Source organism: Lepidothrix coronata, unplaced genomic scaffold (genome assembly GCF_001604755.1).
Source record: "Lepidothrix coronata isolate B3197 unplaced genomic scaffold, Lepidothrix_coronata-1.0 Scaffold23, whole genome shotgun sequence".
Lineage (NCBI taxonomy): Eukaryota > Metazoa > Chordata > Aves > Passeriformes > Pipridae > Lepidothrix > Lepidothrix coronata.
In genome coordinates, this window is record NW_016690203.1 from 3,383,958 (window position 1) to 3,456,046 (window position 72,089).

At 41.9% G+C, this 72,089-nt stretch overlaps 2 protein-coding genes across 3 annotated transcripts in view; both read right to left on the bottom strand.

Annotated features, from left to right (window-relative positions):
* The window catches only part of RBM24 (RNA binding motif protein 24), a 10,938-nt gene extending 3,293 nt beyond the window's left edge, over positions 1-7,645 (bottom strand). Inside the window, exons 1-3 of one of the 2 annotated variants that reach the window (XM_017808571.1) lie at positions 7,054-7,645; positions 6,407-6,530; positions 5,273-5,327 (exon numbers count right to left, since the gene is read on the bottom strand). In XM_017808571.1, the coding sequence (XP_017664060.1) occupies positions 5,273-5,327; positions 6,407-6,530; positions 7,054-7,221 (347 nt within the window). In that variant the 5' untranslated portion in view covers positions 7,222-7,645. The other variant, XR_001873795.1, reaches the window with a different exon arrangement.
* Positions 7,646-36,747: 29,102 nt separating this feature from the next.
* On the bottom strand, positions 36,748-48,074 carry STMND1 (stathmin domain containing 1). The gene is given in 9 exon segments (XM_017808380.1): positions 36,748-36,787; positions 36,789-36,891; positions 36,894-36,969; positions 36,971-37,024; positions 37,443-37,504; positions 37,507-37,552; positions 41,221-41,372; positions 43,485-43,665; positions 48,024-48,074. Coding segments are annotated over 9 exon segments (765 nt in total).
* Between the last annotated feature and the right edge of the window lie 24,015 nt (positions 48,075-72,089).

Genomic DNA, 72,089 nt, shown 5'->3' on the forward strand with positions numbered 1-72,089 from the left:
AGCTGTATTTTATCATATAATATGATTTAAAAATATATATATACTCAATATAAATCTCATTTTACATTCATAACTCTATCTTGCATCTGGATTTCCGGAGAAGTCCTACATATATGTATCTCCTTTCCAGCCAATGAATCTTTATAAATCCATGAAAAACCACTTGTGCAGATTTACTACTATTTCATACTGAACTTTACCTTTAGAGACAACTCCAAACACTGCACCAACCTTTTAGCATACTTTAAGCACAGATGCAAATCGTGATGCTAAAAACTGTCCTCTTTTCTCCAAATTCCAGATCTACTTGAAAGGGTTTATTGAGGGTTTTTTTGTTTCATTTTTAAAATAACTTTAAGACGTACTTAAATGGTCAACAAGGAAACGTTTCAATCAGAAGGGACACTGTCAACTGGAATCATAGCAAAACATAGTTTAAAATAAGTGATAAGCTTTAGAACAGCTTAGTTTTCTTTTTAAGAAAAAAAGAGCTCAGTTGATTGTATAAGGAATATTAGCAGATAGAAATGTTCAGCTGTCGTGTTTAAGACACGAACACCACAATCATAAAAACCCAACATGTCAATGAAATTATTTTTCTACTGTGTGGAAAAAGGAAAATAATTAAAAAAAAAAGAGCGATAAATAGGGAGGGATTGGGAAGGGAAAGAAAACAGAAAACAAAACCATAAGTTGGGTTTTTAACACTCACCTAATTTATGAAGTGATTAGCCAGAAGTGCATTTGAAGCATACTTAAGCTGGCTCTGTGCATTTAAATATACATCATTACCTGAGCTCTCCATAGAAAATGGATGAGCATACACAAGCGTTTTGTATTGGTCACCAACCAAGTACAATCCTAATAAAAATAACACCATGTTTTTTAAGTATTAAGGAAAGAGATATAAAACCAAATTTGAAGTCACCAAGAACAACTTCTGCAGCACATCGAAGGAATCTTTACATACAGTACTTATGAAAGAGAGTAATTCTAACAGAAGAGACAGTAAGCAAGCTTATCAGACTCTTTGTGTTGACTTGAAACGACATTACTAAGATTTTCTGAAGACATTAGGACACTGCCACCTCCGTGAACAAGACAGAAAGATACATGTGCTTCCACTTAAACTCTTGTGACTTGTTTTATTTAAGCCAAGAAACTAACAGGTGGTGAAGTTATGAAACATTATCTGTTTGCCACATCTTACTCTACAATAAACATAAACCCTGTGCAGGCTCCTCTCCACCATGCCATTTCACACATGATGACTGACAGCATAAGCTGCAGTGGGGCTATTTTTGATCATCTGTCATGCTACAACTGTTTTGAGTCGAGTAAAATGGCTTTATATGGCCAAAGTAAATTTCTACCTACTGCAGAGGCCAGGACATGAAGATCTCAGCCATTCAGAACCCAACTGCTTTTCAAAAGCTGAAAAAGCAATTCCCAGTTACACTGGAAATCCTTAGTATCCTTAATTTTAAATAAAAAGCTGCTGCTTTACTTTTGAGAGTACTAGTGTGAGAAATGCACATGATTTAAGCTCTCTTTCCTAGCAGTAGATTTTATTTTGGAATGTCTATTTACTGTTTTACATTTTTGCAATAAAAAAAAGGGGAAGGCGTGCTTAACTTTAGCAGTAACTGCGGCTTTGAGATATTCAAAATTCAATGACATATACCCCTGCCACATGCCTTAAGACCTTCATTGTTGTTATAACAGAAGATTTATGTTTAACTAAGACCTCCAAAATAATCCTATAAGCAATAATAAAGTGAATGCTAATTGTTTCAAAGGAAAGAAGGGACTTTTTAGACTAATGCAGAGAGCTGTGAAATATAGAAATTCAGCAGTAGTAGCACATCTTTGACTCACAGCATTACATTCTTGTGAAAGTATATATTTAACTTGGAACAAAATGTTTTGCTTTGGCCATGGTATGGCATTGTCTGGTTTTGAAGGCATAATTAAAGAGTAGATTTTCAGCAACGAACAGCTTTCCTTTAAACAAAAATAGGTTACCTAAATATTAAGACATACAAGACCCTTACTGTGCTTCCTTTTCTCTGAGAACCATAAGGAGGACATAGCAGGCTAACTTTTGAGTGTTCCGGCTTCATTCCCTCTTTTCAGATTATCCTAAATCTAGTATTATACAAGTCATTTGATCACAAACTCGAGAGGGGGCTTTTCCTTCTCTCTTTAAAAAGGCAGAATTGCCTAACTCTTGGAATATCAGGCAGGTAGTATCAGCTAACCATTTGATAATTAACTTAGTAATTTTGGATTTAACTCTGGTCTTACCGAAAACAGTGGGAATGTTTTCATTTTGATCGAAGCACAAGTTTTAGACAGGAAGGAAAGGAACAGAAAATCTCTACAACAGTTATGTCCTACACCAATACCTCTGTATAACCCCAAATTTTCCCACCAATATGAAAATAGAAATTCCATAAGCAAACCAAGAAAAGCTATCTTAGGAAGCAAAGTCATCTTCCCCCTCCATAAATTCCTGTTGAATTCAGAGATAATATTTTAATAAACAATCCTGAAAACAAAGCTTTATAAATAACCAGTCCTGTGATCAAACAGCTTTATGAAACACACCAACAGTAAGATAGATGCTGAATGCAAAAAGTAGGAAGAAATGTTATTTGGTGGATGAACTGATCTCCTCAGTACTGAATAAAGAAAAGTTCCCTGACTTTTCAAAGTGCGTCATGCATTGAAGCTAATCTAGTTTCTGTCTCCTTCCACCACAATAATGTTGTAGTTAAGTCAGAATATTGAACTTCTGCATTTTCTCAGTAAAAGCAACATAATGTAATCCAATTATTTTCAGTTTTTTATTTGATAGCTGGGAAAGCATATGTTGTGGATGCCCCATCCCTGGATGTATTCAAGGCCTGGCCAGATGGAGCAACAAGGTCTAGTGAAAGGTGTCCCTGTCCACAGCAACGGGGTTGGAACTAAACAATCTTTAAAGTCCCTTCCAACCCAGGCCATTCTATGACTCTGTGATTCTACAACACTGCTGACCATACCAAAATGCAGCAGTACCTTGCTAATTTGCACTCTGTTAGGAAAAGAGCCAACAAAACAAAACACAACCACGAAACATTTGAAGCTTTTGTGTATGGATTAGCAGAGTATTGATAGTGAATCACCACTACAACTGATTTTACGCAGCGTATTAGTAAAGTGTACTTAAAAAGTGAAACTGTGCAAAGAAAGGCTTTCAGGCTGTATTTCAGTGCAACCCATATAGAAAGCTCTAAGAGTGAACTCCTAACAGAAGCAGATTTGAGTAAGCACTGAAGCATCCCCTCTTACTGTCATGGAATATTGTGAATGAAGATGTTCATTCATCCTAGTGAATGCTGTTCTTAATCTCAACTACATACTTCAGAAAAGGTACAGGTCACTGGAAATTCTGAGAAGGAAGCAGGATTAGTAATCTCCGTTGTTTGCACATCATAAAAGAAAGGCAAGAGCCTAGGATCAAAAATGACCAATTTCATATATACATGACCCTACGACCAACATTTCTCCAGACTTATGTCCAGTGCATTAGAAATAAAACCCTATTCATTCTGCTGGAAGGATTTCCCTGGCCTACACGTGGTTTACATGATCTGGGTAAGTAAAGCAAGAAAAGAGCCCTACATTTGCACAGTCCTTTAAGCAAGGGATTGCCACAGGTCCTCCTTTTCTGTTGTGCTCAGCAAATACTCAGTCTCTTCACAGCTGATCCCTGTGCAATCCACTTGTTCCTCTTTGCAACAAGTACTTTAACTGCTCTGGAGACAAGGCGTTCTGCCTCCTGCCTACCTTAGCACAGGCATCACAAACTGATCATGGCATATGCATTGTCACCTCCTCACACTTCAAAGAAGTGAGCAAAATATAGTGGAGGATAATCATGAGAAGGAAAAAAAAACGACAAAGTTTGTTACAGTCTCCCCACTCTCAGAAGAATCAACACTCTCTTTTAAAATTACATGAAATTTCTAAGAAAACGTTGTCCTGTGGTTTTCAGGATAGGAACTAGTTCCTACCATTTTGACAAATCAAACTATCGATAAGCTATTGGTGCTTAATAACGGATAGGTAAGATAATCTCAAGCTATTCTAATCAAATAAACATTTGTGACACAGTTTCCCTACTTTATTGTTAGCTTAGCAAAATGCACTATTTTGCAACGGGTTTCTCAGTCAGTGTGCATTAGTGAAGTGACACTCTATGGAAAACTTAATGCAGACTTCACCTCCTAATTATATGCCTATAGGAAGCAAGAGTTAGATCTACTTAGGAATAGTACATTCAAGTACAGGAGAAATGCGCTAGATATTAAAGAAGGATTGAAGGAAAAACTCTCCAAATTAGAAAGCCCAAATGGACGCACATCGTTAATAGGGAGCTCCACACCCCTCCCGAGAACAAAGCCCCCCAAAAATTATGAACATGCAAGCAATACGATGATTTACTTAAAAATCAAGAAGTCACACAATTTAGCACTCACTACAAAATGTGGTTAAAAAAAGTCACAGGCTACAGCTTGAAAGCAAGGAAAAAAAAAAGGCCCTTTGCTCCCCATGGCAAAGTCACTCCTCAACAACAAAACCAAAATTAAAAAGACCCCCCCAAAAAAACTTTCACTACAGCTCTTTCAAATAAATAAAAGCACACAGTTTAGCTATCAACACCACTTCATTACTGTAATAAATAAAAAAAAAGCACACGGAGGTCTATTGACTATATGAAGAAAAACATACATGCATCGTTAATCACCATTTTAGCTTGTTTGTGTTTGAGTCTACTGGTTACAGAGTTTAATTCCAAACAGAACTATTCCACCTCTTATCATCATATCCTTCTGATCAGTTATCTTAACTGTAAACGATCCCTGTCAGATTAGAAAGAGATAAATAACATTGAGTCAAGCTGAAAAAAGAGAAACGGGGCACAGCAATCTTGCATCAAGTCATACCTCCTTGTTTTTTTATAGAGTCATATGGGACTGGACTGCTTAGTCGGAAGGGCCACGTCCCACACAACTTGACTCAGCTGCGGCATTTAGAACATGACCGACAAGGTGAGTGCATTTATGGGTATATATTTATAAATCTGAGAACTTCAACACTGCTGGCCAGTTTTAAGGATGCTACTGCAAGAGGCCTTCAACGATCATACTTTTTCTTTCCTTTTAAAAAAAAAAAAAAAGAGATTTTTTTCTCCCCTGGTTGAGGTCCCATTGAACAGACTTACCCGAAAGGTCTCTGTATGAGAGCTGGATGAAGCTGCTGGACACCAAAGGCAAAACCTACCAACAAAAACACATCACATTCTCTGTATGGGTGTTCTTTTGGCCATTTATTTATGCTATGTACATATACACACGCACACAAATGCAGAGCAAGAGCCTTCACTAACAGCCTCCAGGAACAACATCTGAAAGGCTGTAGAACCAAAAATTAGAAAGCAAAATGGATCAGTCCACACACACACAGAGAACTTAAACCAGTAAAGTGCACACTCTCCTAGAGATGTTTAGGAGAATAACTTTTTCTAAACTAGCACAGGTTTTCATTCACATTTCACTTTGTGCCCCATTCTGGTCCCTAACTTTAACCTCCGAAGGATTATATGGTATTTCCTATTCATTAGTGTATTTGTGTACTTTCTAGAGACTTAAAATTTGAGCCATCTCTGCTCATGAGGTTTTAGCATGGGGGGGTCAAATCCCGACTTCAGTTCTTCAGACACCCAAACATAAACCCTGTCTTTCCTTGGCGGGCACTTAATTACTCAGACAAGTGTTCCTCGAGCTAAACATGGGGGAACTCACAGCAGCTTCCTTTAGAGCACAAATGTGCTCACACTCCACACTCCTCTCGCTCTTACTGCAAAGCAGCAGTTTGGGAAGAGCTAGGACATCAGATTGGCTCAGATGTGGTCTTAGGAAGAGCCATTTCATTTTAAAGTCTGCATAATAGCTCCCATCTGTTTGAAGAGTTTGCATTAAGATACTGTTTGTATTAATAAGACCGCACACATTGGAAGCAATTCATTCCTAGGCCAATCTTACCCTGCAACGATACTGTAAATGGTCAGCGCCACCACATTCCCAGCAGCAGGAATAACCAATGAAGTGTTTGAGCTGTGGAAGTCTTCCTGGGGAACTGCAGATACTTTATCTCTGATTGCTTTTGGTTTTTAAATAAGGCACACGCACAAAATAGCCAAAAAGTTACTACCTGCTGCATTTAAAAGTCCAAATCAAAGCACGCCCAGCTGTGCACGTACTTCAGAAACGTGGAGGGCAGCACTACCTTTCGTAAAGTTTTGCTCTTCAGAAACCTGAGGTACGGAGAGTAAAGCCATTCGGGGCCGCTTCCTCACCTGGCTGCATTATCCGCGGCTTGGCACCCAGGTACGCCAGGTTCACGTTGGCTTTCCTCCCATCGATGATGGGGTTGGGGTCCTTACAAGCCCTTTCGGCAGCAGCTCTGTCAGCCATGGTGACCTTAAGGGGCGATGCTGCGCATTAGATCCCTTTCCGCGGGGAAGGAGAAGCCTCTCGCCCACAGCAGCGACTCGGTTGCCCCCCGGGGCGGCCAGGGGGGTCCCCATCCGAACCCCGGCCCCGGCCCGCCCGCCTTGCGGAGCGGGGCTCCGGGCGCCGCGGCGGGCGCAGGGCGGAGGGCGCGGGCCGAGCTCCGCCGCCGGCAGATAAACCCCGGCGCGGCCGTATCAGCGAGCAACAGGCGCGCTGGCGGCGCTGCGAGGAATTGGGCAATTCCCCCCCTCAATCTCCTTTTTCAGTAATACCCCCCTCCCGCCTCTATCCAAACTCTCCAGCAGGGAGAAGGGAAAAAAAAAAAAAAAAAAAAAAAAAAAAAAGAGAAAAGCAAAAAGCCGGACGCCCGGCACCCCCTCCCGCCCCCCGAGCTCTTACAGCGTCCCCCGCGGAAGATTCCCCGCTATGCCCCCGCCACCGCCCACCTGCCCCCGCCGCCCCCCGCCCTGCCCCGCGCCCCGGCACTTACAAAGCCGTATCCCCGGGACTTGCCCGTCTGCCGGTCGGTGATGACCACCGCCTCCTCGATGTCCCCGAAGACCTCGAAGTACTTGCGCAGGCTGGAGTCGGTGGTGTGGTAGGGCAAGCCCCCGACGAAGATCTTGGTGTAAGTGGTGTCCTTCTGCGTCGTGTGCATCTTCCGCCCGGCCCTGCGCGCCGCGCCGCGATCTGCACCCACGCGTGGCCGCCGGGGCGTGCGGGTGCTGGGCGGCGAGACCCGCTTCCAGACTCAGCCCCGCTCTTTTTTTTGCCTTTTTATTATTTTTTTCTCCTCTCTTCCCCCGCCCCCCCGTTTTCCCCCCGCCACCCAGCTACAATGCAATTCCCTTTTGCCTTTGCAGACCCAGCTTCTTCCTCCTCTTTCACGAGCGGAGCCCCGCAGCCTCCGGCGGTTTTGAGGTAGGTATCGGCGAAAGGAGGAGGGGAGGCCGGGCAGCAGCCAGCCTGGCGGCCGTAGCGCTGAAAACGAGCAGAAGCAGCAGCTGAAAGACGAGCGCAGGGCCTGGGCTCTAGCAACTGAGTGGCCTTCCCCCCTAAAAGCCACCGGGTCGGGCACTCTCGGTTCCTCCTCCTCCTCCTCGCAGGGGCGGGGACGGCGGCGGGGCGGACCCCGCGCTCGGCCGCGGCGCTGCCGGGGCTCACACACAGCTGTTGGCAACAGCTGGATGCCCCCCGTGCGGCGGCAGCCGGCCCTCGGGGCCGCCGGGCGAAGGGGCTGCCTCAGGGGTGCCTCGCGGGGAGGCTCGGTGCCTCCCAGGCAGGATTCCTGCAAATAGCAAGTGTCAGCAGACAGAGTCCGGTGGGGTCAGCGCTGCCCGGCCGGCCGGGGAGCCCGCGGGCAGAGCCGGCTCACTGGTGGCTGGCGGTCCTCTAATGCTTCGATTAGAGCCCGAAGGCTTGTGGTCAAACCCCCGCCACTCTCACTTACCTGTCTCTCCAGGCTAACAAAGCTACGGTGCTGCAACACTTCCACGACTGTTGTGGTCGAGGTGGTGCTGGTGGTGCTGGTGGTTGTGGGACTTGCTGTTGGTTTGGTCGCAAGGTGAAAAAAGAAATGGTAAAGCTGCTTCCCTTGTTTTTCTCTTCTCTTGCTGCCTCTGCCCAATGCTGGGACTGGGAAGGACAAAGGGGAACAAAAAGAAAGGAATGTCTGTGTGACATGAAGAGGCAGAGGACTGTGGGAGTTGGGGGGAAGGGAGACTCACAAGGAGACAGGAACGATGGGAGGAAGGTTAAAGACTGGGGAAAACAGATGTGCATACGTGTATAGACTTTTAAACCACTCCCTTTTGGTCCCAAAGTCTTGATAAGTACTGGTATCTCTTTTTCCTCTGTCTCCTTCTTCCTATGTCTGTTAGGCTTTTCCCTATGAAGTCCCTTTCTCCCTCAGGAGAAAGAGAAATGCATCAGTTGCAGAAGGGACTTTTACAAAGTTCCTCAGCCCTTCCAGTGCCATTGTCCTAGTCCTAATGGCGTATACAATACTGGGCCATGCTGTCACTAAACCTTACTTGATCCTTCAGACTCTCCAGGTTAAATTTGGTTTAATATGTTAGGACTAACTCAGGTGAAGTCTAGCAATCCTAACAGGATGAGGCATATGTTGCTTTTCAGCTGAAATTATGACAAGCCCTTAACCTTGACCTGAATCCAGTTAGGTCAGCTAACTCTGTCCCAAAAGTTCTCCCATCATGGCTCTCATGTTGATCTGGAACATTGTGTTAAACCTGACACTCCAGCCACTTCTGTTCCAAGGGCTAATCGTAACTGTAAACTCTGGCCCAGTGACCTGACTTAAATACGAGCCCAACTAAAGGTGTCAGTGCTCAGCAGAGCCCTGCAGCACACAACCTGCTTAGGAGTGCACTTAACTTCTCAGACCCTTGTGGACCTGAAAGATGAACTTCACCTAAAACCAAACATAGTCCATCCCATCATGTTTCTGTTCCCTTGTTGTACCCAGAACTCCTGTGTTTCCTGTGGCATCCGCAGAAAGGGTGAGTTAGCCTGGTTTTGCAGGCATTACACAAACTCCTGTATTAAGGCCAGAAAAGCAACACTTGGCTATCTCAGGACTAGTTGCAGGTGTATTTAGGAGTTCATCTTTTTCAGCCCAAGTGGAAGACTGATGACTTTGACAGACCTAAACCCTAGTCTTTTGGTCTAACAGCAACAGCAGGTCTTCCAGGATCCAGAAACAAAACCTAACTTTCCACATCTATATCCCAACAAAGGACAAACTTCTTGCATTTAGGTAGGGTTTGTCATGCAGCCCTTGCTTTTACTGCTGTGATTCAAAGTATCTACAGTACAGTTTTCAAGCTACTCTGACAGGCTAACATGTCCTCCTGTGTAAAACCAGAAGTGACTCTGGCCATTAACAGATCAAAATATATCCTGTAAGCTATGCTACAATTGTTCTACTACTGTATTAGCATTCTAAGTTTAAGATGGCACTCCCAGTGAAATTCAGGAATAAATACAGTTCTCCAGTTCATTCATTCCTCTAACCCAGCTGTATCACTAGCACTATCACAAGAAGAGAACCCCTACTATTGAAGGATAACCCCCCCAAAACTCAGTTTTACCTGTCATCCCTGCTAGCATCAGACGTTCTTCTGCTTTGATAGTCCTGACAGAATCTAGGGTACAATTTTCCAGCCTTAAGATTCCTAGGAATTCTGGTCTAAGTCCCAGAGAAGTGATACCTCGCTATTCTGCTATTCCATGTAATCCACTGTCAACACAAGCCTTTTTTTTTGCATGGTATAACCTATGAAAAATAAACACAGGTCTCCAGCTCTTGGACAGATGATCTATATCTAATGACCAAATTGGGGCAGATTTGTTACTACCAGCACTAGCCTATATATTACTTCAGCAGCCTGCAGAAATAAAAATATTTTCCAACTGTATCTCAATCTTAATCATCACTTTAGGTTTACCCAAGGAGAGGTGACCTCTATCATATGGAAATTAATTAAAGACCATTTGAACACTTCAGTGTTCAGGAATATATTGTATACTTCTCTTGTATACTGTATGTTAATGCCAGATCTTGGCCTAGTCTTAACCCAAAAAAGGTGATCACAAATACCCCAGGGGAGTGGTTCTTTCAGATGACACCCATTTTGGATATGTTCTGACCTCATTAGGGCTTGTATCTTTGTGCTAGGGATGTCAGTGGACAACTTCACCAATGTCATTTTCCCAATTGCTTGAGATAATATGTATTTTGTGTTTTGAGATGGATCAGCAAGATTACTTACTGCTAGGGATCTGGTTGTGGCTTTGGAATGCGAGTGTGGAAGAAAGAAATGTATTCCTGTATGCTGCAAATTTTGCAGTAGTGATGCCACTGGCGAGAGTGTGACAGTTCGGGAAAGCAGTGAGAACATGTGGAAAGAGGAGTGTAGAGGTAGGGCATTCCTGGGAGAGATGTGAAACTGAGGTTCCTAAACCCATGGAAATTTGGAAATTGAACCAGTGTCACCCATGTTCTGGTAAGTAACACAAAGAGTAGACCACAGTAAAACCCAAGAGCAGTATTGTAGGCAGCTGTTTTGGCATTTTTAGGATCTCAGTTTTGAATCAAGGTAGAATGTAGGTCCTGTTAAACTCTTTTATATTGCTGTGAGTCTCTCCTAGGTATGGAGGTATTGTTGCTGAAGGCTATTGTAGCTGACAATTACCTTCTATGTAATTTTAATGGTTTTAAAATATATATCTGAAGCCATACATTACGAAGTGGTCTAATGTTTCTTTTGGAACCTTGTAACCTGGCTTAATGGGAGGAAATCCCAAAACCTATCAGTTACAATTAATTGTCTTTTACTCAGAGATTTTGTGTTTTTGCTGTTGAGGCAAGATAGAATAGACAGCTCTCCAGTTTACCAAATGTTACCACTGACTGGTATCAGAGTAACTGTAATATCATGCTTTTTATTTATTTATGAGCACCATATGCCAGTCATGTCGGAAACCAATGGATGGTATGTGTTCATTCATTAGGTTTCTGAAAACAACAAAGACCCGTGATTGTATTGCACACCAGTCGTTCTTGCTAATGCTTTATTTCAGTAAATAATAGTCATCCTTTGAACATTCAGTACACCATCAACTATACACGGTTGGAATTCCTCTCTGTGTATACATACACATATACCTACACACACATTTTATTTGCTAACACGGTTACTAGAATGCTAGGGGCCTAAAACTCCATGATTTTTTAGGTAGGGCTAAAGATAAAAGTAATTATTTTTCTGTTAACCTTAGTAAGACCATCATTTTGGTCAGTGAGACATTTCTACTGAAATTCCATAATGCCATAGCTCTGTGAAAGCATTTGGCTAATAACATTAGGCATGGCTTTGTCTGCTAATCTGTGCACTTCCACCAACCACATCCCATTCCAGAGAGGAGCAGAATGTCTAACCTCTGCTCTGCTCAGCGTATATTACATGGCAATAGTCTGACTTTGTCTGGGGAAGCATAAAATACAGTAGTAGGTAGTGCACTCACGTTCCAACAGATCATAGCGTGAGAAACTTGGAAATCTCATCATCTTCTCACTCTTCTTGTTGATGTACAATCTTTATCTATGATTAGTTCTTGAATTGTGAATTTCTGCTAAAAGTTTCCTAACTGGGGAAGCTTCCACCACCTCTCTCCTGATAGTGTCCCCATTATAACAGATTTCGTCATAGCAGTCTTTTTTGCCCTGAAACCTATTAATATTACTGTATTCCAAAATCCCTTTTCTTATAGTATCTGAGCTCCAAGCTGCATGATCTTCAAGTATGGTAACCTCCTTATTACCAATTAAATCACCAAATGTAGACCACCAAGAGTGGTTTCTGATGGGAATATTCTTCCCTCTAAAGGGCAGTGGAAGAGGTGATGCAGAATTTCAGTGATTCAGCAAACTAAATTCAAAGCTTGTGAAACTTTAGATTTTAAACACATTGCCTATATATAGGAAAATAACAGACATGTCAGGTGAAGCAGGGGTGAACGGTAAGTGTACCCAGAAGGCTGAATGTGTCCATAAAGGTTACAATGAGCACATGATGTTTGTAGGGGAACACATGAAAAAGGTGTGGCAGGAAAAAAGCCGAGGGAAAGGGTTTATGAATACCAATCATGAGTGCTATACTGAATAGTGCTGCCCAGTGCTAGAACAGGTCAGAAAGCAGAATGAGGCTAATGCCTGGCATGAACTGAAGTTGTCCTATGATGCCATAGCAGAGAAAACGCTGATGCCAAAAGCTGAACCTGCCAAATCACAAAGCTTCCACACCCACCACGTGGCACACTCAGAGTCAGAACAATGATTCTTAATGTTGACAGCAAGCAAGGCAGTTGTGCAGGGGAAGGAAAATATGTGGATTTGAACACTGGCTGAAGCTTAGAAGTTGTAGTGTGAAACACCAGACTCTCATACTTACCTGTCCTGGTCACAAGCAACTGAGACAGAGATCTAACAAATTTGCAAAATCCCATTGGTGTTGTTCTGTGTGGCATAACAGCTGAATAACTGTCTGCTAAGCACACTCCTGTGCATCTTTAAAATGTTGTACACCCACCCCCACTGTGATACCTGATGGGAAAACCAGTGCTCAGAGCTGTCTGCTGAGGCATACGCACGTAGCCTGGGCTGATACAACCACGTAATTCATTGCTTGCTTGTATTTTGTATGGAAAACAAGAAGTCTTGGTATGAAGAATATTGTTGAGAAAAAATTCTCAAACAGTTTAAACTGGCGGAGCACTGCTAAAAGCAAAGAAACTAAACCAAGTTGAATGAGGGTACATCTGGCCTGCAGTCAAATAAGCAGGGGAAAAAAAAAGGAAACAGAAATATGGGTATGCTGGTGAAAGAGCCACTGAACCCTAGTCAGTTATTATTACAAGAGATTAAAGTGACAGTCGACAAGATGTATGCTAGACATTAGCCTTAGAGAACAGTGCACATCTGTTAGTGGAAGTAGGTTAGTAGAAAAGAAAGGAAAAGAAATGTAGATAGGTGGATAGAAATGCAGAGAAGAGCTCATTCAAACACACTTCAGCCCCTTAGTCCCTAGTGAGAAACTGACTGCCTCTCAGATGAATACCGCAGTATTGCAGCTCTGGATTCAGGAATTGCCTTCTCAGTGGCCTCGTGCACTCTCAGCCCTCCAGAGGAGTGACTTGTGCTTTCCTGTCAGAGAGCTGGAAGGTTCTAATTTATGGCCAGAAGACACCACATTGTCATTTGTCAAATTCAACTCAATCCGATACCTTTTTTTTTTTTTTAAAGACTTAGCTCTTCTTGCCTTTTCCTGGGGAAACTGAGTTTGCAAGAAAATTTGCTTTCATCTCATTGCTGAAGCAATTAAAGCAGAGTCCAAAACATTCTCTTGACTACTTTTTCATTAAGAGAAAAAGTAGTGTCTTTTCACACAGTGTCTTTTGCTAGGGATGTGGAGGAGTTCTTCATGCCGTGACTTAGACAATCCAGACTTCCTTTGCAAGGGCTGAAGAGAGCATTTAGGAGGGAAGATGGACTTTAGCCAGAGGTCATCCCATTTATGTGCTGTCCTCTCTCTGGATAGACAGTATATTGCCAGTCTTATCTGTAATGTGCTCGTGAGTTGTGTTGTAGGAGTATGTGTCTTGTTTACTAGTTCAACTGTTTTCTGATCCAAAGATATCATATGTTGCTGTCAAGTATTTTTAGTCTGAGCTTCTTAATATCCAGTTTACTTTGCAGTCTTGGTTTCTTCAACTAAAAATAGCTCCAAGACAACAGTAACTTTCAGGTGGTTCCACTTGTTGGATTAGACATGATTTGTTAAAAAAAGTAGCAGCATGTGATTGTTGTACGGTGCTTTCATTCCAGAAGGATCCTGGAGAGATTTACTAGCCTGCACTGAGTCTTACCACCTGCTGCTGTGGTACAGCAAGTGCTTCTCTGTGACACAGCATTCCTCGTCTTCAAGGACTGTCAGAGGACATTATATTTGCTGGTTCAGAGAGTTTTTCTTGTGTTTGTTTTTTTATTTTGTTTTGTTTGTTTGTTTTGTTTTGTTGTTTTTGAGTTTTGTGTTTGGTTGAGGTTTTTTTTTGGTAGGTAGAATGAGGTAAATTAGAATTTGGCCCGAACAGTAAAGTGGAATAAACCTCCATTTGAGAAAGATCATGGAGGCTTTCTTCACACCCCTCCAAAAGGTCAGGATCTCTGTAGTATGATCGCTTGGTAAGGTGACACCTGCAGGTATACAGCACTTCTCCCATCTTCCTGTGATATCCGAACAGAAGTGACTCAGAAGGGAGGAGGTCTCTCTGCACTGAATCACCATTGCTTTCTGTATTTGTCCTACAAATTTAAAAGCCAAAATCTGTTAAAAATTGTGTTTAACCTGTAAGATCCTAGCCCTCAAGGCTACTGCTTCAAAACTATGCAGCAGGTCGTTTTTTTGTTGTTTTGTTTTGCAGTACGAGTGGAAGTTTGAGCATGTTACCACTTGAGCAGTGGGAGTTTCATCAATCTAGCATCTACATACTCATTGCTGCAACCCAGTGAGGTTTCTAAGCATTCTTATGGCCTTTATTGTCCTCAGTTGGAAAAGGCGTGACTTTTGCCTTTAAAAAGAAGTAAAATACCCAACCAACCAAACTTAGGCTTTGTCATGAGAATAAAAATAGTACTGTTTGGCTGGTTTGTCATGTTTGTCCCTTAGTCTTAAGTTTCACGGTTCATATAAGGTGTGAGTTTATGAAGTAGGACACAGAAGACGCGTCGTGCTCTAACGCCTCCATTTTCACCTCTGGAAAGAACCTTTGCTAAGAAACTACAGCTGTGAGTGTGTTAACAGAAAACATATCACATTGTCCTTTAATTAGCTATGTAAAAGGATGAAATCAGATTTAACTCTACTGAAGAATTCTCATGGCTTTGAAAAACAGACCCTGTCAACATGAAACAACCAAAATTTTATACTAATTGCACATAAGGATCAGGTACAGTGCTTGGATTTCCTAAGTAACAAAATGTAGACTATATTTTCAGACATAAGATAAGCATCCTGCCTACCCAATTAGCATTTATCAAGGTCTGTTAATTTTCACTGAGGTTTATTAATTCTTTTAAAATTGGAGTCCAAGCAGTAATTTCTCTGAGATTTGTTCATTTTACCAAGATCTGTTACGGAGTACAGCAAAGTGAGGCAAGCAAGAATCAGCCCACTTGCTGAACTGATCTTGCACATTTGCCTTTCCACTAGGAACTGCAAGTAGGTTGCCATGCACTGTTTCCCTAGGGGATTTGAAAAAAGGTAAGAATATTAGATCTGCTGCAGGAGGGTGTCTGGGACATTAGTGAGGTCTACACAAAAAGGGTTTGCTGTCTGATTTGTACATATTCTGCCATTTGAATAAACCTGGACTAAGCAGGATTGCCTCACTTCAAAGCACAATAGTCATTTAGGGGCATAAAATGTGATATCATTAAATCAAAATTAGGAGAAGAAATTGGGTTCCTGGACATTGATGAACAGGATTTTGCTATACTGGCTTGCTGTTTACTGTAATACACAGAATGTCATGCATTCCATATTAAAAGCAGGTGTACAACATGAAATAATGACACACCAAAATCTTCATAATAAAGTGTATTTTTTTTAACCTCCGTGGGAAAATCCTTGGTTATTTCAGCCTATCAGCTGTTTCCTTGGTACTTATTTTTCTCCTTTCATCTTTGAAACTCAATAAGGAAATAAAATACCAACATAAATAAATGAAGAAGAAGGTTTCTCAACACCAATAAGCTAGACAAAAGAAACAGAACACTAGAGAATGTTTACTTATTCATGACATCTTCATGAATGCCATTCTTTGGAGGGAATGGGAGATTTTTGTTCATGTTTGACTCTCAAGAGTGTTAACGGGTTTTATTAAAATGGAGTGAAGGGGCAGTTAGTTTGAGAGAAACAGACACCCTAAATGCAACCAGGTTAGAAGTTCATGTGAAATACTAGTGAGTAAGGAGAATCATTTAAAGTTTATATTATATGAAGGGGGATGGAAATATATTTTCATAGTCTTATTTAAGGGGAGGAAAGGCTGCATAGTTGTGTGGAAGTACATTTTGTTCTGGGGGATTTGTTCTGTTCTCTTACCTATTCTGTAACAGAGTCCTGTGTAAGTTTAGTAGTTTGGTCTGTGCTGTCATCCTAATAGGCATCTTCTTGAACATGTGAAAAGGCTCCTTGAAAATAACAAAATTCCTTCTAATGAATTCAGTACATGCATGAGTGTTTTCAAGATTTCAGAGTATCTCTGTGGTTCAGATACATACCGCCTGTCTCTCTTTGGGACTGTTTTGAGTTAGCGTGTAGTACAGGCAGTTTTGGCTTGGGCTTTCTTTGTACTGCTGTGACTCTGGACGTGTCAGGAAAACAGTCCTAAAAGTGAAATTTAGTCATTATGCAAGACTTTTCTCATCTGACTTACTGAGAAGTGACAGAGAAGTATGAGAAGACAGAAGCAGGGAAAAACAACCCCCTGGACGGGCAAGGTTATAAATTAAAATTTTAGATCAGCCCTCAGCACATGAAATTTCTCAGAGCCCCATTTTTGCAATATGCTGTGTAACTTCTCTTACCACAGAAGTTTAGGGACTCAACTTGTGTCTAGCCATCTTAAAGTCTGCATGTAGCAAAAACACCATTCCTCAAATCGGACTCAAGAATACAGTCACTAGAGCCTGTTTGCTGTTTGTATGGTCTGTCTAATGTCATTTCAAGTTATTTGATAATAGTTCTTAAAATGCTGGCGATTTCCAAGCTGTTAGGCAAATGAGGCTTAGAAGAATTAACATATATATATATATATATATGTATGTGTATATATATATATATGGCACAATACAGAGCAATATATGGGCTTTTCGTTAAGTGTTTTTTTGATAGAAATTTTTCTATCCCCAGGGCTCCTTTGCATTTATTTACATTTTCATTATTCTTTTTGAAACAGCATGTGCATTAGAAAACAAATGTCAGATAACTCTGCATTGCAGAGTTGTCACCCCATTTAACAAACAGCCACGTTGGGAATGGGTGTACCCTCCCAATGTAACCATAAAACAGCTCAGGTTTTATTAACTCCTTACTCATGCACGAGGGGGATGTGAAGTTATTCTTTAATATAGGACAAGTCTGGTAGCATTTAATTTTACCAGGAATATTTGCTTTAAAACACTGTATTAATAAAGAAGATAATATTATGCCAAAAATCCATCTGTAGGCTCCCAGAGCAGCCTGGGCTAATGGGCTGCTACTGCTGCTGCTGTGAGTGCCAATGTGGGTGAGAGGTCCTTAGTTTCCTTTGCTCTCTTTGCTGTCCCCAGAAGGTGACTTGTGCCAGGAGGGTCTTGAAAGCTAAAGATCAGAGGGAGAATAGTCATGTCATCTCCAAGTACTTTGTTACTGATTTCCTAACTTACCTTATTTCAGCTATAGCTCCTTTGCTAGTGTGAATTTCTTGGGTCGAAATAGAGAAGAAAAAAAAACCCAAAGCTTGCACGTCAGAGGCTGCCTGAGCATTTCCTTTGGTTTTGGTTTGGGTTGTGTGCCTGTCTTGCATAAACAGAGCTCTCTTCTCCAAAATATCACATGAAAATTATAATCAATCAATCAATCAATCAATCAATCAATCAATCTGCACTGGAGAGGAACCCAAATCTAAAACCTCACATCTAAATTGTCACAGGTAACTGTGAAGAGACAACTTAATTGTTAATATTAACAATTTAATAGTTGATGGAAGACTGGCAACATCAGGCACACTGGGAGTTACAAAGGCTGATTTCATGCAGAGCCCTGATTTTTACATCAGTGTCTAAAAAAGGTGGCAGCTCCCACTGAAGCATCTCTCTTGACTGGGGCAATCGTAAACGTGTGCTTTTTTGCCTCTTGCCCCAGTGCTAACACAGATTCTTGCGCAGCTGACAAGACAATGAACTAACTTTTCTAACAGTCATGGCATGGAAAGGATTGCTTCTCTGTGCCGAATAACTGTTTTCATGAAACTTGTACAGTCTTAACTGTCTCTGAGGACTGATTTCCTTTGCTGCATTTGGTTGACATTGCCAATGGATTTGTTAGTCTTTAAGGAAGGGAAAGAAATATCTGAACTGACAACATACCTTTGAAGCCACTGTTTAAAAAAACAAACAGGGAAGTAAAAACAGAGGGGAAATGTAGTAGACCTGTCCTGGAAATGCCCTCATTTGGCAATGGACAAGACTGGTGTTTGAAACTATTTTTAAAATGTTGGTTTACCTACTTAAGGAAAAAAAAAAACCCAACTAAAAAAGAAAGCAAGCTCAGACAACCCCTTAGTATCTTTGAGCTCCACAAAGTGCAAACAAGCTCATGATACCCTCTGAGATATCTACAACCCATCAAAGACTCAATCCACAAAACATAGCATTTGCAAAACTCCAAGAAGGGTGATGTGGTCATGTTTGGCAAGTCCAGGGCTTATACATAGACATGACTTGGACATTTCCACCATGTACCACATGTAGGGCCTAATTTCTGTGATTGACATGGCCAGGAGTGTATTTTGCAGATGTGGTCTGGCAAAGTGTCAGCACCTTTTATTTTCTATTTTTGCTTAGTGTGGACACAAGGATCAGCCAGAACTGCCTGTTGAAAACAACAGGGGGTTTGGTGGCATCATTTTTTCTAGCCTTGCTTTCAGCTGATGTTGGTGGTGAAGAGATCAGTTTAATATTTGATTCAGAGTTGGAGCCCATGAAATTTCTCAGGGTAGCAGTTCTCTCTGTACTCAGGAGGCAGGAGAGCAGTAAGAAGATGGGAAAACAATGGACTCGCATTTCAAGTTCTTAATAGTTTTTTAACTGGTGTAAAATACTATTGAAAAAGGAACTTAGTCTAAAATACTTGGACGTTACTTTTATTGTCTTACACTTTGTATGTAGGAACACGTTTAATACAAACAAGCAAATAAGAAAAGCCTGACAACTTTTTGCCATTGTTGGGAACATGGGAAGGCCATTGCTGATTAGAAGCAAAACTACATCCAGGAAATATTTGTTGCCATAGTGACCATATTTCATTGATTCCTTTTTCTGCTGTACAATCTTATTTAATTAATTCAGCTATTTATAAATAGCTTCCTGTGGGGCCAAAACTAGTGGCTGCAAAGTAAAGTTGCAAAGACTTTGGATGTGCAGCTCAGTATGGACAGATGGAGACCCACTTCAGCAAAGCAGTTAAGGTGAGCACTTGGTTTTAAGCATTAAATCCCATTCTGCAGAATTGTGTGTGTGCTTAAACTCACACATGTGCTAAAATAGTATGCTGCAGCTGACAGCAGATAAAGAACATTTCTATTTTAAACTATGTGGTTTGTTTTGATCTAACTTTCATAAACTTCAGTAGAAATAAGTCCTTAAGTAATTACACCATTAGTCATACTAAGGAGTGGCCATTTGCTTACTTGGCTGTTGCTGTGAGCATTAGAGAAAATACAAGCATATACACCTTTTGTGGTTTCATGTTCCTTCCACTAATCCCCAGCCTCTGTGAATCCTCCTCTGCAGCCCTCTTCTCCTTATTTTTGTTTATACTAGTGCTAGGGAAATGGTTGAAACACATGCATTTTACAATTGCCTAAGTGTGCAGATTGAGTATGCTGCATGTGTAATCTCCAATAGTTTGGATCACTTCAGAAGGAAATTCTCTTGAAAGCTTTATCATAGTCAGGTGCCAAAACTCTTGTAGCCACTCTTCATTGTTTGCTTAGAATATGAATTCCTCATCCTTTGACTCGGTGTTGTCCCAAGTATTAATTCTGCTTATAAATGCAATCACATGGTCAGTTTGGAGGAGAAAGAGGAAAGAAGAAAAGGTTAAAAATTGACCATCTCTGCTGCTTTTCAGATGTTTTATCCCCTCCAGTAAAGCATGGCATTATGCAACTGGTTCTCTCCACATGTGGCACATCAGGGGGCATTAGCATGTAGTCCAGCAACAGGATAGCAAGGGAGAGGTTAAACTGGAGGAGCAGAAAGGGAAAAGTCCAGAAGCAGCTTAAAAATTACACTGACACAAATTGCCATCTGTAAAGACAAATAATTAGAATTCAGACCATAGTTTGTATCAGGCATTTGACACCTTTCCTAGCCTTCTGCACACAGACTTTCCTAAAATATGGCATTTGCATTGTAAATCTGTTTTTGTCTGCCTCAGAATCCAGGTGACATCTCTGCAGAAAAAGTTGAGGTTTGGGGGTTTTTTAATGCTCAGCTTCCTTGGGGTGCCAGTCTCACTTTTCCCCCCAGAAATTACATGGTCTTTGCTATTCTCTTAGACTTAGACCTTGGACTCCAGGTACCTCAGATTGCATATAAAGAGAGGACAAGGTCTTCAGAATTCACTCTTTCACGTGTTCTGTGAATCCACAGGAAACAGTCAATACATCCTGAGGCTATATCTGAAAGCATCCCTTGGGAACACCTGTATCTGCAAGCATCCCTCTTGAAGCTGTGCCACTGGACAGGAGCAAGGTCTCTTCCTGGAACACTTATTTTGGAATATTCATGAGCTAAGGAGGCTTGGTATCTACTTTCCTTACTTTGCCATGTGTGGTTGTGGGCAGCTTGCCCTCCACTGTACCCTGCTGAAGTATTCTAGGATGTGTTGCTATAGTACTCTTCCATGGAGGGGCTTTTCAGTGAGGAACAGCAGTCTTCCCAGAGCTGGGGTTAAAGCTAGGCAAGAAGGAGTACCAAAGGTCTCTGTGTCCTGGTCCTCCTGTCTTATGGGAACAGGGGCAACAGTGTCTCCCACAGCAATAAGCTTTCTGGAATAATTATTTGGTAATTGTGAGCTTTTCTGTTCAGCAGTCCCCACTGTAGTTTCCTCTCAGTACAGTTGCTTTTTGGGAGATTGTTCAAATAAATAAGAAGTGTCTCAGATTTTAACCCTGTAAGTTCATGTCTTAGAGCAGTGATGTCCCCTCAAACAGAGGCTTTTGTTCTGATGCTGTATTTATCAGAGATTTGGAACTTTTACATCCCAAAACAATGCAATTAGTGAAAGGAAAAGCCCTCTTCTATGAATTTCATGACACCTCTGGGTAAGGAGGGCCATTTGTCAGGAGCTGAAACAGGCAAAATGAGATCAAGGAGTCAGGGACAGGCATTCCTCTGCCTTGTCAAAACTAGAAAAGGATATGCAGGAGAACCCCTCGGAGGAGGACCCAGACAATCACAGAAGGATTAGTCTGTGATATACTGTACAAGGTAACCAGAGCTGAACCTGGCAACACGCAGGCCCATGAAGCTCCAGTGCTCTGTGTGCAAGGGGCTGTTGTCCATCAGCTCCAGCATGACCCTGCGCAAGCTGTTATCACAGCTGTTGGAAACTGTTATGTCAGTGTACCCTTTCAGTCTCTTCAGGAATAGAAGATGCTGTGCTCTTTTGGATTTTTTAATGCCCTGCTTAGTCTGGATTACAAGTTAGTGAGATGTTGATAATTTTAACTGTGTACCGTACAGGTCTATTTGTTTGTATTCCTGGGACATGCTTTTTGTTTCTGGCAAACACTTCCAGAGGAAGTCTGTGCAGAAAAGAGCTGGAATAACTTCTCTTTCCTTGCACCTTTATCTTATTCTTCTGCTAAACATTGCCATGTTTTCACTGTACTCTTTTAAAAGAAACTTCTCTGTATAAAATTTCCTTTTGGTACTGTGTCATTTTTTTTCCCACTAATTTTGTAAGAGACAGTGTCAGGTTGGATTTTACCTTCATAACAAGTGCACTACAACTTGTTTCTGCTTTCAAACTTTCACAAATCCACTGTAATGCCAATTCTACAATTGTATCCCCTGCTTTTCTACCCCTGCTGTTGTTTGATTTTCAGAGAGAAAGGGAGAAGCTAAATATTTATACAAGGGAAACTGCATTTACATAATAAATAAACAGAAAAAGTGGAGAAATAATCCCCTCTCTGCTCTTTAAGTTTCAGTAACACTGCATGTAGGCTGTTTCAAAGAGAAGTTCTACCCTCATGCCAGCTTTGGCAGACATCCCTTTAACTGCTTGTACTCCTTTTAGACTCCTTTGCATAAAAGAAAAAAATCCCATTGTGTCTCCGAAATTCAATATGATATGGAAACCAGATAGGTTGGTTTGTTTTTTTTTTTTTTTAAATAAATGTCTTCTGCCTAACTTTAGTATGGCAAGGGAATTTGATTATCACTTGTTGACAGGTATGCAGGTCATGTCAAGTGTTTCTGACATGTCTATTTTAAGTTAAGCTACAATTTGTATTTTGATTATGGCAGAGTAAAAATACTTGGACAACAGATAGTCTTTGCCTGTGAATGAAAATTGGAATATGCAAGTTATGGTCAGACAGGCTTCTATTAGGGAGATGAGGCTTTGATTGGGTCACTGCCCAGATGTGCTAATTAAAAATAAAGAAAGAAACAAAACTCCATACCACCCTCCCTCGTGTTACTTTGAAAGAGAAAACCATGATCACAGCAACATAGGAGAAATAACATGAAATCACTTGCGAAAGACAACTGGGGATTTTCCTCTTGCCCATTTTAGTCAAGTGATAAAGTATCCATCTCCTTCTGCTTAACCGTCTGTTTTATTCCACAAGCCTGCATTTCTGCAGCATTGCAAGATGTTTGAAGTGTTAAATACCCTGTGGGTCCTGGCTCCTTTGGCTCGCAGCAGTAACTAACTCGGTGACAGCCAGCAGCTGAGACCCAGAACGAAGCTGGGGTGTGGTCAGGAGCAGGGATCCCCGCTGGGTTGCCGGCATGCTGAAATCAGTTGGCCTCCTTCACGCCTCTGGGACTTGGCAGTGACAGCATCACTGCACAGCCCTCTGCAAGCCCCCAGGTCTGAAATAGGGATTGTGTCTCTCTGCGCGGGGTCTGTAATGTTAGGAGCAAAATAGAGGGCCCAGTTAGAGGCCATTTATCTGTGCCAGTATTTGGGGTCACTGGCTCACCAGAAGTAGAGTCACAATTTGGTGAACAAGGGCACTAGGTTTAAGAGTAGACCTCAGTAGAACAGAAGTGTTGCTTTCCAAGCAGTTGTCATGTCAAGTCTGGAAGCAAAGAGTGTGTTGGTCACTATTCAGCTCTCTCTTTTTGGAAGCAGACTGGTTCTTGGAAGAAAAAAGTTGTCAGAGGATGTGAATGTTTCTGAAGACAGCGATGCTGAAATTTTGCTGGATTCAGTGTCTGTTTGGTCTTTATCCAGCTCTGAGCTCAAAGGCAGCACTTGTGATAATACATTTTCTTCACCATAGAGACAAATGCACCTCCTGAGGGAAAAACAGTTGCTTTGACATTTCAGGCTGGGAAACCTGTCCTTGACACATGCGCAGGCCCTGATACATGGTGTCTTGGCTTCGCATGCTTGTGGCTGTCTGGGAGGTTGGCACTGTCCCTGTTCAAAGGCAGTGGCATGCCAGCACCACAGTGGTGAGGTCCCCAGCGGAGATGTTTGCACTGGGAAGGCAGCGGAGCATGGCAAATATCATCTCTGTCATGGGAGATGATGTTCTCTGCATTAGCCATGGCGTTGTGCACTTGCTCACATGTGGTAACGTATTTACGTTAGCAAAAGCTCCAATGAGATGAGGAAAAAAGAAATGGAGCTTATGTTATGTTGTGGCTGCCAGCAGTCACAAACTGCACCGTGGCAGGAAGCTGAGTGTAAGAATCAACTGTGTTTTCAGACTTCGTCTAGGAGCTGCAGTCTTGATTTGCAGAGCTGCCAAAGTCCCGCAGTACTCATACTTTCAGCTGGATGGGGGACTAGTCATTCTGGAAATCTGTCCAAGGGATTTAAAATCAAGCCCCTGGCTAGTAACAGTACTGTATCACTAAATATTGGTGAGGAATAGATAGAACAGAAAAAACAGAGAAAAAGTGACTGGGCAGAGAGGTGACTATGCTGGAGCATAAATCATTAATATAAGTGATAAAGTGAAGCACCAATACGGGGAACATTCCTATTCTACAGTATTACTACTGTGGTTCTGCAGCCATAGTCACCGTTTCATAACACTGGCTGGCCAAGACTATGTAAAAACTCAACCCAAACAAACGTCCTCTTGGCTCAGTGAAGGTGATGAGGCTCTGATAGTTATGGAGAATTCAATATAGTCAGCTTTACTGCCTGTTTGTGCTTCTTCACCACTATAATTCTCCTTCAGCAGAATAAGGGCTTACTGACTAGCTGATTACAAAGCTGAGGTTATAGGCCCATAAAAACAGAGGACACTGAGAGATAATCTCTACATGTGACAGTAAGATGAGCAATCACGTCCAAACACAAACCATGCCATTAGTATTACTTACTTTTAAAGTGCCATTATCCCTGCATTGTTCTCTCTCATTAACAATTAGTCATTCAGGCCCTTAAGAACTTTAATACGATAATCCCTGCAAGCTCATCAGGCAAATCTCACACGGTTGTGATGTTCCATGCAAGATTTATAAGGCAGAACTGGCTGAATGTGAATGTGGGAGTAACGGTCCATAAGCAAATGTAACATAAAAAGAAGTCAGCCAGGAAAGCAGCCTACTGAACTCAGAAAGCCTGCCTGTAGTGGAAGATGCTGTTATTTCAAAAGGGCTCACATCTTTTTAGGGTGGAAGGGAGTAATTTTGTCATAGGAGAAGAAGCAACTGCATAATGTCCATGGTGCTTACACATCAGTCAATGAAAGACAGTCCCTGGTTTTGAAATCATGTAGCTGTGTGCATTTTCTATTTGAATGCTGTATTAGGAGAGCCTGTGCTCCTCCACTCCCTCCCCCTTTTTTTCCTTCTTTTCAGCAAAAAGAGACCTCACCAACAAAGAGAAAATAGATTGAAAGCTCTTGCATCCAGGCTCTTTCAAGCAAAGCTTGAGAGAGACTTTGGCACATAATGTCTCTAACATTATGTTCACTGCCCTTAGAAAGCAATAACCAAATGCATTCTGCTGGCAGTGAGCAAGTGCAGTGATTTCAACACAGATGAGAGAAGAGAGGACAAAGAAAGAATATGCTTAGAGCATCCCTTTCACTATGAACCTAGGGGCCAACTGGAGTGTTTACAAAACTCTAAGGCCAGCCAGCAGGGAGTTGCAATAATCTAATTTTAATTATGTGACAAAAGCATGAAGAATCATTTCAAGGGCTAACAGAAGAAAATGGTTGCAGCCTGCCAATATTCCTTAGATGGTAAAAGAAGACAAGTTAACTCACAGAATTTAGTTGTTTCTCAAAAGACTAAATGGGATCTATCACAACTCCCAGCCTGTTGTTGTTAGAGAACAAATTCGTTGCCAGAAAAAGGCTTTAGAAGTTAAAGAAAGGTCCCAAGAGGCATCTAGGCAGAACAACAATACCTGTGCTCCTCTCTTATTAAATAAAAGATACACTCTACCAGCAAGAAAAAAAGTCCTGTAATCATGTTAAACTGCCTAATACGGAATGCTGTGTATGCATGTCACTAGGTATAAATTGATACACCTTCAGTATGAGTGCTCCAGGATCACACTAATAAAAAAGCTGTTTTGTTGTCCCAAAGCAAAGCACAGTTAATAAAAGGAAAGGGAAAGGGAAAGGGAAAGGGAAAGGGAAAGGGAAAGGGAAAGGGAAAGGAAAGAGAAAGGGCCCAAATCTTCCTGCTTTGCACACATCCCAGCCCTTTGGCAGAAAAGGAGTGTTGCCTCCTGACAATAACAGAACATAGAATTCACAGCAATGAGCCAAATAATTTTGATTCCACTGAGTTGATGGTCATAGTGAAAATGGGGGAAAACAAGTGACACTTCATGCTATCAGATGAACCCATAGGTACTTATTTTAGGATTTTCTTCTTCTTTCTCGATGAAGACTGAATCCCAACACTTAATACAAGATTATCCTTAATTTTATTTTTCAATAATACTTTATGCTCTCCTGACTCTCTTAATCTGCTGTTGCATAGGGATTTCATGCTTTGGTTTTATTATTGCTTGAGACATCTCATAGTGAACAAAATTTCAGTCTTTTGCAAAGGAATTACTGGAAATACTGCATTTTTCAAGCAATTCACATTCAATAATTTAACAGTCACTGGGGCTTCATGGGAACTTTCACATAATGGCATAGCTTGTTTCAGAGCTTAGTGACACGCTTGAGATATTCTCCTTGCCACAGCATCACTTCGATGATAGTGCTACATAGGATGCCAAAAAGTGCAGGTTGCCTGGTTTTGCTTCTACTCTTCATTATTCCATTAAGTGAAGTAAGATGCTGATAAATAAGTGCATGGCTTTCAAGTTCAAGAAATGTTTTTAAACGTTAAAATCTGTAAAGTACCTTATCATAATTCAGAGCAATTGTCACTTGAAATAGGAGCATACTGCAATAATATGTATATGTAAGTAAATGCACAGTATGTGTGTCTTGTCACTGTTTTAGCACAGTTTTGATAACATCTAGGTCTACGGTTTTGCAAGAGAGAGTGTATCATGGAAATAGGATTTGTCTCCTGAATAGCCAGTGGAAAAGCAGGTGAAAGTGATATAATATTGATTGTGCATGTCCTCAAAATTAGTGTGGTTATCTCCATAGAATCAATTAGATCTCTCTGTAGAGTAACTTTTTAATGAAAGCCTCTACACAAATAAAAATGATGACTAATAAGGCATGATACAAATCATTATTAATAAAGTAACAAACTTAAAACTTTTCTCTGCTAATATCCTATGCTCTTCTCTTTTTTAAAATTGTCTCAGTGATACTCATTACTAAATTGAACCTCCGAGTAATTATTCACAGCAATACTGCCAGCAGATATTGTCATGCGCAAATTACTTTTTCCCATTATGTGACGGTGATGTTCTCGTTCTTGATCAATATTGTCATTCAGATTTGCATAACTTGCATAACTTTTCTGTCAATTTAGCCACTCTTCCTTGGGATTTCCTACCAATAGTAAGTGCCTTTGGCTGAGGTTAACAGTGCTATTTTGCATTTCTCTGGAGTAAAATTTAAGGTGTGATATCAGCATTCCTTTGCTTATTTTCAGCCTTTCCCTGGCAGACATCTTGCATACACTTTGAAAAAAAGGCTGCTGTCTTTCACATGTTAACATGTACTGCCATCACACCTTGAATCGGGACCAGCTTCAGGCACAGATAAAGAAGGCAATCTCCTGTGTCCAGTAGTCTGTCCTCCTCAGTGACCGCCTACAGTACCTGTGCTGGAGGAGGTGAGAATGAGCTATTTGCCACTCTGTGCTGTGTCAGCATCAATTCTTGTTACTGGTGACTGAAGGTGTCAGGGCAGGAAAGGGTACAAGGTGAACAAAGCAATAATTACTGTTGTGAGGGCTGGGAATGGCTCTTCCTTGCAGCCCAAGTCACTGATGCCTCTCTTGAGAGGTGCTGCTGGGGCTATTGAGAGATGTAGCATGATGCTACATTGAGTTTTAAAATGTAAGTTAAATTGTTTTTGAAGCTAGATGACAACCATTAGCCTGCTGATACTTGAGTTCAGCTAAGTGCCAGCTTTACATGAGTAAATGAAACCATTTTTTGACTCTTTATAACCAAGCTGTTCCTGCCTCCTTGGAGCATATGCTAGGCATAAAGTCAGACTGATGAATACTGGGCAAATCATTGGATGAACTTAGAAAGCATGTTAGAAAAGGGAAGAATGGGGGAAAAATTCAGAGAAGAATTTGGGGTTGTCATCAGCTTTCTGGTGATATAGATGTTTGCATAAAGGTTTATGACTAACTGCTGACATGAATAATTCTTCAAATGTCTCTCATGCAAACATTATATACTCTACAGTTATTTTCTTAGTAATCTGGTGAGGGAAATCTTCGGTTTCTGGAAAACTGAAGCCATTTGCCATGAAACTAGCAAAATAGGGTAGGTCTTGATAAATAGACCAGACAGGGAAAAACAAGGAAGGGTGAGGCCTTAGAACATCTGTCATTTTCGAAACAGTACGGTTTAACTTTTCATTTTAGAAGTGACTCTCTTTCATTTTTACAATTAAATTTAAAATGTAGGTTCTTGAAGCTAGATTAAATAACTCCGTATGCAACCCATAGGATTTTTTTTCTCTTATTTGATGCAGAGCCTGAAGTGAAAAGTCCATTATTCAATCAGTTCCAAAGGGTGTGAGTTTCAGAAGCCAGAGCAGGTTACTGAGATGGGAGAGCAGGGCAGAGTGAAGGGAGTGATAAGCTCAGCACTAGCTGTTCGTTGACATTACAAAGATTGTTTTTGTCAAGGGAAGAGGTAAAAATATTCCCTCTCCTTTTCTATTTTTGTTCTTTAAAGAAAGCTGAAGTTCACACTGGCATTCCCAAATTCTTAAAAGCTATACTTCAGCATTCTCCTCTCCCTCCAAGTTACCCTAAGAATCATGAGGCTGTTTCCTAACAGTATGATTTTGTCCCTCCAACAAGGTAGCTTTTTCTCCAACTGGAAAAATGCCTGGAACCCAAACCAGCTGCCTTAAGAAAATTTCTCCCCTTTGGACACATTGTGAGTTTTCTAAAGTTAGGGATCATTTACATCTTTGGAAATCTTCAACCACCAAGGAAGCCCAGAGACTCTGTGGACTGTCAGCTGTGACAAAGCTGTGGTGTTTCTGTAAGACAGACAAGGTGCAATGCATTATCCATAGTTAACAAGAAAGGTCTTATTTTGACTAGTGGGATACTGTGGACTTAGGAGATTCCTAGTCAAAATCTTCAAAAAGAATATGTATTGTTTTAAACCATTAGACAAAGAAGTATGTACGAACATCTAAGAATGTATCTAAGAAAGTGGCCATTGTTATCATTATTATCAGCATTAATTGCACTGAATCCAAAATGTCATGTAATAAAGCCTAATGTTTCTGCCCTACATAAGGCACGCCCACATCTTCACAAAGCACTGACCCGGCATCAGCTTGTCAGCTCGGATTCCAAGAGGGCTATCTGGTAACTTCATGGATTGAATATAAGCACAGAAAGAGTCAAGAAGTTTGCCCGCTGCTCCATCTAGTGCTTGTGTTCAGTATCCTATAGGACCATGAAATATCTTTTTCTTTTGAAGGCTGATATCCTAGGAGAGGCGCAAATATGCCAAGGAGAAGCTTAATTGCTCGAGAGTACTTGTAGTCCACTGACTTCCTAGCTCATGAGGGCTATCTATCAGAAAGTTTTCTCTTTACTGGCCTCTCTTTTTTTTTTTTTTTTTTGTCTGTCAGCCTGCTGTAGTGAACAAGTGTTGTCCAAGAACGGCTCAATTGCCTTTGCAAAGGGGTGATCTTCCAGGAACTCTTATGGGAAAAGGAATATCATAAAGCATGAGGCTTATCTATTGCTAGAGCTCATGATAAAAACACACTATTTTTGTCAAGCAACCTGGGTACAGTTTAATGAATTTTGTATTTAATATGACTGTTAGTTAACTAAAGTAGCTCATTTCTAGCAGGTAAGTATCAAATAATGGGAAAATTTTAAGTATTTTGGTAGTATATGAAAATGCATATAATATAAAGGATAGAGGATGGAATACTACATTGGTCAGAAATGTGAGAAAAACATAGTTTCAGAAAGACTGTGTCCACTCTAGTAATTTAAAGTGTCAAGGAAGATTTCTGAGTGTAAACAAACTTGTCATGAGTTCACTTGTCAGAACAGCCTCTGGTAGTTGTTACACTGGCCAGCTAGCACTTTCCCAACAGCTCCCAGGCACAATTCAGAAGATACTCTGGATTTAATAGGATGTATGTTGGCGTTGCATACCACTTGACCGCAGGCATGTTTAATTTCCTATTGTAGAGGAAGTCACAGTGTAACACAGTGTGCTACTGAGAATCTTGATCCTGTGTAGTCCTAGCCTGAGACCTTTGGCTCTGTAATTCCAACTGTAATAGCTAATGTTTCTAGCTCTAGGCATCCAGGGAGTGTAACAGGAAAGGTAATGGCTCTCACAATTAAGTGAGAGTACAACTTCAGAAGTTTTTAGTGTCGGCAGGACTTTCTACAGTTTGCAGTTCTGCAGCAGGACCTTACTCATTTGATTTTTTTAAAATATGACTCTGGTCTAAGCAGCTCTCAGAGATGCCATCACCAATATCACTAGCTGGTTTTAGTGTCTTCCAGAATATAAACAGACTCAAAATAATGGAAGCAGTCTTATCAGTATACTATAGTTGCCAGGCACTACATAGTGCCACAGCACACTGAATATTCTCATGTGGAGGAGAGAGAATTTTCCCAGTGCTGTCTTTGCAAATATTTTTCTGAAATAGTTTATGTTTACCTTATTCATTTTCTGTCCCCCGTTTCCTCTCCTCTAAACCAAAACAATTCTTATGCTAAAACTGCCTGACAGGAAGAATGGATCTAGCACCTGCCAGAGGTGTTCAAATATTAAAAATAAGAGATTGCCTGTTAAACATAAAACCCAGAAAGAATGAGAAAAACAGAATATAAGGGGAGTGGAAAAGTGCTGGTAGAGGGCAAGTTTATTCTCTTCTTTACATGTCAGTCAGGTCTTTATTTCAGAACAAATCACTCCACAGAATAAAATCTCAGGCAGAAGGGTTAATGGGGTAGCTGTGAGTGAGGGCACACAGGGGTCACACACCCGAGTAGGACATTCTAACTTAGCTCTGTCCTCACCCTCTCCAAGCTAGTGTCAGTCAGCTGGAAACACATCTCCAGAGCTGGCTGCTTCATGGTAAGGAGAGCCTGGGACCAAAGCTTATATATGGTATCTTTGCAGAAGAGCTCCGTTAGTATCCCTGACAAGATGTCTTTATCCTGTGCCTTCCTAATCTGGAAGCTGACAGGAAAACACAGGGAATTCACTGTGCACTGAGTTCCTGCTGTGTGTGATTGATACTGGTTTTGCTTTGTAAAAGTTGCCTCTTTGTTTTATCAAATGCTTCATGTTTTGGTTTGGTTTGCTTTGTTTTGTTTTTCAAAAGGAGGAGGGAAATATTTCTGTTACTACCATTCTGGGAGGGGTTGCACAGCAGAAACTTTTTTATCCTAAAGCATCCTGGTATCTAGCCCTCTCTCCTCAATAATCCTGCCCTTTCCCTATGCCCTCTGCCCCCAAAACTTCCCCTGTGCATTAGACCTGGGAGTCTTACACCAATTGGGATATCTTCAGTAGTTGCTTCTACAGTCACAGAAGTCACATTTCAGAACTTACTGACTCTGCACTGGGAAAACATGGTTTCTCTTGATGTGCTACCTGAAATAAGAACTTATTGGCTCCTCAAAGGAAACCAGCACTTCTAACAGCAGTTGAAAAGCAGCGGAGTTGTTGTGAAATGTAAAATTAACATTGAAAAACAAAGGCAGGTTGAAGGCTCCTGGTTCAGTTTTTTCATTTACAGTCCCTCTATACCCTTAGTACTAGACTCAGTAATTAAATATAATGTTCTTTATATACAGGAGGTCAGATGACACTATTTATTGACCCTTCCTGGCATTAAGCTTCCTTAACTCATGCCAAAGCATCACATTGTGTAGCACAATTGCATCCCCACCATTCAGTAATTTGGCTTGTTCAGAGGTACACGGACAGAGGCAGGCAGCTAAAGCAAAGCTTAAATAAAGCTCTAATTTAGTTCCATCATTCTGGATAATATTAAAAGTAAGCACAGAGCAAGTTAGGAAACAGTGCAGATTCACAAGAGAGAGCTCCCAAGAGCTGCTGCAGTGAACTGGCTCAGCACTACAGGCTGTTTATAAAACAGAGACTTATGCAACATATAACCATTTGGATATTGAGTTCAAACAACTCAAAATCAGAGACATCTCAATTACTTCCAGGTACTCCTGTCTATTGAATATTAGGAGCTTATTTGAGAATGCTGCTCTTGGTCTAGATGCGTATTTTGCTTCTCCCCAAAGATGTAGGGCATAGTGATTAACATGTCTTGCTTTTTGTAAGGAAAAATGTTTGTCCCAGAGACATTCTGGTGGTCCAGCAGCAAGGGCTGATATTTTAAGTGGATCATTCTTCTTTGGTGGATAGAGAACTGCAGTGCAGCAAGGACAGGGAAAAGACTAGTGACTCCCCTGCATACTGGAGAGAAGGCAAACTGGGTCAGAAAGAACAACGTCAGAGGAACAGATGAATAAAATGAGGAAGGGAAGAGAAAGACACAAAATCAAATGTGAAAGGAGAAGAAACACAGACTCATGAAGGGAGGAACTCTGACCACGTCCCACAGGGACCTCCAGCAGCACTTGCACTTGCGCAGGATCAAGCTTGATGGACAAACACCAGCATCAGCCCCAGGCAAAGGGAGAGAACCCTGCGCATTCTCATCATCATAGGGTCCTTGCTATCACTTCTCCTTCAGACAGAGGCAAACACCCATCAGAGCAAAACCTGCCCCTGTTTTACGGATTGAATATTTCTGGCCCTTCCCTTGAACTTTTCATCTCACCATCACATGGAGCATTTCCCTTCAATAGAGAAAAAGCTGGGAGAGGGGTGGCTGGTATTGCTTCCTGTGGCAGAGTTGCCTTTGGAGTAAGAGAAAAAGCAAACTCATAGTACATGCATAATTTTACTTCCCTTGAACTTGTCTTTCTGTATTCTCGGAACTCTATTTTTTCCCCCTCTTTTTTCTTCCTAGTGACAGCATGAACGAATAGTTATTCACATCTTTCTTTTAGCTGAGTATCTTAGGAAACTGTGACTGAAAGGCACGGTGGTATAAATACTGTGCACACGGTATATTCTCCCCTTGCAGTTCAAAAACTCATAGGAAAAAAAAATAAAAGCAAGAACAAACACCTCCCCGCTGGCAGTGCCGGGGTGGAGAGCGCGTCCGGGGCCGGGAGGGAGTTCCGTGGGGCAGGGTGACCTCTGCTGGGGCACCTTGTACTGGTATTCCAGAGAAAATCCCTGTGCAGGAGCAGCAGGCAAGTTGCACTGAACCCTCTGCTCAGAGGAGCTTGACTACGTGTTACATCATCATGCACCGACCATTTCTTCATCATGTGAGCAGGAGGCTCCAAAAGGCCTCCCCACACACAGTACCTGAGGTAAGGGTTGGATGACTCTCACAAGGCATCTGTGGTTTAGAGCAGAGACTGAAAAGTCATCTTCAAGCAGCAAGGGCAGGAATCCTCTGGTCTGCATGTAAGCTGAGCACTGGTGATGCTGATACTTGTCACACTCAAATGTCTGTAGCTCTTTCAGTTAGAGTTCAGTTTCAGAAAGGGGCTGCCCTCCGGCAAAGCTCAAGGGAGCAAATTCAGGCAAACCACTCCTATGGAAACAGGTCCATGATGGTTGTGTCTGAGGAGGGCAAGTCCTGGCTGGTCTGACCTACTGAGATGCTTCTGCCTCCCCATATCTCAATCCTAGCATGGGAGAAAAGGCATCTTTGCTCAAGTCACCCTTGCCTAGACTTGTGTGTCTCTCTCCATTCATGACTAGCAGTGAGCCATCAGCACTGACAGGGAGATTAGTGCTTTCTTGCTCAGTTGCTATGGTGCTGTGGGCTCCTACTGCCTACCTGTTGGCTTTTTGACCCGTCAAGTGACAGGGATTAGTGCAAACGTGGTGTGACATAAGTCCATGGTGCTTAGTCATGGGTGCTGTTGAACTGTGCCCTAAGGTCTTTGGTAAGAGACCTATCAGTCAAACAGTAGAAAATTTAATACCTGAAGGAATTTTAAAAGCAGGCACCTGGCACCTATTTGCTGTCCTGCTTTTTTTGTGCAAGCAGTTAGCCATGGCTAGGAGCCCTGCAGTTGTCAGCTATATCTCAGTGTAATTTTATACCCAGGAATATACACAATGTGCCGTTCCTTTGAACTCAGTTGAAACAGCAAGCTGTTTCTTTGCTCAGAAATGTAGCTTTGTTCTCCCTGCTTAGCTATTCTCTTAAGCATCAAGAGACAACTACAACATCCACTGAAGGTAATGGAAAGACGTGGTTGGTTTTCAGTGGGAGTTAGATCAGTGTTCAGTTAAATACACAATTCAGTAAGGCAGGCTTTAACTGCTTTTCTTATTAATAACACAAAAATTAGTTTACTCAACAGAGAGATTTGGTCTTTATTTTTAAATGATTTCCAAATTCAGAAAATATTTAAGCTGTGTGCCCAGCCAAGAGTTTGTATCTTCTATTGTAGGAAAAGGCTCAGAAACTTACTGTGCCAAAAAGTACAAAATAGTGGGTTTCAGCAGATCCTCCTAACAGAGGCAATAATTAAAGTTGTTATGAATATTGTATAATGAGAAATCCATGCTTTTTTTTCTGAGATTGCCTTCTGCTGCTTGAACACAGTTTCAGCCTCTTCCAACGAACATCCTAGAAAGACTCAGAATGTTCCTCCCACTGGTCTAATGGTGTCAGGCAGGCAACAAAACAATGAAGTATACACCAGGCTACCTACCTTTCATACCCACCCTGCCAAAAGTTACTACCTGCTCTGGGCTTAAGCTCTTGGATGTGCACAGGAGGAAGAATTGTGTGTTTCACTTCTGAAACAAGTCTATGCTCTCCCCAAGTAAAGCTGACAAGCTAAGAAGTTTGTCTTCTTAGTGACTTAGCCTACCAGTTGAACTACACTGTGCCACAGTTTCATCTCAAATCTTAGGTTCCAGGAAGTTTTTCTGAGGTAGACTGCTATTAGTCTTACACTTGCAAAGGAGCTCTTGTTTCTTGTTGCTTTTTTCAGAGTATCTTTGCTGCCTAGTTGATTTGAGAGACTAACGATCACACGTGACACACAGATGAGCCAGGCAGAACCGCATGAATGGTCCTGTTACAGAAAGGCACCTTTCCTGATGCTGGGCATCTCTCTCTGTATCACAGGGTTTATTGGGCTTTGAGCTGCAGGGAGCTGAGATTCTCACCCAAAAAAACAGTGGAAGAAATGACACTGGCTGCAGACAGACCATCGTTTGTCCTTCTGAAACTATGGGAAGGTGCTGTGAGACTATTAGCACTTGAGTAACTTCACTGCAGGGGGACGCAAATTACGCTAACTTGGTGGAACAGTCTGTATGGAGATATGTATAGATGCATACATACACCAGTTTTTATTCCACACCTGGCCAGGTAGCCTTAGCTGTAAGTACCTAAGAAACAAAATTCAGGGAATAGCTTGGGTTAGCTGTGTGGTGAGAATGTACCCGCAGATCTCCTACTTCTCCTATTTGTCAGTTTGTTGGATAATTTTGAACCGAGTAAAGTTTCTCTGTTTCCTAAGATTTTTTTCTCTTTTTTCTATTTCTCCATTGTTCTTTCCCAGCAACAACAGGGTGATTTTTACGTTTCCTTCTCTATTGCTAATAGAATTTTTTCACAAAACCTGCCAATTGCTGCAGGCCTGGAGGTAGGCCTGAAAAAATAGGCTCTTTCTGATGGGCTGCCTTTCTCAGCTTCTCAGGTGGGATCTCAGCTGCTCAGGAAATGACGAGCTCTTACTCCTCCCCTTAGTGATTTAGTGCAAGTCTGTCAAGAGAAGAGACAGCAGGAAAGCTTTTTTTATTCCTAAGAGTGATAGTAGAACTGCCATGAGACTGTAAAAACAGGGGCTACCTTTTCATCTATTCTGCAGTGCCTGGTCTATGATTTGAGAGAAGAGCAGTCCTGTGCTGCAGCTGAAATTCCTCTGCTTGGAAAGTGGAAAGGAAGAATGTGTCATCTGTGGCTGAAGGTAAGAAAGTAAAATGCCTGGGTAGGAGCAGAGGTGAGCACGGTGTGGGATTGGTGAGAGAGGGAGGTGGGCAGAGCCAGTGACTCAAATGGAAGGGGGGATGAAAGTGTTTAGAGATGGATCAGAAGGTGGTGGCAGGGCTGATAGCAGGGAGACTGTGAATGGCACAATTGCTTTACTTGTTTTTTGGAAGAGCTGGCTGTAGTAAATGTTTTGTGCCCAACGGAGGTAGGGCTTGGAGGACTCCAAAATCAAGAAACTTACTGACCAAACACATAACTCTGTAATAGAAACAGTCATCTCCTTCCAACTGACACACACGTTGTATATCTCCATTGTTTTCTCCACTGTAATTTTGGTACTTGTTCTGTCTTTCCCTCTTATGCTCAATGCTTGTCAAAGAGATGTACTTGGGGCCTCTTGTCACCTTACTGTCTGAAGGTATCACCTCTTTGCCAGTCTCTCTGTGCAATAAGTTAAATTCTTAGGGTCCCACCATGTTCTTCTACTGCCCCAAATCCCTGCTGGTCACAGCTTTTTCCCTTCATGCTCCTGCTTTTGTGTCTTCCTGTGTGTATACAAGGTCTTTCCAACCTTCTGCTCCCTAGGGAAAGGGAATCTTTTCCTGGAGCCATTAAAGAAGTCAGCTAGATTTAATAATATAATAAATTAAATTTGATAGAATCATGGTAATATGTATGTGCTTGAACATAGTGACTGGCTTGTTACTAATTTGCCTCTTCCTGGTTCTTCTCATTTTTTACTTCCAATTAGTGTGTAACAATTAAGATTAGATACCATTTTCCCAGATGAGATAAGTAGCACCAAGACTCAGCTGTGACCCATGATAAACCACTTACTTATGCTGTCAAAAAAGACAGTTGTGGGGTACAGAGGGGTTGTTCATTTTTGCAAGGGAGCTTAGATCCATATTGATTCATTGACACAGCTTTAAGTTACCAGACTCAATGACAGAGTCCTCAGTATAATTGTTTGTGGCTTCTACTGCACTTACTTCCTTCAGCAGTAGCCCTGGCTCACCATCTAAAGGTGAGAGCTGAGGGTGCTTGTATCTCCTTGACTTTCAAAACTTGGACAGTCCTTTTCAGTCTGTTTCCTTGTGGTTTGGTGAGCAGTTGCTGGGGGAAAAAAATTATCTAATGTGTTGTGGCATTTTGTTCAGTTCTTTTTCCTTAACCTAGAGCAAAACCAGCAATGCTCTCTAATGAGGGATGAAGTAGATATGTGTCAAGAACATGCAGCAGTTCTTTCTTTCTATCCAAATGTGATCAGAAGGTTATTCCAGTTAGCACAGAATTCAGTTAATTTATTCTGGTGTCTGTGGAAGATGCATCTTTTGCTATAGGAACTAAAAAAGACTGGTCCAGAAGTTTCCTCTCTTGTGAATATTTTTAGAGTAATCTTCCAGGATTTCAGCAAAAATAAACCTGGACTTGCAACATCTATGAGATGAATATAGGACCCACTGTACTGCAGTTAATCAGGTTTTGGTAGCAGGTTGTACATAAACTGTCTGTGTTACCTTGATTTATAAAAAAATAGAGGGTTTCAAGTGATAAAGCAAACACTGGAAAAAATACACAGAATTAGATGACCTGTTTCTTTGCTGCAACAGAAGTCTTCATGTCCTTCACTGTAAAATCACCTACCTCCTTGTTTCCAGCCTAGCTGGGGGTTTCCTCAGTGTCTTTTCCAGGGCATGTCCCTGTAGAGACATTAAAAGCTTTCAGCAGAGTATATTTTGTTGTTGGGGTGATACTTTGCTGCTTGTCTTCTGCTTTTTTTTTCATGCATGGAGCCGATGGACTCCTATACCCCTGAAAGCCTAGAAATAATGATGTGCTAATAACCTTATTGCTCACTCAGGAGGGAGTGTTGTCTGCAGTGAGAATTCCCCCTTGCTGCTGAATGATGTGTCTGCGAAACTTGCAATGTTGCTGTACACCCAGCAGATGTGGGGATTTGGTAATGAGGTCCTAAGGATTTAGGGAAGTTACTTTTTTACTGCTGAAGAGATTTAAGAATGATTTTGTTAGAGCTTGGTAATCATAATACTGCTGGCCTCTGCTGCATTCAAATGAGCAGCCCAATCCTAGAGCTCTGCTGCTGAGGGTAGCACTTAGTCCTGGAAAGAAGCAGTGATTATGTGATTAGCCAGGAGGCTGAATTCTACTATTTTCTGTGTGCGGTTTAGCAGTGTTAAACCCTCACCAAGGACCTAGAGTTGAAATAATCACTATCCTGTTACAAGTTTCCTGAGTTATCTGCTCCTCAGACTTTTATTGCCATAAATAACTCTGGAAGTCAGGCCTCTATGCCAGAAGTGTTAAGTGCTGCAAATAGTATAGAAGATGACTCATGTAGTGAGATGAAGGTGGAGCATGAATCAGTGGGAAGAAAACTGATATACAACGGAGACATCCTGAATGCAGATGACACAAAAAATCTGAACAAAGCAATCTTCAATCATCATAAAAATGAATCAAAAGGTTGCTTTTTTTTCAAAAGAAAAAACCTCAAACTTCTGTTTAATGAGAAAGGCCGTTGTAGTGAAAGCCCAAAGCGAGAAGGTATTGCATGCTGACCATGTTATTCTTTACCCAAGATAAACTGTGGACTGCTTGGGAAGAGGGGGATGGAAAATTCTTCCCAAAATGCCCAAACAAAGCAGAGTATTCAGCAAGCAGGTTGCTTTCCAGATTGTTCTGGGTCTACATAAGCTAAGAAAAGAACTTATCTTTGAGCTAAACAGTTTTTGGAGATCAATAGTCCTCATAGCATCAGTGAACCCACAGTGAAAGCTAACAGCAGTGGAAACACTAAAATAACCTATCCATGCTCCTTGTAAATGATAAGTCATGATAAGGAGATAAAATTCCCAGAGACCGTTCCATTTGAAAAGACAGCTTTTGGTCCTTTTGCTTACCCTCTGGCTCACACAAACAGAGTCTGCCTTTAAAGGTAGACTTGGGAAAAAAAGTACCAGATAGATGACATCCTACAGCTGTTGGTGCACTAATGAACTAAAGTGTTCGGTTCTGCCTATAATTCCAGTCCTGCCACTTCTTGGGAGAAGGAATGTTTAAGAGCTTAATGTAACTCTTCAGGGGTGAGAATGAAACATTTTCACATTTGGCATCAGCTATGATTCTTTGGATATTAGGAAAGGGTTCCTCGTTGAGGGGGTGGTCAGGCACTGGAACAGGTACCCCAGGGAAGTGGGCACGGCACTAAGCCTGTCAGAGTTCAAGAAGCATCTGAATGACACTTAGTCATATGGTTTCGTTTTAGGTAGTCCTGTGAGGAGCAAGTGCTGAAATGTAATAATGCAGAGAAGCCTAGATACCTATGTCTTAGGTGAAAGCTCTGTCTCTGCTAGCATTTTTATTAAAGCCACTGTTAAAATTGTCGAGGCTGGTTTATCCCATGGTGTGTGTGTCTCTTCCTTGGCTTTGTTATGCTAGACCCTCAAAATGTTGCTCTCAAAAATGTTACGCTTGCTTAGAAACAAGTGTAACAAGGCATCCTAACCTGTACTGCTTAGAGTTCCTTTGTTCGCAAGAAAGTAAGGGATGGTCAAAAGACTCAAGACTTCTAGCACAGCTGTTTCACAGGTAATGCTGTCAAGGCTTAAGGGATGCAGATACAGGGAGCAGAATTATGGACATGAAACTCTAGCAAGGTTATCTTTATCTCCAGTATGATTGTAAAAATAATCTAAAACCTGGTTGTACTTGTCTTTTATAGTGTTATAAGGGCTATGAGTTCATGTCTTCATTGAAACTAGTGCTAGATTGAAACTTGGCATAAAGATATTCATGCTTATTCATGGTCAATTGCAGTATTTCAGATGTGAATTTACCTGTGTGTTAATGCACAAAATCCAGAGCTGCACATTGTAACTCGCAATATGTCTTTTCTACTGCATCTGTGTTCAGTGCATTTAGTCCATTTATTCATAGATAATCTGCTGGATTTGAGCTTTAATGGAATAAGTTGTTCTTATGGGAGGTAGCACAGGCTGAGTTTTCTATTGCTGCTAAGGGAGAGCTAATAGTTAACAGCTAGTGACAGATTTATGTTTTCACGTGTAGGCTACCCAGCAGTGGGCCCAGCTCAAATGTAAAAGATCACTTGGAAAAGTTGGCTTTGTTAGCAAAAAGTATGAAGTTCATTTTTAAAAGCTGTACTGATTTTAAGACCAAAAAAAAGTGCCTTTCTCCTGTTCAGAGGATAGAAATTCTCTAAGGAGAAACAGCACAGGCTGAGTTTCTGTCAATAAAAGAATCTGTGTAATTTAATACCAGACAGCTTTTTAATACAATAGGCAAGTGTCTGCTCTTTTTTTTTCCTATCTTATGAAGGGGAAAAATACAAAAACCTGCCTGCAGTATGTTACCTAAATTTATCCACAGAGGGAATAATCCTCTTGGATACTCAAAAATCTGTCTGAAGGAAGTAAGTGAAAGCTATAGGGAAGCTGGAGACCCTCCATCCCTATTTTCTAAAGTGCTGACAATAGGAAATGTGTTAGGCAGCACCAGTGACCATACTGTAAGGTGACACTTGCTTGTTTAGTCCTTCTTATCACAAAATATGAAAGTTTCTGTTTGATTTTTCAATAATATGAGTGACTGAGGTTAGAGATGTGGGAATGGCTTGCCTCAGATGAAAAACCTATTCAGAATCATCCTTGGTTTGAGTTTGAATTGTTCCTGTGTTCAGGCAGTGGTGGGATCATGCTTTGGACAACACGTATTCATAAATATGTTAAACTTCCTACAGATGTCCTGCAAACCTTCTCCCTCCTGCAATCTGTACTCGAAACCCTATCTGGAAGAAGCATCTGATTCTTAGCAAAAAAGAATAAAATTGAGTTCAGAAGCCAAAATAAATCTCGGGTTATTATTCAAAATGAAAAGAAAATGGACACTAGCTTCTTAGTCAAATATCAGGTTTATAATTTTTTTTAAATCAATTTTTTAACAGTTCTTTAGTCTGAGATCAAATATGAATTGTAGATTTCTCAGAAGTGTGACTTCTGACATCTTAATTTAAGTGTAATTATAAGCCCTGACAGCAGTATTTCTTCTAGTTTCATGGACCTGAGAACCAAGTTTGTGGTATGTAACTGCTGGTGAGTTTTTCAAAGAGCAAGTTCTTAGTACTGTTATCTCCTTTGTTGCCATTTGAAACAAGCCCAGAAGCTGTAAACAACTGGAAACTACTGCCAGCATCTGTTGTATTAACACCCTTACAATGCAGTTCTCCGTTGTTTAACAACTTGCTTCCTGTGCGTAGAAACTGAATCTCAGGGTTCTCACAGCATGGTCAGAGCTGTAGCAGGGTCCTGTTTCATATAATAACACTTACCTTGTTCTCGTATGCTTCTCCAATTCTGGCAGTGGTACTTTGGCTCTTAATTATTCCCTGCATCCTCAGCTGTTCAAAAATGTTTGATGATTTTTGCCTCTCTGTTTCCTCTACGGGTGATTTACTGATGAACTTGCTGGTGAACAGTGTGCCTTCAAAAGATGAAAATGTTAAAACTTTACACTTGTAGAGCACTCGGCATTCAAACAAAGCTTCATGGTGTATTTCCAATGCCAGAGCTTTTATTTAAGAGGTTGCATGCTGAGACTGTCCAGTGGAAAAGCCCTGCTGGAGGCTCTATTCCCTGCTTAAACTTTGCAGTAAGCTTTTTAGTTGCTTGGAAAATGGTGCAGGCACCTAGTCCAGTTTTCTCACTGTAGTCAGTTATGCGCAGAGGGAACATTCAGGAAAGCATGGAAGCATACGCTGAAGACGTTTCAAGCCCATTTTTGAGCAAGTTCCAAAAGAAGGTCCTTAGGGAACTCTTGATAATTTGAGTTCTTAAGGGTTCTGTGATCTGGTTGAAGAAATCCAGGCTGGGATGGGATAGCACAAGCCTACTAATGAACCATATTGTAAAGATCACCATGTTCTTCTGTTAAACAAACCCAAACTTTCATGTGCTTTTGTGGTCTATGATTTTTGTTGTAACAGCGTTGATACATTTGTGTCGGATCATAAGCATTCCAAAAATTATATGTTTATAATCAGCAATTAGAACTAAAACCCAAATTATTTTGATAACCCTTCTTAGTGGCTGTTTAGTTTCCACATATTAGACATGAATAAACAACGAGCAACTTTATTGCCAAGAGCCATCAGGTTTTTCAGCCCTCAGCTGACAGTTCTACCATCTGCTCAACCTCTATTGGCAGAAGTGAGAGCTTTTGTATGAAAAATGCTTGGACCAAATCAAAATTGCAGTTATTTGACATCTTCCAGTCTTTATAAGCAGAGTGATTATGACAACATCGTCTTATTTTTCAGTTGTAAAACAAAAATACAGAACATCTACTACCTTGTAGAAGCTGACTCCGTACCTCTCCTAAAATAACCAAACCAAAAAGCACTGGGGTTCGGCTGTCAGTCAGAACATGTAAATGTCAGAAGCCAGTATACAGCAAAACACATCTTGGCAAAAAATAAAAGCAGGATGAGTGGGCAACACTGACAAGTGATATCAATTTGTATTGGTTCTACTAATCCATTCAGGAGAAAAATGTAGTTGAAGTATCTTGGTATGGTATGGGTTGGTTTTTATTTTGGTCTGGAAAAGAAGATTGAAGCATGATTTCAAAGCTTTCTGTTTAGAAATTTCCTGTGAAGTTATCTTTTAGCAAGTGGGAGGAAGAGGGGCTTAAAATTAGATGAAACCATTTCAGAGCAAGCAAATATTTTGTTCAATATGAAATGAAATCCTTTCATCAAATCCTTCTGTCGCATTGGGAGTTAAGTCCTCTTTAATGAATAGCAAACACCACTAATTATTCCTTTTGTGTTCAATCCAAAATATTTTATTACAACTTGTTTATTATAAAGAGTAAACAACAACTGTAGATTCTCCATTTAGCGTGTTTGTGAAATGTAAGCTTCATAGCACTTGAAAAATAGAAGAGTTAAACTGCAAAATTAGGGTGGTTAAATGCACCAAAAAATAGTGCTGATTTTCCATTAGTAACTCTTATTGCAATGGTACCCTAAGATTATAGAAAAGTTTGGGTTTAAGTGTTCACTTGCACTTAAAAGAAAAAAAAGTTTTAGCACACCTTTGCTTATTGTCATGATGATTTCTGGAATTTTTATAGTTTTTTCCACATCGTAACTGGCCCTGCAACTTTTAGTTGCAAACTTTAAGAAATAACAGGGTATCTAATTACTGTCTTTACCTGCTGCTAGTTGGGGCATTTGTATTGACCATTCTTTTGTAAAAACGAGCTCATTGTAACACCAGACTGACAGTTAGAGAGGGTTACCCCTGGGGACAAGGCTGAATTTGTTCTCTTGGTCTGTTCAAGGCATCTGCCAAGAAAAGTATCTACCCTGCTGTCTGTTCTGGTAGTGAGGGTTGAGTCATGCTGCAGAACATAATCATCAGCTACTCTCTGCTACTACTGCATGGTTTTAAACCAGTGCTAAGAGCTCAATCTGTGTGGTGTCACAGCATGAATGTTTTTGGGTACAGAAGTTGGCTTTAGCAATAGACCTTCAAGATTATTTCCTCCTAGGTCTCTGTGGGGCTGGTATGAACTTCAGTTACTGTTTACCTGTGCTTTGGGAATCTCTGTTTATCTGAAAAAATGAAAATCTTTCTGGTGGTTCCTTGGGGAAGTTTTCCTCACTAATCTCATCTTCAGGTTTGGCACGATCCTTTGAAGCGCCTCTTGGCTAAGCTGCCCCAACCTGTGAGGGAACTGTCTCTGTTCCATCAGTGCTGTCATTTTTAGTCTACACGAAACTGAAGAAACAAACGGGAAAAGCTCCTTGGGCTTCTAAACATTTAAGGGACTATCTAGAGTAGTCCCATAGAATTGGCAGGGTCAGAGTGCAGTGGAAAACAGGCATTCCTGATATACTTATACATGTTCTGTCACAGGTGGATGTTGATGGTGAGTGAAGGTCTCTTGGACTATTTTCAAAAGGAATCAATAACCTTAAGCCTAAATGTGTCCATAATCTAACTGACTCTATTGGAGTATTGTTTCAGTACTTTAAGTGCCTTCTGTATGCAGAACATTAGTTAGAAATTTAAAACTCAGTTTTAAATTAGCACTTCATAAGGTGTTAACATTTGCCCCTTCTAAACAACAGCTTTGAACCTCCAAATAATGCAGGATTAGAGCCTAGATGTATTCTTGTCTTCTCTGTATGTTTGGACTTGAGCCAACTCAACTTTCTAAGCTTCACAAAGTGGCTATATATATATCTATATCTATATATATCTTGCATATATAGTATTTGCATGTATACAAGCTCCCTGCCTTAAAATAACTTTTTGAGGCAAAATCCACCTTGCTGCAGTGTTGTAATTCATCACTCATGTGGGACATAAGTGCCTATAATTGTATCTTTAATGAGACAAGCAGGACAGACTGTGAAAAGCAACTTTTTAGGTGTTGTAAAATCAGATCATGCTCGTGGGCAAATGGTGAGTCTGCTTCCACTGTAGCATAAGGATTGTATTAAGCTGAGTGAGTGATGGCCCTTCTCTTAAAGAGCTCCCTGAGAGAGTCAGAGCTACCACTAACATCAGCAAAACCATCGCTCTGTATGCATATGTCCTTGCACACTTGTGTGCTAAGACGTCTCCTAACATACTTTATACAGAGTCTGTGGAAAAGAAGTCACCACCTGGCTTTTGACTTCCTGGTTTTTCTGTGGCTCCTCAGAAGACAGCTCTGTGACTGTGACCTGGTTAGAAACGTTGCAGCTCGTGGTGAAACTGTGACCATCTGCTTCTCCTTGCTGCAAGTCCAGGGAGTAGGAATGCCCTAGTATCTTCCTTGAGAGTTTGGTTATTTATTATCACCATGGAGCCTACCTGTTGCCAGGGCCTGTTACTACAATAAATAACACCACAGAAGGCTTTCTTGGTATGTCCTGGCATACAGACATCATTGTCCTTGTCCAGGCACCCTGCTCAGAAGCTGAGAGGGAACATGTTTCTTCTGCACAGCTGGGATGTTGGTCTGGGAGCAGCAAATCTGTTCAGGTCATTCAGGGTGTTAGTGAACCTCCTGTGGGAACTCAAGCTATTAAATGAACAAGATACTGTCATGTAAAATACACACATATTTCAGCCTCTGGTTGCATTTGTTAAGTATTCTTCAAAACCATTAGCCATTGGAAAAGATCAGTTCCAAATCTGGAATTCCAAGCAGCAAGGCAAGCTTTTAAATGGGAGAAAATGTCATCAGGAGACAGGGACAGGCTGTAACTAGGGAAAATGTTTTAAGCGTCCTTTGAGATCATTGTACAATTTTTTGATTACTGTTTGAGGCTGTTCACATCCTTAGAACTAGATGTCTGTGGCAGATTTAAAAAAAGAAAAAAGCACCCATGGTTTATACTTTAAAGAGGTTGTTATAAAAGATAGCAGAGAAATGTTAAGTCAGTGCTGTCAGCTGAAGATCATATCTTGGGTCACTTGCGCTGAGATCATCAGCTGTTATAAGAAATAGACATATTTTCCCACAAATATTTACATGAAACAGACTCTTTGTATGAAATAAGGATTCAAAACGCTCAAATAATTGCTAATAACTATGAGGAATTTTTTTTAATTTTTTTTTTTTTTTTAACTTCCTGAGACCCTGGTAACAAATGAATGTCAGCTTGTGACCTTACTCTGTTTCGTAGTGGAAAACTTGTGATTTTTTTTTCTGTATATCAGAAATGGAGATATTTACATGACTAATGCCTCTTAAGTAGTAAAGCCAGTGGACTTTCAGGATCAAATGAACCCCAATACTGAGACAGTGTGACTCCAGCCTCAGAGATCACTCTGGACGGCTGGCTACAGGCAGCCTTATGTGTTCCTCTTGTCTTCAGTCCAAACCCTCAGCTGGTCGGGTTGGAAAGCTGAATAAACTCATTTGCATGGCAGTGAGCCTAAAGTGATCTTCCCTGCCCCAGTGTGCCTTACTTGACTGTGCAAAGCACTGCCCTAAGGTTCTGTAGGGTTTCCAGGTTCTCTCCAGCTTGTGTCTCTACCCAGCTCGGAGCACATGCATGTGGCTGTACCTGCCTGTGCAAGGAACTCTGAAATGTGCATCTGTCAGATCTTGAGAAAAAAATGTCTTCCAAGAAATCTTGTTCTTTTTTCATCCCTGATCAACAGGGACCTGATTCTTGTGTCCAGCTTGAATTCACGCAGAATGCAAGTCAAATAACCTTTTGGTGTGTGGGTGTTTTGTTGTTGTTGCTGTTCTGCTTTTTCTCTCTTTAGCAGATGTTTGCAGGTTGCATGTGATAATGCTGAAATGTGATTGCTGCTTGCAGAACATGATGTACAGGCTCAGCTTCTTGTTTGCATTTCTGGTTAAATGCCTGCTGTGATGGTGCAGTTCTTAAACTAGTTTTTAAGTAAATAATAGGTGAAATTTTAATCCTTTTCAAAAAGGTGATTTTTATTTGCTCCTTCAAACGCAGATAAGGTGATAAAACGGAAACAATGTCAGTTATAAAAGTAAGAAAATTGATTAAATGTAAAATCATAGGCTGTAGCATAACCAAAAACTAGGTAAGCTTTATGATTTATGCTTTACAAATTGATTACTGGCACATAAAAGTCAAGACAAGTGATAGTTTGAAGAAATAAGAGTGCATGGCATATAACAAGTGGCATGAATTTTGCGCCCTCATTCATATTTATGGAAAAGAACTTTCTCAGATCTCAACAGGATTTGTACACTTAGAGCCTGATCTTTTCATATCTGACACACATGATGAAGTTGACATGGTGAATAGTATGGTTTTGAACAATTGGAGCTACAGGCTTTCAAGAGCAGACTGCTCCCATGCTGCTGATGACTGACGACAGAAAAATCTTTCATTTTAGCAGCTTTCCCTTAAAATGTAAAATTAAAAATAAGCAAGTTTCAGTACAGTCAAGGCACCAGGATGTGGGGAAAAAAGTGAAGGTCTCTATATGCCCTGTCTTGTGAGAATGAAAACAAAAGCCAGTCACAGGGATGTGCATGCTGGGGAATAATCAGCACACAATCAGAAAGAGCTGTTTCTATAATTGCTGGTGTTATGTGGAGGAAATTGAAATGTATGTATATTTTAAAATGAGGAGAGTTGCTTTTTTCAAAACTATCAAATCTGAAGCTGTTTGGTGGCTTGCAAGGAAAACTGAACGAGAGGCAGTACATCTTGGTGTCAGCAACCTTATCAGCTGTCTTTGATTTATGCACCTAAATTAATGTGCTACTGCAGAGAGGCAAGAAAATTACTATCCATGGAATGGCATTCCTGATACACAGCAAGGCTTTGCTGGTCCTGCTAAGTGAAAGATTCCCATGTAGTATCACTAGCTTGACATGTATATAGATAAAAAGCACTCTCCTAGTCTTGGAGGCTGGCTGAAGTTATTAACAAGGCAAAGCTTGGCTGATTTGAAGGGGAGAGGCAAATTTCTGGCGTTTTTTAGTCTGACAACAGTCCTGCTGACTTCAAACGATAGAAAGCAACAGGTTGGATTTTTCAGGGACTCTGAGCAGCCATATTTCTCTTTGAAACTAGGACTGAATAGTTAGGTGGCTAAAGAGGAAGTGCCCTGACTACTAGTGAGCACAAGTAGCCATCTGGGGGAGAGTGTGAGGCCAAAGGGACTGAAAAACTGCAGCCCATACTGTGCCTGAAGAGGGAAAAGGGTGCCTGTGCTCTGATGACTCGCTGCAGCCCCAAGGAGGAAGCTGTCCACTAGAGACATGGGTGATGGAGTAGAGGGGAAAAATGCACCCTAGGAAATGGGGGCTGCAGCTGCGATTGAGTCTAGAGGCTGGTGTGGGCAGAAGGCAAAAAAAATGAGCTGGGTTGTGGAATGGGAAGAAGGAAGGGATAGGAAGAGAGATGAGGAGGTGAGCTTGGAGGCATAAGGTGGCTGAAAACCAAAGAGGTTGGACATAGACTGAAACTGAGAATTTTTGCAATTGAAGTCAAAGCCTCTACAGTCCGTACAAGAACTGCTGCACTTCAATGACTGGCTGCTTAGCTAAATCCAAGTGAGATTTCACACACAGGCACACTATATGTTTTTTCTTTCCCTGCAGTTTTCTTCAATTCCCAACTCAAAATCTTACCTGGGTGGTAGTAGATGGATTTGTCAGTATTTTCATCTCTGTTTCTTTCATGTCAGGCCCCAGATGGACTAAACAGCTTCCCGAGCTGGCCTTCAATACGGAGCCTGAGTTTTGACATACGGCTTACTATTTGTAAAACTGGGAAGCGGATGATGGCTAAAGTGCTGGTTGTAGTCAGTGGACTGGCTGTTGGTTGTGCTTTGCTGAACCAGCTCCATGGATGGCTCTTCTCTATGTGTGTTGTATTTCAGTGCTGTATGTGATCCAAATGCTGTACGTAATCTCTCCATGGTGACTGCAATGTATTTGTTTCTATTTAAGGAGAGAAAGAGGTTTGGGTTTTCTGCCAGAATTCCCACTCAGGTAATTACACTTCTGCCTGCAGAAATTCCCCGTAGCTTCAATTGTAGTAGTCGTTCTTCACTCCCACTACTAAAAAGTGCAAACATGGACCTGCTGCTGTGTTGCGGGAACACAGCAGTGGTTGCTCTGCTGAGGCAAGTGAAGTGACCCTGCTAGGCATCCTTTATGGCAGATTTGCCCCTAGTAAAGATTGCTGCATCCAGTCATGCTACTTTGCAGCTCTCATCTTTCTGAGGCTGACTTTGGCATAACAAGTTAGTCTTGCTAGTGATAGTGCTAGATGATAGTGAGACAGCCAGCTGGAAGCCAATGCAAAGATGATTAAGAGCCAAGAGAAAACCATATGGAGAGAGAGAGGGATTTCTCTTCACGGAGTTATAAGTAAAAGTGTTTATGTCTTTGGATCCCACTAGCTGTTTTTTTCCCCTCTTTGCATCAGTTTTATGGGTGGGAAGAGGTTGCAGCTGATTAGCAAATTCTACCAAATCTCTTTAGCTAGAACAAATGTTGTAAACAGTAGATATTTCAGGCAGCTCTGTCAATACTAAAAATCAACATGCCAACATTGTAATGGTAATAGCACATATGTCATCATTATTATGCTAATGTTAACTACAGTACTATATAGGATACCAACATTATGTAAATAGTATTGTTTTGCAAAATATGAAAAATACTGAATGAAGGGCCTCTTGCCTCAAATTTAAGTGATGTAGAGATTTATTTTTTTCTGAACTTATGACAGCAGAGATAATAAAGTCTAGCTCAGTCTGGAAAACACTTCTGCAGATGCTTAATTACCTTTGAAGTCAAAGTAAACACAGGCCTTGTTCACTCAGAGCCTTATACAGAGATTTAAAACAGAAGATGTCCAATATTAATAACTTAAGACTCATCCTACATAGTGTAGATAGTAAACAGAACCAAGACAATTGAACCAAATTACTGATTCATGGAATTCAGTCTTTCTGTTCACAGAATGCTCACACGCAGATTGTGTTGCTATTGAATGCATTTCTTATTCAGATTTACTAAATGAATGTTATGGTGAGTGTGTGGGTTTAAAGAAAAAAATTTTGTTAACTAATTCTGTATAGATCATATCCTCAAGATTCAAGCTGTTTCACATATGTTATTGTTTCAGTTTCTCTGACTGACTGAATGCTATTCAAGCAAATAGCACTGAAACCCTGCTTGAATTAGTTTTAGGAGTAGGGGTGCTTACACCCTCTCTTTGGGGTTGCAGGTTTCTCATGAGCATGGCATAGTTTAAGGAATGTCTGACAAATAGGAAATGGGAATTTCTGTTAAAACTTGGTGTCTTCCTTCTTCTCCAGTAAGAACAAGTCAATTCTGCCAATTACTAGTAGAGTCAAGTACTGTGCTACTTAGTTGAGAGCAGGGTGTGCCACTATGTTCTCTTACTGTAATGTTCAAAGCAGCTTTTGCATGGTGCTCTCTTGAACAAGGATTCAGGCTGGCTTTTCATAATTTTAGTTGCAATATGGTGAAGTACTAATTGTGTGTGTGTAGGTGGGGGGCACGGGTATCTGATTGTAGGAGAGTTTTTTGAAGGACAGATCTTCATGGTGTTCAGAACCTCTCCATTGTATCCCACCTCTACATCCAATTCTGTGCAGAACATAGCTTGCCTAGGAGATATAAGAGCTTTTTCTTTTCTATCCAACGAGAAAAACTTCATGAAGCTGAAGGATGGTGCTTATCTGAAGTATGTCTTTTGTCTGTATCCCTCTTTGTTCTTTTTTTCCCCTTCCCAAGCAACAGCAAAAACTTCCTGCTCCTTACTTAAGTTGCTCTCTATGAAAGCTTCTCACGTCTATCTTAGGTGCTTTTGCTCTCAGCCCAAACACACCAGCCTTTTCTGTCTTGCTGAAACTGCTTATGAATGTTTTGAGTGTATCTGTTGGTCTCAGTGGGATCCTATTTGAATTAATAGATGTTTTGGTCTTCTGAGAACTTGTATTTCTGCCACTAAAGTGTCTTTGAAGACCTGCACACCAAGTAGATATGAAATAACTCGTAGTGACATTTGTTCGTCCAAAATATTTAATGCAGATGAATCGGATGGTTTGGGAATAGTTCAGAAGTCTCGCATCAGTTTGGGCTGAGTTTGCCTTTTCCTCAGGCCTTTTCAGACCCATACCATTTTACCATACCATACAGTGGAAATTGCCAGGCTTCTCCTCCTAAGCTGTTGACCTAAGCTGAAATACACTTTCCTAAGGGAATAAAGGAACATGGAAATGCAAACCCCTGCACAGGGGCAAACCAAATCCCTATCAGAATAGGGAGCACTCATAGAATCATAGAAAGTTAAGGGTTGGAAGGGACCTTAAAGATCATCTAGCCCCAACCCCCCCTGCCATGGGCAGGGACACCTCCCACTAGACCAGGTTGCCCAAGGCCTTATCCAACCTGGCCTTGAACACTGCCAGGATTGGGGCATCCACAACCTCCCTGGGCAACCTGTTGAAGTGCCTCACCACCCTCACAGTAAAGAATTTCTTTCCAATATCTAACCCAAGTTTCCTCTCTTTCAATTTGTGCCCATTAATCCTTGTCTATCACTACAGTTCCTGACAGAGACCCTCTTTGGCTTCCCTGTAGGCCCTCTTCAGATATTGAAAGGTTGCTATGAGGTTTCCATGCAACCTTCTCTTCTCCAGGCTGAACTGCTCCAACTTTCTCAGCCCATCTTCATAGGGGAGGTGCTTCAGTCCTCTTATCAAATTTGTGGATTTGTTACAACAGTTCCATGTCCTTCTTATGTTGGGGACACCAGAACTGTATACAGTATTCCAGGTGGGGTCTCACCAGAGCGGAGTAGAGGGGCAGAATCCCTTCCCTCCACCTGCTGGCCTCGTTCCTTTTGATGCAGCCCAGGATTCCACTGGCTTTCTGGGCTCTGAGCTCAAATGTTGAGTTTTTCATCAACCATCACCCCAAGACTTTCTCCACAGGGCTGCTCCCAATCACTTCTCCACCCAACTAGTAGAAGTGCCTACAGGTATGTATGGTCAGAAGGATATGCATCAATAAGGATCTCTTGTCAGTATTTCTCCAGCCCTGGGTACAAGCTATGTGAGATGCTGTGCTACCAGAGAAGGAAGTGTGCAGGTACAGATAGTCCCACCTTGAGATTCTGTGCATCACTGGAATAGGACTGTGGTTAGGGGCAAGTTATTCTACAGGGAATGAAATAGGCCTGTGATCCCATGCACTTCTAGTTGGGGGCAGACTGGGAGGTCTAGAGGTCCTTCTGTGGTACAGGACAGCTCTGCCTCTGGAAAAGTGCTGTCCCAAGAGCACCATCTGGCTCTGAAGTGACCCAGGATAGTGGACAGCACTCAAGCCTGGGTGAACTGCTGTCCTTGCTTGTTCCTGCCAGCAGTTTGGGCTTTGTGGAAGGGCTCAGGAGAAATGCCATTGTCTGGAATCTACATATCTGGCAGAAATACAAGGGGAGACTGTCTGACTTGACTGCAGCTTTCCTATACTAGGAGTGAAGGAGATTTGTGAAGTTAATTAGACTCCAGATCTGAACTTTCCTCATGGGTGTTGGAAACTGGCATTCTCCTTTCAGCTTATATGTATATAGAGCTGCTACACATTGAACTTGGGATGCTCCTGGAATGAGAAACAGAGTGTATGACATATCTATCTGCTTTCCAGGGACTGCCTTGTCAGAGTCTGTGATTCAGCTCTTTGCCTTATGGATTAGCTTGGAGCATTCATGTACTTTTAAAATTTCTTTTAAAACAGTTTGCCGAGATGAAGTCTGTGTGGTTAATTAGATCTCTGCCACTGCTCACAGAATGCTGTCTCTGCTGAGCAAAGCTCTTCAAACACCTTTTTCCTCAATTTGAACAGGCAAAGCACTGAGCTCTCACGCTTCCTTGGCAGGCAGAAGGGGTGATGTAAGGAGCTACTTGTTCCTGGTGGCATTTCTGTGCTGCTGGGAGAGTGACTGTGCAATGAGGTGGAGGAGCCAGCACTCATTTCCTGGGTCTGGTAGGAGCATAGGGCTTACTGCGTTGCCAAATGCAGTCCATCCTTACTGGGAGCAACACATCACAGATGTACCTTTTGCACAGTGATCAAATACCATTTTAGCAGATGTTTAATGCAAAATTGTCAGAGCTTCTAAGGAAGCTGTACCACTGCTTTGTTCCTCTGCTCAGAAACAAATTCCTTCAGATTCCCAGCCTCTTTTATCTGTGACTGGTTCATAGTTCTGTGTATTTTAACCTTTTATGATCCCTTCTTCCATCCCTTGTTTCAGTGCGTCCCTTCCCTTTGTCAGGGAACATTCCTCCAGCTTCTGCCCTCTTCTGAGTGAGGGACCTTCATGCTTTGCCTATCCTTGCCCAGAGCCAGTTCTGTTCAGCAATAGATTGATTTCATTTTTCTGTCTAAATGTGGAATAATCCAGATTTGTAAGTGAAAGCTGAGATCAAAAACTTGTTGTTTGCTTCTATTTAAACAAAATATGTTTTTTTAAAAAATAATCTGAAGAGGTTCCAAAATTTCTCCTGAAACATTTTTCACTCTCTTCTATTTCAAAAAAGATTAGCAGAAACATGGAACTGCTTTGGCAGTTGTGGAGATAAAATTAAAAAAACATGAGCTAAAATGCTACTGCTCAAGCTTGGGGGGGCGGAGGCCGAAGAATGTTTACTAGAAACATACTTGCTGTGTGGCTAGGACAGCTTTTTGGTTGGGGAAATACTGCAAATCTATTCACTTCACATAGGGACAAGTGGTGATATATCAGTGTGCTGTGTATCATGCATATACCCTCACTATAGAAAAACCTTGCTTTCAGGAAGCTCCCATCTCTGGAGTGGAAGGCAGCAGCTATTTTTAGTAGTGTGCTGCTGCATTGCACAGGAGAGCACAGGATGATGCTGTTTCCCCAACTCACTTCATGGATGACTTTGCTAATTTACTAAGGGAGGACTGATGACAAACCAGTACGACCCAATGAGCACAGACACAGCTTCATGCTTTTTTGAAAGAAGTCAGCAAGGCTCTGCTGGCGAGCAGTGTAAAACAAAACAACCAAAGTTATTTCATTGGAGAAGAGCTCATAATGCTATGCCCTGTAACTGTAAACACTTGCGATATCAGCTTTAGAAAACAACATTACAGTACAAAGCCTGGGATGTTTCTGTCAGGTGCCCAAAACAGTGGGCACTGAGTTGTAAGAAGCTGGTTGTCAGGATGCAAAATGTCCCCTGTGAAAAGAGACAGCAAGACACTTGCATCTTAACTCCTGCTCAAACCCCTTTTCTGAAGATTTAACTGATTCTTAGACCAGGTACTGCCTCTATGTATGCCTGAGATGTATGCTGCTTTCCTTAGAGGTAACAGCACTCCCATGCTTTTCTGACATATGTGGTCAATTGGAGATGAAATCCTAACATGAAACCTTACAATAAAAGGTTGCAGTGGGCTTACGGAGCCTTTTCAGGTTGCTGGAGTTTCGCAGTCAGCATTTTACTTGGGCAGTGATACTAGAACCGTTACATTCACTCTTCTGCTGACAGCTGCTCTGCTGATTTTCCTGTGCAAATGACTTTTGGTTTTCCAAGTGTTACTGGTGAAAAGCCGTTTAAGTGCAACAGAACAGTCTGTTACTGCAGTAAATGAAAAATGCAAAATGCAAACACACAGTCAAAAGCCTGCCTCTTGTATTCTGATTGGTCATTTTTTTAAAACTGGTGTGGCTGATGTTTGGTGGAATGATTTTATACCTTTTCCTAGTGTGCATTTGGGTATTCCTTCCACTCCAGACTAGCTTCATTATTGCGTAAAAGAAGGTAATGTGCCCAAGAACCTACTGTTGTTGAAGGTGGTAACATTTGGAAGTTGGTGAGTTAGTTACTAAAGGACATTATTTCAGCAGTTTTCAGAGAAGAGATATGTAAAATGTAAAACTGTAGAACTGTCTAAACCTGGCAAGCACATCCATGATCTGCATTTTCCTGCCAGAGTTATTGTAAAAACAAAGCATAATTGCAGGTTATTCTGTTTACCTGTTTTTCTTCATGGAAACTGAAATATACACACAAAAACATGTTCAAAAATTAGGGATTTCAATGCAGTTTGAATACCTGTAAAGAACTAGCCTTTATAACTTTTATAAAGCCTTGGGGGAATGTTTTAGCAGTTTGTCCTGGTGCATTTATAACAAGGCATAGTGGTGATATTGGGAATGGGCATCATGTTTCATTGTGCATTTGTGAGCAAGGAGTTTCAGTTGTAATTACTTTATAAAGATGAAAAAATACACTGATAAAGTCATTCAGTCATGTTTCAAGCTCTGATATTTTCATTCCTATAAAGAAAGACTACAAATGGATTTCAGACTATTTAGGACTGTGATTTGGTTTATATACCTGTCATCATAGATCTTCAATGCTGTATATAGTTTAATATATGACTAACATAGTGGTACTAGTAATGCTTCTCTTCAGTGTAAATTAAGCAAATGTTCAGCCTTTAAATATCCACGATAATTTCTCCTGTTGGTTTACACGGGACTCCCATTGTGGCCATTAAAGCAGAACATATGGCTTACTGATACAATGTCTGCTTCTCAAAGTATTTCACACTGCGCCTATTCTAGAACTGACAGGTATCTGACATGCACTCTGGAGCACTGAGAAAGAAAAACATCTTCAGATGCCAAAAACAGTTCCCAGGTGAGAGCTTCACAGCCAGAAAGGAGTAAAAAGCGCCCTCTGGCCTTCCACTGTCAATTACCTCCCCTACCCTCATGGTCTTCTTCTAAGATATATTGACTTATATTTAGCTTCCTCAGAAAGGAATTTCAAGCTTTTAATGCAGTTTGTTGTTTTATGCATACCTTTTCAACACAGTTTGCCCTTAGTTAAAGGGTGTCCACGCTGGGTGGTGAAAGAGCAAGCACTCTGTCCTTCATAAAGTTTACAAGAGCCTTTAAAATATTAGTGCTAGAATAAATTTCAAAGTGTGGCCTTAGTAGTTTTCTCTGAGAGCTCTGACAAGTAAGATGTGGCAGGTTTGGCTGTGATCTTTTATAGCCTTATATTGTTGCATACAGCCAACATCTTGTCATAAGCTGCATGTGAAGACTACATAAAAGAGCAGTATTTTGCCATTCCTGTTACAGGAGCAGTAACCTCTTGCTGAAAGCAAGGCGGAGAAGGAAGATGGTGAAGTTTGGATTTACCATGGCTAAATTCTGCAGTGCCTGTTTAAGGGATTTGTAAGCTTTTTGTTGGGTCATTCTGGATGTGGATGAATTTTTTGGTTTGTTTCTGTAACAGCTGCTGTTTCCAAATTCTCAGCATAATTCCGCTTTTGCTTACCTAAAGTGGAATCTTGCTTCTGAAGTCTGGGAAGTCGTTGCAGTGTAAGACTGGCCTGAATCTGGAATCCATATTGGCATGCATAATGGAAAATATCTCAGGGCTTAAATAACTAAGCTGTAAAAGGTCTTCCTTCTTGTTATTCACCCTAATTAAAAACAACATAAAAGAGAGATAAAAAAGAAAAAGAGAAGAGTAAGGCGTTGGGAAGGTTGTGCTGTATTTTATTTACATGGGTATTCGTGTGTCAAAGCTGCTGTTTTATGTGATGAAGGACCTCCGTTGTATGGCTGGTTCAAACCCTTAAAAGTAAGACTTGCCTGGCAGGACTGCAGGCATTCAGACACAGGTGATACAAGCTAGATGAATCAGCAGCTTCAACTCCAGCTCAATCACAGAACTGAGATCAAGCCAGCAAATCAACCACCTGTTTGACACAGGGCACAAGGCATGGCACAGCCTTGCAGAAGGGCAGTGTTTTGTATCAGAGGGGCCCTAGCCCAGTGGTGTAGGATAACCCTGCTTATCCTTTTGGGCTAAATGATCAACAAAATCAGCCCCTGAGACAGGATTCAGATGTTTGACCGATGGAAAAGGGGTTGGGTTTTTTGTTGTTGCTTTGTTTGGGGGTTTTTTTGATACTGTGGTTTTTTGTTTGATTGGTTTTTTAAAAAGGCCAAACCAGGTTGGCCTTTGTGAATCTTTGTCCTGATTTGTAAACAGTCAGGTCAACATGTGGGACTTGGAATGGCACAAAGGTACAGGACTGCTGGCAAGTAGTCTGCACCATGCAGAAATGGTGTTTTTCAGAGGCACTGGTGCTTCCATGACCCAATCAAACTTTACTTTTGTTGTAGAGCACCTGCAGGATAGCTTTCTGAGGGCTGGTCCTTTAAAACTGTTTGACTCAGCTGAGCTTAGCATAATGCAAACTTTTGTCTGCATTCCTGTTCCCTGACTCAAGTCTGCTCTGCAATGACCATATTGAGGGCTAGGCTTGTCCTGTTTTCAGTACATTGATCCTTGGAATTCCCCTGTAGGTAATTCCAGGCAATTGGAGAATCTAGTACAGAGCTGGGCAATTAATCACAAAAGAAACCTGTGATAGAGGTAAGCCTCAAGGCCAAATATAAGCCCCTAGATGTGGAGGTGGCCTTCCTCTCTTTGCCAGTCCTTGCCAAACCTGCCCGTGGCAGCTGTGAGTTAAAAATGCTCACTTCTGGAAAGCCCCACTCACAACTCCGCTGAACAGCAGTTCAAAGATTGTTTTCATGCTTAGCATGTTTCTCTCCTGCTTCTTCAGAGATCATGTTAATATTATCACCTCTCATCAAACATTAATCTGTACATCATTTGCCAGTTGAAGCATGAGTAGGTTGCACAGATTTTTTTATTCAGCAAGCGACAGTTGCTGCCTAGACTCTGTGGTCTATTTTTTAACAGCTGGCTGTTTGGGTTGTGTTTTTGTTAAGTGGAGAGCCTATTTATAGGTGGCAGAACACATGCACATCCTTGTCTGTGCTACTGCAGATCCTGGTTAATCTCCCCTGATACAAAAGCCTAGTCTACCAGTTAGCATAATGTGTATTAAATCAGCGTGGGAGACTTAGAGGTGGGGTTATTTTTTCCTCTCTCTATCACTATCTTGAAGCTCTGGAGAGACTGTGATAGCACTGGGACAGGCTGCTTGTCTGAAAACTAGGGGCAAATGTTTCTTATAGCTGATCTCTTCCAGGAAGTAGTCTATGGTGGTGGTGTCTGACACAAAATGTCATTAAGAGAAACATTTGTGGCAAAGGCTCTGATTTTATACAAGGTATTTAATGTGTGTGTGCATCACACCCCATTTTTTACCCAGAGGAAGGCAGAGTTAGCCTTTGTTTGCTTCCTGAAAATTAGATGGCAGGCAAAGTATCTGTGATGATGGGAGGCTGGGAGCAGTGTCATTCCTGCTCAAGGGCTGGGGGAGAAGAGGGTGTTGGCTAACACCCAGCAGAGGAAAATCTATCCGTATTTGCACACTTGACACCATCAGTGTGACCAGGAGTGTGGCCTTTAAGTACCCAAGGAGTTTGTCTATGGCACTCTGCTATTTAGAGGTGCTGCTTGCCTGAGTCACTGCTAACGCTGTTCAGGCTGAAAGTGAAAACACTGTGATTCTAGCATAGCACACAATGAAGTGCTAACTACAAAACTGAAAACAAAGTTAAAAGAAAAATTAGTACAGCTCAGATAATTTCAGATTACAGTTTATAATTTCATATCATGTTAAATAGCATTTTTTTATTGGTTGCTTTACTATCCCTTCTATGAGGTATTACGGAGGAGAGTGAGAAAGTAGGTTTCTCCCTGACACATGCTTCTTCCAGAGTTCACACACCTGTGGGCTGCTCTTTCAATTTGTTTAAGAAGGAATTCCCCTGATCTCATACATCTTTCTACATTGCACTCTTCCTAACTCAGGCTTGCTTGTTTCACATGTAGGACATGATATTTTAATTCCATCACAGGAGTTATTCTATCTGTCTGGGGAAAAAAAAAATCCACCAGTTGCTGTTCTGTATTACAAAGACCGTAGAACCAGCCCGGTTTGTATGTCCCTTCCCTCTCTGCCAGTCCCTTGTCACATGATTCCCTGCAATAGAGAGTTTGGAAACAGTTCCAATATGTGCCTGTGAAGCAGGAGAACGAACAAGTTCTGCAGGGCACTGGAGTGAGCACAAGTACAGGCTGAACTCCAGTTAAAATGATGAGGTGTGCACTTCAGTCTGCATAATTGCTTCTCACAACATCGTCCTTAAGTGAGCAGCCTAAGAGATATAGGTGAACTTTTAAAATTTTAAATTGTTTCAGTCACTTTTCTGTTTATATCTCTCCTAAAGGGGTAGGTACTTCAGTAAGTATTACATACATCTGTCCGCATTTCATATTCAGGCACGCAAGCATAAATACTGATGCACTAATAGCATGCATGACATCACAAGAGTGTTTTTATAGGATCATAGTACAGCATCCCCTGAGCATCACCTATGAGGCTCACATTGATATCCTGAGGGTATATTCTGCACTGACTGGCAATCCACTGCTAGCCAAGGATGGAAATGGATAGGCTCTGGTGCTTTCTGCAAGGGCACTGTGCCAGCATGATACAGATGATGGGGAAGAGCTGAGCAGATACTTGACATCTCTCTGTAAATCCTTCCTGTTCTGTCACAAGAGTATCTCATATAAATAAATAAAAGGGATGCAGTTAAGTCATGCCAGTCAAAAAAAATCTGAAGACGGACTCTGGCTGCCTGCCCAGTTGTGCTAGGTTTTCCAGGCTATGAAGCATATACTAGTGTCTGAGAAAGTATTTAACTTGTGATCCATGGACTTCTGGAGACCTAGGATGATTTCTGAAGGAAATGTAAATGTAAATAAGAGGAGAAAGACTCTTGTCCTGGGATTTAAATCTACTCTGCAGGAGTCAGCACCACTGTTAAAAAATGCTGAGGTCTGTAAATTGTAAAAAAAGTTGATAGCTATGTTTTCTTGTTTATTGAAAAGTTCAGGAATGCTGTAGGGTCTCTGGCACTTGATGCCAAGATAGCTCTGCTTTTTCTATGTCACATGGACATTGGTGGGACTTTGATTGGTAAAAAAAAGATCTGTTGGTGATTCATGTGCCATCATTTGTTTTCCCATCAAAGTCTTGATGGAGTTGCTCCTGTGTGGGTGCTGAGCAGCTGCCATCATTCAGTTTCATGTATCATGGCATTGTGTTTTTTAACTTCCCACATCTGAGCAGGCTACAAGTCTAGTTTTTCCCTGGATGGATAGTTCTTCAGGCTTTTTAGGCTCCCAAGGGTAGTGCTGATGTAGTCACTTAAGTGCAAGTTCCCTCAGAGCTACAAGGAGGTGGCAACACTGTATTTACAGTACTTGGTAGACAAACAGTAGTGAAAGCAAGTAAATCTATAGACTAGAAGCAGTCTCTTGGAAGCATAAGAAATACACAGATCCAGGCTGTGCAATACAGCATCAGAATTTTTTCCCTGCATCTTATTACTTATATATATTAAAATTAGATGTAAAAGTTATTACCACTTTTTGGCGTATCTAACTTGCCCAAAAGTTTTGTCTGTAAACAGCCTTTGGCTGGCTTCGTGGCAGGCAGCATGAAATGCAGGCTGAAATCTCTGACCTCACAGCTCCTTCGTTCTCGTGGGATCCTCCTGAGGTGAAGCAGGACCACCCTGTGCCCCTTCAGAATGGGTTGCACAGGGGTTGTGAGGGCAGCTCTGGTATGGTTGTGACCATGAAAAGGGACTGTTTTAACTAAAAAAATGAAACTGGAAATACGAGCTGTTTCAAAGAATCGTTCTCCTTTCTAAACTAAATAAATACAGCCAGATATTCCAGATACGTTTTCTTGAATCCTAGACCTATGGGAGTGAGAATGATGAGGGGAACTTGGCTTGCTTCGATCCTGCCAGAGCAGGAAGCTGAAACTATTTGGTTCTTGAAGTTCCCTCTGCCAGTTGGAGTAGACTCAAGGGGTTTTTTTGGGAGGAGGTAGAGTGTGTGTGCCTTTCTCCTCATGTAGGGCTGGTAACAAGTAACTATTTCTTCAGGTAAGCGGTCTCCTGAGGGGTTGGAATTTGGAAATCAATAGAACTTCTTGTATTGCTTTATTCTACTGTCCTCAAATCTGTTTTAGGAATTTGGTTTCACTGAACCACCTCTCGGGTAATCAGAGGGCAAACATTCTGTGAGGTTTGTGCTCATTTAAACTGCTAAATTAAATTGTGGGGAAGCTGTAGTTGCTCATGTATATGATGATCATGTTAGGATGGTAGTGGTGGGCTCATGTCTCCAGCCCCACAGGAGTCTTTAATGGAAAACATGGAGCTGTAAGATCATGGACTGGTGTGCAAAGTGACCTCAGGGTAGGAGGGGGGAACACCAACCTGACCAAACTTGCCCCCTTCCACAGTTGCACATGGAGGTTTTCAATGAAGAACTCAAGCAGTGCTAGTTCTTACTGAGGAGAGGCACAGGGAGGCGTGGGAACGTTTCCAGAGCAGAATCAAGCACCTGATGGATTTCAAATGTGTGTAACTCTTAAATGAAAATTAAAAAACAGTTTGAGCTGAATTTCAATTATCACAAGATATAACTTAAAATAGCATTGAAGCTTAAGACTGAAATATTCATTTTGACTACCTGGTTTCGTCTGTGATACATGAGTTTTCCTTGTGTTTTGATATTGTCAAAATCACTTTACAGCAACAGGTCCCAGTAGATTATAATAACATCTTGTAATATTTAGTCTGTTAAATTAAAGGTTTATAGTAGCAGGATATGGTTTGAAAATCACTCTTCCAGGAGCCTGGAAGTGGGGAAGATGAGCTGTTGGTTCCCAATGGAAAAGGACTGGCAAGTACCTCATAGCCGTGGAAGGTGGTGGGCAGTGGAGGCACGGGTTTGTGGTGTGTCTTACTGTCAAGTTCACTGCCAGTCTGGACTTGGAGTGGCAGCAAAAACTCAGGACAGCACAAACCCTGCTGGGGCTACAGCTGCAACCTCAAAAAATACATGAATCCCCCCTTCCTGGGTGTGAGTTGGAGCCATCGCAGACTTGCCTTCTCTGCTCCTCTGCACTTACAGCCCGTTCTGCTTCCCTTCCCTCCTGACCAACCCTGCCAACCCCCACCCCTGTTCGTCTTTGTCGAGGTTCGGACTCGGGAGAGAGCCGAAAAGCTCGAAGGAGGTTTCCATTGTTTTTGGGAGGGGTTCACACCACCGTTTGCTCTTTGACCTACTCCTCTCCCTTGACTGCCCTTGGGCAGTGCGGGCTTTCTGTGCGTCGGTGTTCCCCGATGCTGGGAGGCACAGCGGGATTTCCCCCCGCGAGCGGGGCTTTGGCTGCGCTGGGGCCGCGACGGCGTTTCGGTGCTACCGCCTGGGCTCGCGCACTGCCGCGTGCCCCAATATCGCGCGCCCTCTCGCGTGCAGTGTCACGCGGCCGAATCTCGCGCCGGTGCTCGCGCCCTGTCGCGTGCTCGAGTCTCGCGCATTGTCTCGTGGCCGGTCGCGCGGCTGTGCTTGCGCCCTGTCTCGCGCACGTTCGCGCGCGCCCTGTCTCGCGCATTGTCTCGCGGCCGGTCGCGCGCCGAGTCTCGCGCCCTGTCGCGCGCATTGTCTCGCGGAGGTTCGCGCGCTGGGTCGCGTGCCGTGTCTCGCGGAGGTTCGCGCGTGCCCTGTCTCGCGCATTGTCTCGCGGCCGGTCGCGCGCTGGTGCTCGCGACCTGTCACGCGCTGAGGGTCGCGTGCCGTGTCTCGCGGAGGTTCGCGCGTGCCCTGTCTCGCGCATTGTCGCGCGCTGGGTCGCGTGCCGGGTCGCGTGATGTGTCTCGCGGAGGTTCGCGCGTGCCCTGTCTCGCGCCCTGTCGCGTGCTCGGGTCTCGCGTGGTGTCGCGTGCCCGGTCGCGCGGCGGAATCTCGCGCACCGTCTCGCGCCGGGTCTCGTGACGGCTCGCGCGCCGGGTATCGCGTGCTATGTCTCGTGCCGGTGCTCGCGCCCCGTCGCGCGGCTGGGTCTCGCGCACTGCCGCGCAGCGGGCCTCGCGCGCGGTGCTGGCGGTGATGGTGGCGGCCGCCAGGGGGCGCGGTGCCCTCGCCACCCACCCGCGGCTCCCCGCGGGGTCCCGGGGCTGTGAGAGGCTCCCGGCACGGCGGTGGTCACGTCCCGCGCGTCATGTCCTGCCAGTAATTCTACAGAGACTTTGGGGTTTGGGCTTTTTTTGGTTTTATTTCCCCAATTTTTGTGTTTGTTTTTTTTTAAACTATCACTTACCCTTCTCTTAGCGCCCCGACGGTGCAGCACAGGCCACGCAGCCCCATTGCCGGATTGCTGAAGAGCAGAAATGAGAACCCGGGTGGTAATTGCCTGTTTGACGTCTGAAGCACAGCTGAAAGGCAAGACTGGAGTGCCCCTTAGAAATTCATCTTGTATGTGTGCAGGGTCTGCACTCAAACTCTCATGACAAATGAGTTTCTAACTTCAGCCCCTCCAACAAGGATGATACCACGACCCCCTGGGTTCTACTGTGTAATTGTACCTACGTGGTATAGCTGGAAAGCCTCTAACTCTGTCTTCTTTACTGAGAATTGTGTTCGAGATAATATGTGCACAAAGGGTCATGTAAAGTCTTTTATTGTCTAAAAGCTTGACCTTTTACGTCTTGGAAACCTGTTATCATCTCTCATCTCTTCTTTCTCTGACTAAACAAACAATTACTTTAGCCTTTCCTCTTCATTAATGTTTTCTGAACCCTTTCACTGTTACTGCCCCTCTCTGTATTCACTCGCATCCAGCTCCAGGTTCCACAGTGTGCCACACCGAAGCGAATGGAAGTACCACAGAGTTGCCAACGTGACATACAGTGATCATGTCTACTCTGAGTGCCTGCAGCATGCACTTATGAAATCATTGAGAGCATTTCTACATTTATTATAGCGTAGGGGTTTTTTTCAGGCTGGCATGCTTACAGCAACGTTTTATACTGGAGGAAAAATAGCTGAGCTTTTATCCCTAGATAAAGCCTCTTCCTCAATCACCTTATTTCAAGTAACTACCTAATAAAATTAAAGTGATTCTGTATCCTTCATGTGCTGTGAAGTGTTGCTTAGGGCTTGAACAAGGATGTCTCTGTTCAATTAGACTCCAGCATGTTAAAAAGGAAATACTATTTTTTTTTTCCTTCTGCATTAATATAAGTTTCACAAAGATTTCTCATAGCGAAGGTTACTACAACACGTATCTTTAAGGTGCCTCTTTCTTTGCAATTCACTTCCCTTGTGAAGTGTGAGCCATGTGACTCATGTGAGCCTTGGGTCCTAGTGGGTTGCTCCAGGTTGTTCCCCCACTCTCCAGGCTGAGTATTCCAAATGCCATTTACAGATCCTTCAGTTGCTTCCACTGATCATGTCTCTCATGAAGCGGAAGCATCCACGTGCTGTGAGGGTGTGACCTCAGTCAGGGTCTGTGGGCACCACCACTGTGATTTGGTGGGTCTGCCTCGAAGGTCTGCCTTGTGTTGCACAGCGGCAGCACTGGAATGTTTGGGTTGTAAATGGGCTTAGAGAGCTCGGACAAGTCACTCCTGCTCTTTTGGACAAGAAGTCTGTGTAAACCTGTAAGTTACTGGTGCTGAGAAGGGGAGGCTGACAGCTACAGGTGATAATCTGTCGCTTCTTGGCTTCTCCCGCTCTTGGCTGCCCTGCAGTGCTCGATCTCTGTGGGAGGGTGGACCTCATTTGCTAGCTGCTCCCTTCAGCTCAGGCAGAGTCCCTTGATCCCTGGGGAGCTCTTAAGGATGTGCAATATGGAAGTATATTTGCATTAGACTGTTGCCGAAGCCAGAGGAGGTGGGAAGATATGAAGCAGCCCCAGGCTGGGTTAAACGTTTCATGGGGTAATGGAAAATGTGCTGCCTGGTCTGTCACCTCAGTTCTGTGGCTGTGAGAGCCTTATGGCAGGATGGGTATGAAGCAGTGTGCACAGTCAGCCTCCACGTGTGCTTAAGGGATCACGCAGGAACATGCACACAGACCATAACTGTGCTTTTCCTGTGGGTCCCCTGCTGGCACTTTGTGCTGCTTCAGCCACCTCTGCCATTCCTCTGCCATAGGGCCTGAGCTGATCCTGCTAGAGGGCGCAGGCAGCACCTCTGATCACTCTGTACTCAAAGGAGCCAAGATCCTCTTTGGACTGCTGGTGATTCATGTACAGAGCTAAGATTCTTTCTCTGAAGTGGATTGGATGTGTCTCTATACATTTTTCTGGGAATTTTGGTTAGCGTATCCTCTTGCCACATGCTAAGCCCTGCACTGATGTTTGTAGCATCCCAGACATTTGGATAATGGTTTATTTTTCCTGTAGCATGTTGCTGTGTAACCCAGCAGGCACAGCACTTCATCTTTCTCTGAAGCTTGAAAACCTTCTTTTGTCTGTGTAGACATTCAGAGTAGCAACACATCTGCCTGTTATATTCTCTCTCTGTTACCGCTTTTACCTTTGCTTTGAATGGATTTTTGTAACTTATTTTAGCAAATGCAGACGCTGAAATGGGGAAAATGGCTTGCTAGTATCCTTGGATTTTATTCAGACACTGCAACTGCTTGGGTTTTTTTTGCTTTATCTCTGAGAAAAATGTTGGAACTTGCCCGTAAAGGTGCTGCTTCAGAGCTACAGTGTAGTGCAGGGGAAGAGGGGGGAGGGCAGCACAGAAAGAAATGGGTGCTTGATAGTTCCCAAATAGAATTGTTTCCTCATAACATCACTTTTTTACCTGGTCATGTTCCTCAACCACAGTGTAAGTAATCAAGAGGGGTAAGAAAGATACGAATGTATATATATGTGCATGTGTCTATTAGTCTGTTGTCATTATACAAAGAAGGGGGTGGGGGTTTTTCCCCTTTGCTCTTTAAGGTTTCTCTCACGCTTTGCAGACTCATGCAGGGATGGACACACACATGCACACACTGTCTGGTAGGGCAGGACACAGCTCAGTGTCAGGGACAGTTGCTAATGTGACACAGGCAGCCCTGCTACCCACAGGTCATGACATGGAAGGGAAACAAAAGAGTCGGAACAATTTATAGAGGAGTCAGGAGCCATCTCAAATATCAGCCTTGTGTCCTGGCCACTTGTTTTTCTTTATTTAATCAGGAATATTTTTTAAATTATTGTAATCCATGCGAACAGCCTGTGAGTGTTTTTTGTTCTGACAAAGGGAGCATTTGCCTCTGAATAGAATAAATAGTGATGCTGGAGTGTGGGTGGGGTGCTTGGTGGGGGTATTTTTAATGCAACCTAATTTGGCTTTTGTTTTTATTTTTATCTCAGTGTACACTCCTCTGAAAATGCTCCCGGTATTCTGGCTGTGGTCTTGACATGGACCTCGTGGCTTTGATGTTAAATCTATTTCAAACTGTTTTGGTTTTGCAGGATCTTGATACCTAATTCATAAACAGCAATAAATTTGACAGAACTCTCAACAGTTTAACTTATAACTTCAAGTAAAATTAGCATAAACTTGTAGTTTCCAGTTAAGAAAGATTATTTCTTTGATTCTTTTCCGTTTTCCACTTCTGAGGCAATAGCAGATTTACTAGTTGGTATTTTAAAGGTATACTTAACCCTCAGACACTTAACTTGCTGTGTGACTACCTGCACAGGGCAGGTGCAGATACCTCAAGCTGAATGCCTTTCAGCACTGTGGTTATAAATTGCTTTGGTGTTTGCCCCTAAAGGTGAACCCTAAGGGAATTTCATCATTCACGAAAACTGTGTTTCAGCTTTAGGCTTAGTAGGCTTCAATTCTGCAGCCAATGCAGTTGAATATGCTGAACTTCCTTTTGTCAGCAGGAATGTTTTCAGTGGTACTTCCAATTAGGGACAATTTAGAATTAAAATAATAGTATAATTGCCCCCCTGATATTTTTTTCCCACTTTCCAGAATTTTGAAGAGAAATGATACCAGTTTCTAAATGTGTTGGTGAAAGCTTTAAATAAAATAGAGATTTGCCCTGAAGAATGGTTTTGTTAAGTCTCTATTTATTGGTTTTTTTTTTAATACTACCCCAATACAAGACCACAAACAGCGGAGAGGGTGGCAGCAAAGCTTTCCTACTTAGTTTTGAGCATTGGGGAAGGAAAAAAACCTGTTTTCTTCTGAGGCTCTAACTTGTCAGTTTTCCTGTTAGCTCTCTGAAGCATATACTCTAAAACTCAGTTTGTTCAAATTCATGGAAATCTGCAATCCACATTGGATACGAGACTGTACAGTTATTAAGCCAAGCAGTTATATAAAATACAGGGTTGAGATTAATATAGTGTGAATTGAGCAATAAAATCTCTGTGAGTTGTTTCAGGGTAAATCCTCAACATTACAGATCCTGTACAGAATGAACTGTGTAATATGCCTTTTTTTCCCTAATGTGCAACTTGCCCCTCTCATCTGTGCAAAAGACTGTGTGAACCACATGACAGAATAAAGGTGGTGCCTTACGCGATCTTCTAGTTCAAATGACCATGAAAAATATACTATCTGGTTGTTTCACCAAAGTATGCATTCAAAGCACAGAGAGGCTTAGTAAATGACAGACTGAAAGATGTCTACTGAGGAGAGATTATTTGACTGTGTGTATGTTTATGTACATTGCTAATTTTAAGATAAAACTGCAGGGTTTCTGTGATGATGAAGGATTGTCAGCTACAATCGTGTGTGCTCAGCTTAGGATTTTTGCACAAAAATGTGGACAGTGCATGAAATGTGTTCTATTGTTATTTAGAGGTAATGTCTAATTAGCAGACTTAATTGTTTTGCCTCTATTGAAAGCAACAGTAAGGCTTCCAAGGTATTGCCTTCATTTTTGTTTTTAGTACTCATTATGATGTTTCCCGGCGTTCATCAGCACTTCTAAATTACTGGGAAGAATGTAATTAATCATTCACTTCCTTATGCTTCCTACTAGGCAGACGCAGATCATTGCAGGCAAGTTGAAGTAAGCCATTTCAGATTTTCAAAACATGCTGCAGCTAGGGGAAATTTGGGGTAAGCACCAGTTTACACATTCTGTCAACAGATCACAGCACAAAAGGTAACTCAGTGTCTGACTGTAACAGGATTTGATGACAAACAGTTTATGAGTTGTCTTTGAGGAAGGATTTCTCTGTCACTAAGTCAATAAAAATCCAGAGAAGAAGTTTGTGGAACTAATTTTCAATCCAGCCCAAGTGCATTTCAAAGCAAATTGAGAAAATAGAGTTCCAGTGTCAGAAGCCCCAAATTCTGAGCCAAACCTCGATAGCTGACAGTCCCATGTTTGCACTGAGATTTATTTAGGTTTGCTGGATTAAATCAAGATTCATATACAAGTTCTGTTCAGGCCAAAAAGGAACAGCAAACCAAGTAGACAAGTTCAGACTACAAAGATCAGAGTTTTCATCTTTATTCTGCAAATATGGAACATTTGGAAAGCATTGCGTAAACGGAACTTTTGCCAAGTTTTCTGAAGTAGTTACCATCTGATTTGTCTGCATGATATTTACTTGGTAAAAACGCATATTGCTCTGTTTTTGGAAGTGAGAGCTTACCCGCGAACTGCAACCTGGAGGGACAGAAAGTATGTTCTTAAATGGCTTGTCAGCAAAAGTTAAACTCGGCTCCTGTCCCTATCCACCCATGCTACTTCACAAACTCACATCACTACCGGAACGAAAGTACTCCCGGCAGTCGGAGAACAGCGGCCAAATGTGTTTAACGTGCTGCCCCGCAAGGAGGGGAGGGAACAAGCTGGCCAAGAACTGAGTACAAATATGTAGCCCAATTTCTTCTGAAAGAATGAAACAATCCTTTTATGTCCTTGTAGGAAAGTAACAGCTTTCTGTTCTTGCTCTGCAGCCTCCTTTTCTATAAAACTGTTGTTCAGAAGAGCATGGTGCAGCAGTGTGCTTCAGCCTCCAAGATTCACTTTTGGGTTATTGCCTTAGATAAACAATAATAATAAAAGCCCATGACCTTAAAAAAAAAAAGGTACCTTCAAGCATTATCACATAACTACTAATAGTGACGTTTATTGTGTTTATTTTGCTAGTTTTAACCTGGTAATCAACTACCACGTTTCACCCTGGATTCTGGACTCTAAGAAATCCATGCTAAAATGAACATTTGCTTCAGCAAAGGCTTCAAGCTGAATGTAAGCCACAAAGGGTTTCTCTTAAGTTGGATATGAGCGGAGTTTTTTGGCTTTTTTTTTTTTTTTTTTTTTTTTTTTGCCTCCTCCCTTCCTCTGAAGGACAGAAAACAAGTTCTGGAAGCCTGGTTGCTGGTTTAAAACCCTAATAATGTGAAATCTCTTCAGTGTTTCTGTGTTAAACACTGCTTTAGAGCCACTGCTACTTAAATGAAGGGATTTAGTTGCTGAATACTTACCTAAGACCTGTTTTCATACTTAAACATAAGAGTTAACCTTATCACGTATGGACTATATCAACAACTTCCTTTTTTTTCCTTTGTCTTAGTAATCTCTTCCTACTAGTGCTTGATTATACAATGTCTTTAGGCTTTGAAGGGGTAAAACCTGCCATGGTAATGGAAGTAAAAGCAACCAGACAAGGGAGAGTGTCTGTCCTCACCTTGTGGCTGACTGACGTGGGAAGTATTTGAGCCTGCTTCAGGCTATGGTGCTTGGGCTCAGCTTGTTGAAGGCATTTGGCCAAAGACAATCTCGCACCTGTGGTGTGAAGGCTGGCCACAAAGACTTGCTAGGGGAATGACAAGACATGTAGGTTCCTTGTTTAGTCCTGTTATAGCCCAAGTACATTATTTTTCTTAACCTACACCCTTTAGAGTTAAATCTTGTTCCTTTATATACCTAGTAATAAAGGAACTTAAGTGTTTTAAGTACCACAAGAGTCCTAGAAGTAGGTCCAAGTGAATCTCCATATCAGAGAATTACGAGGAATTGGGTCCCGTGGGCTCTTAAAATGGGAAGAAAAAAAAAAGGGAGGTTGTAATTGCCGTGTTGGCCATGATTCCTGTCCGTGGAGGAATGGCTATGGCGGGAGGGCTGCCTATCAGACAGATTGAGTTTGTAATCTGTTTGTAGTGGCAAATTCCATGCTTGGCTCCTTGTGATATCTCAGTCTGAGTTAATTATAGAGTTTGGGGGGTGGAGGGGAGGGAAGACAGAAATGAAAGCCTCTCTCAGAAAACTCAATTCAAAGGAAAGCAGAGTTCAATTCAGTACCTTTTCTTCTGTCTGACACTTCAGCTGCTGAGTGCGCCGCACCCTTTTTCACACAGACAGTGCAGTCTGCAGAAGGTCCTGTCGTAAGAATCCAGTGAAGCAACCTATTGTTGGGTGCAGCTCTGAGCCAGGTACTCTTCAGGGTTATAAACGCTACTGAAGCGTTCCAGTGGTACTTGTTTTCAGATCACTCTGATATTGATGCATTCCCTTGCATGTTTTCTGTTTGTGACCTATTTTTGATGCGTTTTACATCTGCTTTAGCAGCTCTTTGACAACCAGAAGACAGGGCTGTTTACTGAGTTCACAGCTGCTGCTAATATCCGTGCAACTAGCCAGAACTGACTGTTTTCTTGGTTAGCTCATCCTGTTGAATGAACCTCTCCACAGGGTTTGTTACAAGTTTGTTTCAACTGGAATGCTATCAAAAGTTTCCACACATTTGTGAAGTTCTCATACTTCAGCCTTCCTAGAAATCCAGAAACATATGCACCCTTGCTAATTCCAGTAACTTTCTTCTATTTCCCATGGCTTAACTACATCAGCTTTTCACAGATAATGAAAACATAACAGCCTGTTATAAATGGGACAAAATTCCTGCTGTCATTAGTTAATACTAATGCAACTGACAGCTTTGCACTTGAACAGACTCTTTAAGGAAATGAATCTTGAAGTCTAGTTTAAGGGCATCATTACCTATCGTTTCACATTGTAGTGTTTTATGATGGTAATTGAATTATCTTATTTTTCACTTTTTTTTTTGTGTACAGATGAGGTTTGAAGGGGTGGGAATGTAAATTGATCTTGCAGTAATACGCATTTCCTTGCATCACCTTCAGTGCTCGCTGGGACTGGTTTGCTCGTGGTGCATCATCTCTCAGTGAGGCTGCATCCTGAGAGTGACTTCTTACCTATGTTGTTGTCTGAGTGTTTGTGGGCAGTTTGGTACTCTTGCAGTTTATTACTCTATGGATTAGTTACTCCCAGAACACTTGTTCCCACCAAAGAAAGGTATTATTGGACCTTTGTGGTTTAGGTGCAGGAAGTCGCAGCTGTGTAAAGTCCAGGCACAGTTTGGTTTTGTTTGGTTTTGGATTGTGCTCAGGCATTGATTAATAGCACAACATTGCGGGCAGTCAGTGTGTGTGCTTCTGGAAGTGAACAGAGATCCCAGGCTCTGGGAAGCGATTAACCTGTGAACACACTGCTTCAGTTCCAGCTCTTTGAGCTCCTGCCTGCAGACTGCCCTTCCTGATTTTTAAATACTGCTCAGAGGTGTTATTGATCATCTCCCAAATGCTCATGTTTTTAGTAATTGTGTTTCCTAAGCCACATCTTGGATCTCAAAAAACCTCCAAGCCTTTCTATGTCCTTGTCAGGTAAACGTTATAGGCTAGCTGTGATTGGAATTACAGATATGGAAGCAAAGGCACAAAGGGTATAAAATATCTGCTGGCGTCATTTCAGTGCATCAGAGACAAAATTAGGCAAAAAGATTTCTGACTCCCACCTGTGTCCTACTCTTCCAGCAATTTTCATGCTTCATTCAATTTTGGAACTTTTGTTGTCTCTGTATCTTGCAGGTAGCTTTCATTCCTTAATGGTTTTGAAGATTGATTTTCACCACTCCCACTCCCAGTTAATTTTCAGTTGTTAATGAAGTATATCTTGAATTTTCTTTGGTCCACTGTGAAGCTTATGATGGTGACTCTAAAGTACTTTCTGATCCCTGCCTGCTTGTTCTTAGGGAATGACAGAGAATGTTAGTAGAAACGGACCAGCTCTTACTGTCGTTTTACCAGATACAGCCAACAGGAGATATCAGAACATTTGTTTGGGCTCTTCTTAGATGGACTTAAATATTTATTTGCTAGTAGGCTTTTCAGTTTGCATTATTCTAGTCCAGATGACCAGTGTTGTGGGGTAGCTTAAAAACATTTATTGTGGTAGTTAACTAAACTTGGAGCGCCTTGTTTGTTTGTGCTGTGATGACACTGACAAGGTGAGTGCCCATCATAGGAAGCTCATGAACCTATTTTTGGTACCTAAAAGTTGTTCTCCACTGATGTTAAAGGAAACCTAGGTGCACAATAACCTTCTCTGCACCCCTATTTTTTCACCTGTCTCAGATACTTCTTCTGGGAAGCGAAATCTTGGTTTTCTGCTTTTTTTGATTTGTTCTAAGGGGAACCTGGGTGATGAGTAGCTGACACTAAGCACCCAAATTTGAGACAGCTAAATCTGTCCAACCAAAATCTCACCTCACTTAAAGAAAAAATGTTACAGTGGTAGAATAAATACATTGAGAATGGGCATCGTGCAGTTGAAAGGGGGCAACAAAATGCCTTGTGCTATTTTACACAAGCATCTGCCTTGCTTTGCCATACTGAATGGTAGGAAGAACTAGAAAGTAATGCAGTCAACACAGCTGTTTGTGGAGGTCATGGTATGCTATCAACACAATTTGTTGACTCATAAAACCTTGTCAAAACATCACTGTTCATACATCTGCGAGTCTCCTCTA